The 72089-nt window shown below is 36.6% G+C and overlaps 1 protein-coding gene across 2 annotated transcripts; it reads right to left on the reverse strand.

Moving 5' to 3' along the window:
- Positions 1–15382: 15382 nt before the first annotated feature.
- Positions 15383–42903, reverse strand: LOC131074397 (uncharacterized). 2 transcript variants are annotated; one of them, XM_058011022.2, is made up of 5 exons: positions 42650–42903; positions 19909–20151; positions 17953–19659; positions 16083–16301; positions 15383–15734 (listed from the first exon to the last, which is right to left on the reverse strand). In XM_058011022.2, the coding sequence occupies exons 2-5, from the start codon at positions 20023–20025 to the stop codon at positions 15540–15542; spliced, it is 2238 nt and encodes a 745-aa protein (XP_057867005.2). In that variant the 5' UTR covers positions 20026–20151; positions 42650–42903; the 3' UTR covers positions 15383–15539. The 2 variants fall into 2 exon arrangements, with proteins under 2 accessions (XP_057867005.2, XP_057867004.2); XM_058011021.2 differs by having other exon boundaries at positions 19909–20148; positions 42650–42902.
- Positions 42904–72089: the final 29186 nt, after the last annotated feature.

A 72089-nucleotide genomic window follows, 5' to 3' on the forward strand; every position in this document is an offset into this window, starting at 1 on the left:
TCTTTTGTTGTCATCAATTATTTTTCATTAGTGAGCATTTTTTGCATTATGACTATTCAATTATCTTCATCTGCAAAGTAACCTGGGAAGTTAGGGTCCTTTTGCATCTACAACTTCTCACCCCTAACAATCCTAAACTAATTTCTCCTTTTATCATTCACTTCCTCAATTGAGATACAGTTCTTGCTAACATCTTCATCAAAGTAGCCAACATAAGGAAATGGAAGTCTCTTCACACTTACGCTTACTACATTTATGAATCCCTCTGGATGAAGTAAATTCTAGGGCAAGCATAGGACATTTTTTATATTTGCAACAAAGAATATATCTGATCTAAACCATCTTTATTTGCAGCTTAAAAATAAAATAAAACTTCAAAGAAGTTGGAAAGAATGAACCCTTTTTTTTTAGCTCCCAAATGATTTTTATCAGACGCATTTAGTTGCTAGATAATATCCAAGTATGCAATGCTTTTAGGCACACATATTGGCAAAAGATGGTGCTTAAAAGGGAACCCATATATCCTGAATGAGGTGGAGCATTGGTGGAGATGCCAATCACCCCACTTATGCTTGATACCAAATTGTGGAGTCCTCTTAGCAAGCCTTATGAAATTAATGATCTCCTTGGGAATTCTTTCGATTTGTTCTCCAAAATACCTAAGAAACTTCTTCATAAAGAATTTTTGAAAAATGATGAAGCTTGAGTTGTCACAGTCCTTATCCCATATATAGGTCCTACATTGAATAATAAGGGTGTTCCTTTTCTCATCTACCTCTTTTATTTGTAGAGTATTATCCCATAGACCTTGGTTAGAATGTAAAAACATATGGCACATCAAAGAGTACCATTTGAATTCAAAACTTGAATCATTGGCCTTAATGGTTACCATTTTCTTATGCATCCTATCTACCAAGAAATTTACAAATTCAAACTCTAAATTTACTGTGTTGTCTTGAATATCATATGTCATATACATCAAATGAACTAGAACCTTCAATTTTACATCCTCACCAGCAATTTCGCACATAGAATGGTAGGTCTTGATGAAGTTATCCTCAAACGTCAGTAGAACAAATAGCTCCTTCTCCATGAATGAGATCTTAATTGGTTTACCATCCAAACCCTTGATCCTATGCTTTGGAATGTGCACATACCTATACACACCTTGATGCAGTTTGTAAGTTGCTTTCAAAACATGATAAGTGATGACCTTATTTGCAACTCTATTTAAATTAAACACATTAGAAATATAGGCCTTTGTGAATGAAATTATTGGACCTCTAGTACTAGCTAAAATACTCCTTGTAATAGATCAAAGTTAACATCAATGAATACATTAGGCATAATGAATTTGCCAATGTCTAATATTCATTTGTTCCTCAATGGAAAGTGTGCCAATTGTTTCCTATACTAGTGCTCAAAAAGTGATTGCCCTAGAACTGGAAGTTAGGCATCCCTCACTCATTCCAAAGCATCAACCAACTTATCATCATGAGCTCCTCGGCCATAAATGTTTGCAGGCCTTCAAGATGACCTAGGGAATTGGACAAACAAATCTTCTTCAAGCCCCTTTTTGTTGTAGACGTTCCAACTATTGTTTCAAACTTTGGGTTTGCAAACAAGTTAGGGTTATACAATTTATCACATTTTTTAACAATTCACCTCAAATTTTGATTCAAACCTAACTAGAGCAATGATTACAAACTCAAAATATGAAACTCAATAAATTTGAGTGGGAATTAGTTCAAATTTATTACTTATGGATCACTACACAAGAAAACCTAGTTTTGCCAATTTTGTTGCAAAGATCTTAAATCACTGAAGAAATCATAATTTAAATGAAAGTACTTGTCAAAGCAGTCCCAATGGTGTATTTATGTTGATTAAATGGGCAAAAAAATGACTACGAATTTGTTTAACCTATGAGGCTGGAACTAGTTGTTCTAAAGTTTGAACATGGAACGTTGATTTAGCAAGATCTACGATTGTGATAAAAAGATGAAATTTGAAAATGATTCTTACACACTTGAGATGAATCAGACCAATCAAGGTACAACAAATGAGATGATACCGTACATCATGTCCAAACCTATGAGCATGACAACCCATCAAGGGAATGAAGCCCACAAGCACACCACCCCAACAAGGGCCTTCACAGAGTATTTTTTGTCATCTGATATGAGGGCACAAGCCTATAGGCTGAAACCTCTTTGGCTAAGAGCCAAGGGCTAAAGGGTATCCATTCTGCCAAATTTGCCCAGGGCATGATCTTGACCTCATCCCTTATGATGTAAAAGCCTTGCACTCAACAAGAATTGATCTTTGGTGGGCTCATTTGGAGCCATTCAACTTCACCAATAGACCAAGGGCCCATTGACTTCTTAACACTTTTGAAGATTGTTGTAACTATGAAAATTCTTGAGAAATAATATGAAAGATCTTTGCCCATAGCTTTTTTCCGAGTATACTTTTACCAAAAATTTTCACATAAATTTATTTGTTTATGATTTATTATTTTATCTATACAATTCTACACTATATATTTTCATAACAAGCACCACATGTCAACATATCACACACTCGCAAAAGAATGTTCGAACATGAGCTTTCATGAACATGAGATTGAATTGATATAAAACATTATTCAATTGATATGATACAATGTACAAATAAGCCCTGCTTATACAGGCAATAAAATGAGGTAGGAGTACACAAGATGTGGACATGTGTCTTTATCCTATGTGTGTGGCAACTATCTTATTACAAAAATAAATACATAATGCAATATAATAAATTCCTAAAGAAAATACTAAATAATGAGACGACTCATATCTTCTAAAATGCCATTTAGGATAACTAACATGATCTTATGAACAATATTAAATGGCAGCTTACATAAAGCAACTTTTTAATAATTGACTTATACCAACTAAGTCTAAGTAAGCTTAACATGTAAATGACATTTAATAACAACTAATTGTCATGTATGCCTAAGTAAACTTAATATGTTAATAGATTCCAACTAAGAACTAGATAGGATAAAACCATATTCATACCGACATCCCTCCTAAGTGCAACTTAGGGAGAAGAATTATTATGCAAATGATGCAATACTAATATGAAAATGCAAATATATTGGTCCCAACAACTAGGCCATGTTAGGTACCCATACACAGCTAATCATGCAACTAATCTCTTACAAATAGAGAAAGGGAGAAAACCTTGTGGGACAAAACTCCTCTCCAAAAAAGAGATAATGTAAATCATGTACAAGTGAAAGAAAAAGTGGTGTATGACGATCTTAACATCAATAACCACCAATAACTACATCCATCACAAGAATCCAATCAATAGCCCCTCATAGGAGGGGAAAAGAGAGACTATGTAGAGCCCCGCCCCCATCCATTATGAATAATCATCTACAAGAATGGTAAGTGTTTGAAGGAAAAACATAATCCAACACTTACAAACAACTTGTTCTCCTTTAGGAAGAAACAAAAGCGTGTATAGATGTAGATATGCTTCCCATTCAGGATATGTTTTGAAGCATGAAGAATGAAGATGATTTCTCTGAAAAATGCTTTTGTGTCTCCTTGTCCAAGTGATCTGATGAATCCAATCAAGTACATGCCTGATCAATGAAAAGAGTGACAAACTGGAACTATGAAAACTGATATAGAACAAACACCAAATATGAATATGATGTGACAACAACAATGCAATGGTTGTCATCAAGGAAGAGAGATAACCCCTCAAATGTATATTCCAAATTGAAAATAGAATAATGACAAACCAAATATGAGAGATTGTATAGGAATCCCTTACAACCACATATCTGTAATATAATAAATGCCTAAAACAAATATTAAATAATGAGACATGACTAAAATCTTCTAGAATGTCATCTAGGATAACTAACATGATCCTACGAACAATATTAAATGACAATTTACGTAAAGAAACTTTATGATAACCAACTTATGCCAAGTAAGGCTAAGTAAGCTTAACACATAAATGATATTTAATGACAACTAATTGTCACGTATGCCTAAGTAAACTTAATATGTGGATATGTTCCAACTAAGAACTAGTTAGGATAAAACCATATTCACACCAACATAAATAGCTTTAACTTTTTGTCATTTGAGTCAATTGTTTTTATTTTTTATATTTTTAATGTAACTTGTTAGCAAATATGTATGTTCATTCATCTACCTATTGTGTAGATTATATGACAACCGCCCCTTAGTTGCTACTAATTTTTTTTTCTCAACTACCAACTTAATTGACCAAACTCTTGATAAAACTTAGAAGTGTCAACTTCTTGACTTCTTCAATTGCCATAGTGGTGACAATTCTACACCACCACTTATGGTTGCACTCAAAGGTGGTAAGCTCTTGAGGTCAGGATCCCCATTAGACCTAGACCTAAGCCTCGAGAGTTCATTCATAATTGACCTTGCCTACGTATCCCTTCGAGGGAAGTCAAAGGCTTCGTAGCTCATCCTTGAAATTTAGAGGGAGTTCATTCTTTCCTCTCGTATGAGATCTTTGATCTCTCTTTAAACTAGGACTACTTATTAAAATTATCCCAACAATAATAAAGTAATATCTAATTTCCTTCAAGTAGTGTACATACATACACAATTATATAGGGAGTCATATCCTTCCAAAATTCTCATTTCCATAGAGTGACTCGAGCACACTTTCCATAAACACACTATGACTAGCCAATACACATCACACACATGGTGACTAGCTCTAACATAGGTCACATATTCATAAGGACTGGCTTCAATATCCACCACTCATATAAATGACTAGCTTTAGTAGACATCACATACATAGTGACTAGTATATACACAGTGAGGGAGTGGCATATCTATAATGACTAACTACCACTTGCCCCAAGTGCATCCCAGATAAAAGGAATGTCAATGCACTATGCACTACACCATGGAACACTTTCTTTTTTCTGGTCTTCTACACCAGCAAGCAAGTGATATTAGGATTCGATGTATCCCATACTACACTAAGTGTCTATACTTGTCCTAACAAAGCCAAGTATACCATTTCCGCATCAAGATATGCCCAAAATTATACAATGAGACCGGTCCTAGTATTACCTACCTATTCTTCATTAGAAATTCTCTTTCTTATAGTCCATTAGACAGCTAAGCAACAAGGACATCCATCGTTGACATGCAACTAGCTCCCATGCCTACATGCTCCTTACAAAATCCATCAAATACCCTAGATCAATGCAGGGTATCTATCACCTACATGCAACTAGCAGTAACCATCCACTAACTAGGTGGTTTGGTTGGCAGTCTATCAAAATAGTAGGCTCCTTAACTATTGTCAATCTCGAGTGGATAAGCTTATCTTATGCAGGTCATAAGATTTATTCTTCAATGATCACCTCAAATAGAGAGGACTAGTCTACGTGCTAGAGGAATACAATCCTCTGCCTATGTTCTCGTAGGGTCCTAACTCCATCCATTGTTGTAAAAGTTAGCGCTTGTACTTAGCTTAGCACTATAACTAGAAGAGAGGTTCTTAATTCAGAACAAGTAGATCATAATCAAGACAGGTATAAGAGTATATACACAAAGTCTTATACATCTAGGATTAAATTTCTCTGGGATCCAACACAAGTTGGCCTCTACTCAATAGATATAATAACTGACTATATGGTGGTCTACCCTTTCACTTTGTCAACTCATCATTCAAAAACATGATATATATTAAGTTATAAGGCTTTCTTAACTCTTTCATAATCTTCTAATGCCTATTCAGCCTCATCTGAAGCCTACTAAAGAGGAAAGGTCGACAAGTTAGGAACAACCCCAATCCTTGGATTTATCCCCCCTAGACCCTATCCCTACGGACTTGAGGTCACAGGGGCATCCTTCACCCAAAGACCACCTACATTCTCGCTTCTAAACAGGTCAAAGTCACACATAGTTCTCCTCCAAGATTTCTCTCAATGGATGCCTATGCTCAAGTTACCCATAATCAATGTTTCATCAATATTTCCTTTCCATTAATTACACTTAGCATTAGATAGAAAATCATAAATAAGTTCATAATTTAGTAACTGGTACTATAATACTTTCCCTTTTAAAATATTGAGGTTTTGACTCAAAGTCCTCTCATTATTATTCATACCAACTTGAATGTCCCAGGGTTGTTTTATCAACCCAAGAGCTAACCTTATGGCTCAACCTGAAATTACCTTAGTTCACACAAACCCACAAGAAAACACTACCAATCAAAGTTCACCTAATAATTTTAGTATGGAGGTTATTCTATCCTAGGGGTCAATTTGTATATCTTATAGTCTCAATATAACACTATATCTAATATTTCCAATACCCAAGTATTTGAAACCCCATAGGACTTACAACATAAGAGTATTTTTGCCTAAGCCATGATTCCTACACAAACATACAATCATCCAACACAACCATATTACCCTTCCTTGGTTCCCCTAATAGTTGATCCATCAAGTTTATTGTACTAAAGAGATCCATAATCATCATGTAGATATAATACCGATATGATACAAGAATATTGCAAAATCCTTGATAAGGTTTTGAGTGGCATCCCACTTCAATATGGTTCAAATATCAAGCATCATAGTTTTACTAAATTAAAGGACATATTGATATCGACCTTAGTAAAGATGAATAATAGTTTTTTGGATTAATATTATTTTTAAGATAAGGGTATCATATTCCTATTAGTGAACAGATTTGTCCTTCGAAGATAACTATACAAATAAACTCAAAATGCCCAGAATGAAGGACAAAAAGTACTAACAATTGGATAGATTATCATTGAAGCGATAATCTTCCTCTAAATTGAGAGGTACAGCTCCCTCTTAAAAGATTTACAAGGAATTAAATTGCTGATATGCTTTTAACCAGAAAGCAATAAAGGAAAATAACATTCATCCATAGCCATGAAAATGAATGCCAAAGACTTACAAAACAGATATAAATGAAGACCATTAAATCAAAGTTTAATTTTCTACACTTATGGATAGCATTTGGACTAAAAACTAATAGAGAAAGTCATTGCTCCAATATGGCTTACTTTCAAGCACACGGATTTGTAATAAATCCACATACACAATTCGATTATAACAGAAAAGACATTAATAAACAACTGCAAAGGCTCAAAGTCCAGCTACAGCCATGAGAAGAATATCAGCAACACAAAGATTGAAGATATCATCTGCATTCTATTCATGTCTGGAAATCAACTCAAAGATTCATTATGTTGGGCGGACTAAAAATATTTGTGACAGTCAAAGTCTGTCTTGGTACGGGGGCCATAACTTTTGTTTCCACTGTTGGATCTTTCTCAATTTTGGATATGTTGGCCAAAACCTAGTTTTCTGCATTCTGACCAGAGCGATTTCAAAACTAAGGTTTGAGTAAAAAGATATGTGCTACTGTGTGCGGGTCTATATGACTGTCATAAAATCAGAACTGCAGAGCTTGAACCTTGAACTTCATCGAACAGTTTGAACATCATTGAACTGTTTGAACTAGGTTCAAACAGTTCACAGTTTTCAAATAGTTCATAGTTTGGAGAAAGAATATATGAAATATCACTTGCGATCGTGAAATAGAGTTGTTGCAAAACAGTAAAGTGAACGTTAGCCCGAAAATGTCTTAGACACAACTTGGAACCTGCGGTACCTAAATGAATACTATGAACTCTGTTCAAGATGGTTCAAGGGGTTCATGAGGTTCATGAGGTTCAACAAACCATTGAAACTTAACGCTAAGGATTTAGAAATGATTTACAGGCGGATTAGGGATTGAACCAACAAATTTTTAATAAGACAAGGACTCAACTAAAAATTTTGCAGGGCGACTCACTCTTGTTATAAGGTACGAATAACAAGGTAACATTGGCTTTGACTAGGGACCGAGGCTGTAAAAGACTAGGAGAATCCAGAATGTCTTTGGAAAAGATCAGTGCCTAACCATTGGGCAACAGAGTCAAGAAAAACAAAGCACATGGAGCTTCTTACAAAGGGCGGAGGCAATAAGGAAAAACTAACAAGCCAAAATCCACACTAAACCAAGGCGGAAAATTAAGACAAGCTACACCTAGATCACACCAAAAATATTATTTACAAAAATATACAGGTAGGAAAATCCCACCATGAGAACTAGAGCGAAGAACTTCTTACACAAAACCATCCACCGATTGGGAGAAGAAGGAGCCTTTTCTGAAAAATGGCTTGTGTTCAAATGAAGTAACCCAAAACCATGCTCTTCTGGTAACTTTTTCAATGTTGAACACCAAAGTAACAATATGCAGGAACTTTGTGAATACACATTCATGCCCAAAAAGCCATGTTTCATCATGAACTTTTGAATTTTATGGAAACATCTGCATGGTACTTGTCAAATAATGTCCTATTTCTGACTGAAAAAAGTAATGCTTAGAAATTCCTAGGGAAAAGGCAGCATCATTCTCACAATCACCACTATTAAGACCATCATTGTTAAAATAATTTTCAGCATTTGAACTAACCTCGGAATAGAGAGACACTTCATCATGCATGGGATCCAACTTAGCTGAAACAACTTCAACATCTTTTACTGAAATTAAATCTGCAAATTCCCTATCCAAACTTAATGCATGAAATGAATTAATACCTAAATCCTTCTCCTTGAAATCCCCTTCTTCAATGGATGACAAGAACTGCTCTATGATCTCTTCTTCACAAAAAGAAGTACTATCCAAACCAGCCAACAGTTCTTGGGACTGCAACACTTCATCAGTTTTACCATTATTTTGTTTCAAATCTGAATTTTCTTTTTCAATTAGATTTTCAGAATGAGAAACATCTTTACCAAGACATGATTCCACCTTATTGTTAACACAATCTTCATTAAGAATACATAATATTGCCTTACTATCAAAATGAAAGGATTCTACGAAGGACTCATCACAAACTTTTAAACATAAAGAATCATTTTCATCAACTTCATGTATAAGATTGAAAGCTTCATACTCTGGTTGCATGTAAATCTGAAAATTTTCATCCTTTATACTTTTTGGAACAAGATAACTTTCCATACTATCAAAACTGAAAGTTTCTATTTCCGGTTAAGAGAAAGATCTCGAAAAACCTTTTTTCATTCAAGTTCGCAGGTTCTCCAATGTTGTCTTGATTATTCTCACTTACCATTGTTTGACTTTCATGAGACTGAACTATTTCTTGCTTAACTTCTCGCTCATTCAAGACAAGATAATTGTAGGAGTGAGATGAAATTGAGATGACTGGAGCCTCATCATCATCAAATTTTAATTCTTCTTTTAGCCGCAATATTTTCTTTGAATAAACTTGCAAGATTCTTGTCTTTTCTTTCAATTCTTTCAATTCGTGAAATCTGATGCAAAGACTTCTCCATAGAAGAGTGGATGCATGATCATCTTCCACACTTATATTATTTCTAACTGCACGAGAAATACTTTCTTTGTAATGCTCCAAGAAGTCATGTAGTATTTTATCATCTATTGCAACAATTTCCAAGATCGAAGGATCTGGTCTTTTCCCTTTTCTCATTGCTCTTGCCTTGAGCATGATGTTTATATACAGAGTCGCCAATATCCTGCACAGAGATAAATCTACAAATTTGAGGAAACAAAATTAACTAGTCTTTGATTCTGAATCCCTAGCAGAGTCACCAAAAATCTGTTAGTGAATAGATTTGTCCTTCGAAGATAACTATACAAATAAACTCAAAATGCCCAGAATGAAGGACAAAAAGTACTAACAGTTGGATAGATTATCACTGAAATGATAATCTTCCTCTGAATTGAGAGGTACAGCTCCCTCTTAAAAGATTTACAAGGAATTAAATTGTCGATATGCTTTTAACCAAAAAGCAATAAAGGAAAATAACATTCATCCATAGCCATGAAAATGAATGCCAAAGACTTACAAAACAGATATAAATGAAGACCATTAAATCAAAGTTTAATTTTCTGCACTTATGGATAGCATTTGAACTAAAAACTAATAGAGAAAGTTGTTGCTCCAATATGGCTTACTTTCAAGCACACAGACTTGTAATAAATCCACATACACAATTGATTATAACAAAAAAGTCATTAATAAACAACTGCAAAGGCTCAAAGTCCAGCTACAACCATGAGAAGAATACCAGCAACACAAAGATTGAAGATATCACCTGCATTCTATTCATGTCTGGAAATCAACTCAAAGATTGATATTTTCTGTACAAAGCATTGCTTAGAAAAGCTTCAACTCCTCCCTTACAAATAAAAATCTACTCTCCCTCACCCACAGGCTGCTGGAAGAAAAGAAAAAGAAGAAGAACCCTTCCTCTTTCAATCCTTTCACAATAAATAGTTACATGAAATCTTTATTCAGTTTTTATAACCGAATCTTAAAAAACTTTTTAACTTATACTTTTCACTTTCCCCATTACTCTTATTTATAACATCAAATATTTATAAAAATTAGAAATATAATTATCTAAAGTTTATTAAATATAGGTGGCACTTGAATATTTTAAACCAAAATGAAAATATCCATTATGTTGGGCGGACTGAAAATTTTTGTGATAGTCAAAGTTTGTCTCGGTACGGGAGCCATAACTTTTGTTTCCATCGTTGGATCTTTCTCAATTTTGGATATGTTGGTCGCAACCTAGTTTTCTGCATTCTAATTGGAGCGATTTCAAAAATAATATCTGAGTAAAAAGATATGAGCTACTATGTGCGGGTCTATATGACTGTCATAAAATCAGACCTACAGAGCTTGAACCTTGAACTTCATCGAACAGTTTGAACATCATTGAACTGTTTGAACTAGGTTCAAACGGTTCACAGTTTGGAGAAAGAATATATGAAATATCACTTGCAACCGTGAAATAGAGTTGCTACAAAACACTAAAGTGAACGTTAGCCCGAAAATGTCTTAGACACAACTTGGAACCTGTGGTACCTATATGAACACTATGAACTCTGTTCAAGATGGTTCAAGGGGTTCATGAGGTTCATGAGGTTCAACAGACCATTGAAACTTAACGCTAAGGATTTAGAAATGATTTGCAGGCGGATTAGGGATTGAACCAACAAATTTTTAATAAGACAAGGACTCTTGTTATAAGGTATGAATGACAAGGTAACAAATCCTAAATAATATTTCAATTAAAGCCAAGCCCACTACCGTCTCTTCACCACATGACGATCTAATTTCATGATAGAGGTTAAGGTCCAAGACACTTCTTAGCCATGGAGTGATAACATAATTATGTTGCACAAATATCTTAAGCCACTATTGGATTTAATATTTTGAGTTGATTATGACCGAACATACTTAGTACCCCATATTATGAAAGATGGTTATCAACAAGGAATTTATTAAAGTGATGTCATGCATGAGCATGGCTATAGATGCATATTCATCAAGGCCAAGTTCCAGAATTGAATTAATTCTTTACAAGCTATAAGTATTTAAACTATAAAGAGAACATACATGAGATTACTTTTGTGAGGAGTAATATCCTATTTCCTAGTTTCCTTTAATCCTAAATAGAATCAAGTAATATTAGTTTATACTCATTTTTTTCACAGGTTGTAGGCTCCTATGTGAAAATGATCCTATTCCATTATTGCTTAAGTGAGGGACAATCACAAAGTACACTTCTTCATGCCAACTAATAGGTCCAATAGCATTACTTTCAAGCTAGGTTTTCATTGCCAAAACAAATAGCATTAATAAATGATACTAATAATGAAGAGAATCACAAGCACCTTAGCATTCTACATTATTTACAACTAGGAGGGAACTATGGAAAATAGTTTTATTATACTAATAATGAAGAGAATCACAAGCACCTTAGTATTCTACATTATTTACAACTAGGAGGGAACTATGGAAAATAGTTTTATTATACTAATAATGAAGAGAATCACAAGCACCTTAGCATTCTCCATTATTTACAACTAGGAGGGAACTATGGAAAATAGTTTTATTATTCAACATCCTACATCTTGTATACGAACTTAAATATATCTTCCTACCATCACTTTTATAATCAAGTACCAAATAAATCTTAGCAATTGACAATTCTTGGGTAACATGACAAGCTGACTTGATAGAAACTACTTTAGTTATCATTTGTTTTCTATAACATATTCTTCCCTAGAAATCCTTACATGACTCCAAGCAGAGTAGATATCCTAAACCTAATAGTATTTGAGAGACGTTTATACTTAGCTTTGGGGATGAAATTGAAGTTAGTATTTGAGAGATGTTTATACTTAGCTTTGGGGATGAAATTGAAGTTATTCCTGATTCAAGTGTTACTGCAGCCCTTTCTTCTTGTGCCTCTATTGCTATGTTTCTTCCTCCAATTCCACTTCATACTTCCAATATTTCCTCTTTCCCACGTCCTTGTAAGTTCTGCCCAAAATCTGCTCTCATATGTCATTGAAATCCCTCTACCTTCTATTCTGACGAACTTCCCTACCATTCTCTCCACAGAGTATCTACTTATACTTTTCAGGAGCTCGTGTAGAGCTAGCTCTCATTTCATCGTAGGTTTGGAGGATGTTGTCAATGACTCTGAAATTTAGCTTTACATTGCCAATATTGTTCACTTTAAAGTTTCTAAAGCCCTTTCAACAAATACAATTTGTGTGAATCCTGTAATCATTGCATTCCATGAGGCCACAGTTTTCTTAGACATTCTGCCAAACAATTCACGTGCTTAAACTATGCTCTCATATTCTGCATACAAGCTTACCATAGCAGCCGCAACTTCCACATATTTTTTTACGAAAAGTCTTCTCCAATGTCCAAGGGAAGCACCTCCATTCTCCTTGCTTCTCGTCTCTCTTCCCTGAAATCACATTTTTCTATCCAATCTCCCTTTCGTACCCTTAATTGCCTTTTTTTATTGGTTTTTTTGCTTTGATCTTGTTCATTGCATAGTGGAGGATGTTGGAACAATCATGAATTCAACTCTTATCCTCTATTTGTGCCTTCCTTCTCACTTGCACTCGTAATCCCATACGATTATCTGCATTTATCCTCTCACATGTTGACACACTCTGTTTGCTTGCTTTTTGCCCATCACTAGCTTCTCACCTATCAATTAGTTCCATGCCCCCCAAAAAATGGTCTCCAGACCATAATAATGGCACTGATGCCTTCACTCTATTGCGTCCATTCTTCCTTAATGGCAGATAAGAATTGCCCATACTTACACCATGAGTTTGTCAGCTGCAACCTTTCTTGGCACCATACTGCTTTATTGATGGATCATCGGTCAGTCATCGTCAATGCACTATTTTTCCAGAAACTGACAATCAGGTATCCTTCTTTTCTTCCAAAAAAAAATGCCCACATAGCAGGGCCCATATACAGCCCATGACTTGTTAATTCAACAATGTTGACTATGCTAGTTTATTTAGTTTATTTTTTCAATTTCCCAATGGCTAAATGTGGGATGTGACAGATTATAAAATACATTGATACAAACTCTCCTAACCTTTATATTACAAATGAAGTAAACCCTTCATAATAGTGATTCTAATTTTAAATTTAACCCTTCATACTAGTGATTATAATTTAAAATTTAAAAAAAACATATGAAACTCGTTGTAATGTGACAATGGTACACCATGAATGCCTCTCTATATTAAAATCTATGCTGTAAATTCCATATGTTATGTTGCACGCCCTAAGAAAGTGCTTTCATCTCATGATGAAGAGATGAACATATGGATTTTATCTCATGATAAAGAGATCATAAAAGTCCTTCAAAAGATACATATTTGATTAAAAGTCTACTTCAAGCATACTGGCTAAATCTCCACAATTCATCATTCAACAAGCCAAAGGCAAGAATATAAAATTACATAACTCAAACTAACCCTATTAGATAAATAAAAAAACCCACACAATTTTATTTTGTCATGAAGAATACACTTCTCTTTTAACGAGATGAAAAGTTCGATCTTGTGTAATATCTTGCCACTTCAAAAAAAAAAAAAAAAAACACTCCTAAATATCATCAAATACCAACCACGAGCTGAGACATTTATCTTGAAGATGCTACACAAGTTCATAAAAGGGCAACACAAAAAGATAGTTGTGATTCCATTGGACGAGGTAGCTCCTCATTGTGACAATAATTCATTCCAACTTTGATGCATCGTTAGCTAATGTTGATCAAGGGCAAGGATGGTCTTTTGTGTTTTCTTATTTTGTAGTTGAAACTTTACAGCTTTAGAATATTTTGTTGTAATTTTAAAATATATGTGAAATGACAATGAATCCAAGTAAATTTATTAATTTCATAATGAACTCATATTTAATTTCATAATAAATTTTATGAATGCTTTATCCATGTTATCATATTAATATTTGTTTTATTGTTGTTCCCTAAAAACTGGTGTAACATAGTAACAAACTCAGACTAAAGAGGATCCCTTATGCCATCTCCAAAATAAAGATGCCCAAATTTACCAATAATCAAGCCAATTAAATTATACGAAGGCAACCGTTGAAGTTGACTTGATGGTTGCTCTAATCAAATGAAAGCTAATAATTAGTAAAATATATTTATGAACTAACTAGATGGACTGTTTGCTCCCAAGCCTGATCAACAAATCTAAACCTGGGTGTCAAATTTGAAAACTACGTAAAACCTTGGGTACAAAAATTTACCATATAATTAATATACCTTGGTACAAAATTTTCTAAATAATGAAGATAAATAAAATAGTGAACCCGTGTAGAAGATAAATCCCCTTGTGGGCTTCTACGATAGGGTCTCATGCATCATATACCTTCAGCTTTACATTTTGACACCGTGAACCTTATTAATGCATGTGGAAACAATTTTGCTAAGAAGATCACCCTATTACAGACACCATAATATGCCCCACCCTCTCTTCCTTTTACTCCACAAGTTTATGAAAAGAAAATGCTCGAGTTTATATGGTGAAGAGAAGTGCTTCAAATTATTTTTCTATTTTCACCTCGGTATGAAGTTTATTTGACAACATTTAAAAGCTTTCCAACTTCAAGTGAAATTATTGTGATTGAAATTTGATTTAAACCGACTGAAAAGATAAAATATAGTAGCGAAAACTTGTATGATAATACTGTGATTGAAATTTGATTTAAACTGACTGAGAAGATAAAATATAGTAGCTACACATCTCATAAATTTCCAAACTTCCAGAGATAGGCTATCATATAACATTTGTTCTAGCTCAGGCTTAGGCTTACGCAGCAAACCAAATTCAGTAAGTGAGAGGTTGTGATCTTTGAAACGTGATTTAGGATTTAACAACGACCATATAAATTTACTAACAAAACTGCTCTACTTATCTTACACCTTTTAAACAGGACTTCAAGGACCCTTTAATGCAATCTCTCAAAGAGATGAAAGACATGGGTTTTTTTTTAATACAGAAATTGCGCATAAAAATCCAGAGGGCAATTTTTACAACACAGACTAAATAAGTTTCCCAATAACCAAGCCCATAATTAATACAAGAACAACTGCTGACATTGATTTGATGATTGTTTTCATAGCAGGGATCAAATTCCTCGCAGAATCAGCATGTTCAGAGGACCCAAAGCCAGAAACAGGAACAGTTTGACAGTCTCTCTGAGTATCCTTAGAATCTCTAGCTACTCTTTTAAGATCCTGAAGTTTCAATAATACATCAGTTGCTCATCAATAAAGGTCTAGATACATTTAAGCTACCTTTTATATATAATATAAGTATACTTTTACATCCTTTCTGTTGAACAAAGATTACAAATAATTAATAAAATTAATAAATGATTTCACATTATTCAATTGAATGCCCAGTTGGAGAAAAAAATAAAAATCACTTTTTATAAAATAAAATTTTTAAAAATGTATTTAGGAGTTAAATTAAATAATAAAGATACTGGGTCAAAGCATATCTCGAATAAAAGGCGATTTAGTTTCACGAGTATCAAAAAAATGATAGAATGCATTAAATATGAGTAGAAGCAAAGGAGAAACCTGTTCCAACTTCTGCTGGAGATCTGCAAAATTCATATCCATGCTAGGTCTATTGCTGCATCCAACCTTGATATCTTTCAAATTCTCTGTAAGACTTGCCTCCTCTGCATATGATTTCTTTACATTAATTTCATGATGAGATAAAATAGTGTCTGAGACCTCTTTTGCATTCACGTACTTCCTTGTTAAATCAAGATTAACACTAACCAAGGAGAAAATCTGCAAAGGAGAAAAGAACCATAATAAGACAGCTTCCCTAATTTTCCAGTCCATAAAAATATTGCAAAACTTAAAATTTTGTCCAAAACAACCAAGCACATGGAAATTTTGATGTATTTTCTACCAAAACGGGTTGTTACATGTTTGCATATATTACAATTCTTTACAGCATGTTTTATATTTCTAATTGTTTCACTTACCTTAATTTCTCAGTTCTTCATGATTTTTTTAATATTATCAACAACGAAGTCTATTAGCTACAATGAAATGACAATAATGCTCAAACAGACTCTTCAATGCGGAAAACATATGTTTTATTTCTTCTGTCTTATATATGCAGAAAGTACAGCATATTTTGTGATGTTTGAAGTAGTTAAATAGCTCACTACATAGTTAGATGGTCCTGCAAATGCCCTAAAACCCTTTACTAGGCTCTAGACAACCATAAACATAGCATGCTACTAAGCCAGCCTTCCATAGGCAAAATTAGAATACTCTTATATAAACTTAAAATGCATCCTCTACAACTAAAAATATCATTCTTGGGTTTCCTCATTATTCTTCATTTCTGACAGGTATCTTCATTAGTTTTGCTTGTTAAATTTCCTCGTGTGCTCATGATTAAAAACTTTAACTGGCTGTGCCCTTGAGTTCTACTAACCTATTTTGGCCATTTGTAGGACATTAATATAAATTATTTATTTCTTCTATTTCTTGGGTTGGCCATGCATTCACTACAATTCCACGGAATCATACAAGCCAGAAATTAATTTCTCTTTTGGGTTGCAGTGCTATTTAATATTTATAGAAGTTTGAATAACTATAATCAATTGCTATTGTTCTACCATTTAAGTATAACCGACAGGAATCATAACAAGCAGAAATTGTCTATTTCCTATTAATTTAAATACAAGTTTAGCATATATTGTCTATTTGGTCAGTTGTGAACATTAAAATAAATTGACAATAATACGAGTTTAATTCACTAACATAAACTGTATTTAATGATTTATGAGCATTAATGCAAGTTACTTGTTAAGTTGGTCATTTGTTAAAATGTACATAAATTCCTATTTTCTTTGTTCTCTTTTCTGGGTTACTCACTTCAATTCTATGGGAGGCACAAACTCATCACTTTTTCTTCTCTAGGCAATAACATTGCAGTCTTATTTATATTCTTTCTTTTTTTCTATTCAAATCTCTCTATTTTCATTTGCTTCTATTCCATTTTAAGTATAGCACCCACCTGACAAGAAACGTAACAGAAAGAAAACTTCCCATCAATAGACTAAATCCTAGTAGTTTCCAGGTAAACAAGAGTTACATAAATATTCTGAATTACTCAGGATTGCTGTCATCTACTGGTGTCTGCTTTCTTTAACACAAGCTAAAGAATAATCTGTTGTTTGCCAGACAGGCCTTGCTAAACCACTTAATCTAAGAATCATATTGCTATAAATTAGAACAAAGATAGTATCTTAATGACAATCGTAAAGTAGACCACTAGTAAAAAAAGATATGTTCAGAAAAGATATAGAAAATGATTGACTTGCTTGCATCTTGCTGGTTATTAAAATACAAAATGGTAAAAGAAGAAAGCATAGAACAATGTGCTAACAATGATAGAAATCTTGCAAGCTAAGAAACATACCTCTTTCTGAAGGTGTTGTCTTTCATCTGCCAGCTGCTTGGTCAAGCCATTTATGTTTTTGGTTGTGGAGATAAGCTGGTAAGCAACTGACTCTTTCTCACTGTCAATGTGATGTAATGTAGTCTGTATTTCATCCATATAAGCCTGTAGATTAGCAAGCTCTTCACTCAGCTTTGAATTTGTATAGGTTAAAGCTGACCGCTCAGCTTCAGCCCCACGGGCCCTTGTTTCTGCAACCATAAATCTTGCTTGAAGGTTTTGTACAACAATATCCAGCTCAGCCAGCTTAGCATGCAACACTTGCAGTTCAACTTCCTTTGCTAGCTCTGACACATATGCCTGCGATGCTTGTTCGTCGGATTCTTTCACATGATCTTCAAGTAAATTTAACTTATTTTTTAGATTTTTGACTTCTGTATCTGCACATGCACCGTTCTCTTTTTCTGCTTGCAACTTATTTTCTTCATCAATTGCTTGCAACTCAAGTAGCTGTTCAAGTTCCTTAACTCTACTTGTTGCATGTGTGGAGTTCTCTTGCACCATTAATTGTGCCTCAGGCTCAGAATCTTTCAGCCTGCTTTGATGCTTAATTTCCCTTCCTGAAGGGTTGAGCAGATTTAGTTCAAGAGTTTTAATTTTTTCTTGTGCATCCTTTAAAGCACCTTGCAAAACCTCCACTGAATTCTCGTCTTCAGGAAGTCTACAAGTAGAACCCTTTGTCATCTCCTCACAGAAGGATATTCTGTCTTCTGCAACAGTTAAGGCTTCCTGCAATTCTTGTTCCTTCTGCCTTGATGCCAATAATAAAGCCTCAAGCTCCTTAATTATGACCAGATAATCTTCTGACTTTTCTTCAGGACTCAGATAGATTGACTGCATCGATTGTCCTTCAACCTTAAGAGGTTCTGTTTCTGTTCTATTCAAAGGCTCCTGTCTGCTCTCATTAGACTTAAGATTTTGATAAAGCTCTGAAATCTCTTTCTGGAGTAATATTATAAGCTTTTCCATTTCTTTTGTCCCTGACTCAGTTATTACAAGTAAGTTATCCAACTCCAAAGCGCTTTCAAACGACTTGATACATTCTTCTTCACTCTGTTCTACAAGTTTCTTGTATTCTTCATTCTCATCCTTTGAAGACTTCAACTGCTCCTCTAAATCTAAAACCTTCTCTTTAAGGCATTTCAAATCTGTTTCTAGTCCAGTTGACATAGCCTTCTCATTATCCAACTCATCTTCTTCTGGAGCCCCAATTTTTATTTCTTGCTCCAAAAGCCTCGATTGTGTATCCAACTTATTTTCTAATCCTTTTATCTTAAATTCTGCTTTTGCCAACATCTCCTTCAAGAACAGTTCATTTTCTTTTAGTGCCAAAGCATATTTCGTTATCTCTTCTAGCTTTTCTGATAAACTTGTGTCATCCTTAAATTTAAAGACATCAGATGCAGATTCACTGAAAGACATTCTCCACATTGTTGTTTCTAATTCAAAATCCTTCAGCTTTTCCTGCTCATTAAGTTCATCCTTATTCAACATTTTATTGGGTAAAATGCTTTCTTCTTCATTATCCTTTGTGTGTATCAGTTCTACGTCTAGGTCAATGGTCAACTGTTCACTAGGATCAAGATTCTCTTCAACATCAAGGGCTTTATCAGCCATGTCTGAAGCTCCATTTTCCACTGTCTCCACTTTAACAACCTCTTCAACAGGCTGAATTCAAGAATGAACATTTATAGTAAAATCCAACATACCATCCAGTAAGTATTTGTTATTAATCTATACCAGAAAACAGGCCTAGAAATAAAAGTTCACAAAACAAAATTACAGAAAATACAAGTTAAGCACAACTTCCTTTACTAGACAAAAACTATGAGAGGCTTAACAGAAATGAAGATTATGAAGCATCTGTTGTTCATTTCAATCACCAGATTTTGATGTGTAGAAAGGCACTGAAGTTACCTCAGAAATTGGCACAGCATCATGCTCAGCTGGCATATCCGACTCTATGCAATTCTGAGATGGTTCATCTGGAACAATCTCTACATTATGTGACCCATCTACAGCCCCTGTTTCCATATTTCAATTGCTTGTCCAAAAGCCAGTTCTATTTCTGGTTCCTCTCCCGTTGTCTTATAATCTAGAAGTTATCCTTTGTGATAAACAGCTTTACTTTCAAGTTTGTACACCAAATGTAGCTGCCTACTTCAGATCAACAAATCAAGTAAATCACAAAAAGAACGGAACTCACAAATTTCTTATAAAAGCACAGAACTCCCAAAAAGACAATGAAGAAAGATGTAACAAAACAACCAACTAAAGAAGAAAACAAACCACACAGCTGTATGTCCAAAACATTAAGAAATCTGAAAGAACATAAAGCTGTAGACTACAAAGATCTATAATAGTGCAAAAAAAAAACATATCATATCTAAATAGATTCCAACCTGCAAAAAGAGAGGTCTTTTGGACAAAGCTTCCTATTGGACTGACAGAATGGATACCTTATGATATGTTTAATGGTACAGACCCTAAAAGAAGCATTTGATGCAAATAATATCATGTATGATGAACATCTAAAACATTCCTAAGCCTCTTCTCGGTGAATCACAACAAGTTGATTTTATAACACATCATTATAAACAGTGGAGGTTCATTATTCATTTAAAATACATTACATCTAATTCAGCTATATACATGGAAGAGAAAGGGAACTGGTTGAGATTTCAAAACATACATATCCAAAGTTCCAAACAGATTTGAGGCAAAATATAAATTTATACCTATAAAGAACAAGCATCTACCAAATTCAGACAGCTTCCATAACATACAAATCTAAACTAGAAGGGCAATGTATATTTACTCAATGTCTCCATGACAACAGAATTGAGCCTAATGAATGGATTGTTATCATATTACAACTTGGCAAGTACATATGTAAAATGATCCATTTTATACTATAATTCATCCCAATAAATTCTATGTCGATGCAAGTGTAAGGAAGTTGATTTTTGCATTTCTCACTTCATTTCTGCCATCAGCTCATGTTTTGCAAATTGTCTGTTCACTGCTATTGTCTATCTCCATAAAACTTATCTTGATATTTAGAATAAATAAACACATGGATCTTTTAAATTCTGACTTATATTCTGTTTTTCATGTTGTGTTTGAATAATGCTACATTAAATGTTTTTCTTTTTTATTTGCTCAACAATCAAAAACTGCAATTATATGTACACTAAACCGAATGCCTCTAGGTGTTTGAATAATGATACTATTAAATGTTTTTCTTTCTGTTTTGTTCAATAATCAGAGACTGATCAAATTTACTATAACCACTAAACCCAAAGGCACAAGGACTGACAAATGAAATATAATGGGACTCTTCAATTCATAGGCTTTGGGGATGTTTGATAGAAATTATGAAAGGTCAACTTGACAGTTAAAGTCTAGGGTTCTGAGAAAGGATAATAAGTTTATCCACACAAAAGGCTCTAATGCTGACCAAGAATAATATGTTCATGTGCAGACATATCATTTACACACATAGCATTGCATTAAGATTAATCAGCAGGGCAGAAGATACAGAATGAACATTTTTCATCTATGGATTGAAAAGAAACAACCTTATAACAGGCGATGAATGTCATCCTTATGCGCTCGACAAGCCAGATCGATCACAGCCCTGCCTCTTTGAACACCAAGAAAAACCACTCCTCTACTACTCAATCAATCTCTTTGAGACAGGCATTTCCTGATCTGTCACACCTTTTCCCCTCGTATCTGATAGTTCTTCCTTCTCCGATCACTTTCTCTTTGTGATCGATGGCTCTTTCCCTCCTCTCAAACATCCACCAAAAAACTCCTACCCGTGCCTTGTTTTGATCTTGGCCAATCCTCAAATTCCCCCCCAAATCTGTTGTGTCTGGCAACTCCCTCAATCGGTTACCCTTCCACACCATTGCCTAACTCCCATAACTGCCGCCAAGTGGAGCTTGCAACAAGAGTTGATTGGTGAAGAGAAGATTTGATGGGAGAAGAAAAGATTTGAGGAGAAGAGTCCCAGGTCCTCCTCCATCAAACACAGAAAAGGAGTTTTCCCTCAAAATAAGGAAACATTTCAACCGAGGAACAAGATGCAGAGGTCGACAACAAGAGACCAAACAACCCAACAAGCCAAAACTTAACAAAGAACCAAAACCAAAACAAAGGAAACAAACAAAGGGTCGATGCCCCTGCATGAATCATGCGCACTCATGAGTTAATTAATGGAATGACCATAGCTAGAAATCTCATGTGCAGACAACCAAGAGGCATCCTCCAAAGGATGATTCCTCCATTTGACCAAATACCTGAAATACTCTTTCTCACTGATCTTATTCAACAGTTGTTTCTCCAAAATGCAATCAATTTCCAGAGAAGTTGGTGTGGCCATTTACTGTTCCTCACTGACTTTCAACTCTACCTCTACTGTACCTTCATCTTGAGCACCCTTGTAGTGATACAAATCAGCTATGTTAAAGATGGTGGAAATACCCATGCCTAGAGGAAGGTCAATCTCATAGGCATTCGCTGAAAGCTTTTGAAGAATCTTGCAAGGACTGATCTTCATTTTCAGTTTGTTATATTCACCCATAGGAAATCTTTCCTTCCTAAGATGAGCCAAAACAAGATCACCCACCTGAAAATGAACTTCTCTCCGCTTCTTATCAGCATACTGTTTGTATTGCTGATTACTTCCTTTAATATTCAATTTAACCTCCTCATGAAGGTCATGGATGACTTTGGCTATGTCTTATCCATCTGCACTTCTTCTCTCCATATCACCAAGATTTCTGAGTTCAAAGACACCCCTAGCATGCATGCCATGGACAATATAGAATGGGTTGAAACCTGTACTCCTGTTTGGAGAATCATTATACACAAACTCAATCTGTGCTAAGGCCATATCCCAATTTCCAAGTGCGTTTCCTGTTGCATCTCAAATCAATAGATTGGATAGGTTCTAAGGAAATGCCAACTCCTATTATCAAACCCTCCAATTGACTTGGCCAACTTATAGAGTGAACCTATTTGGTTACTAACTCTCTCACTTTAGGCTTCGCAGGACCTAGGCGGGTATACCTACTCACTAGTTGTTTTCAACGACCAGTGCCTTTTATAGCAGATTAAGTATCTTGATCTGGTTTCTTCTTATCTCAGAATGGCATAAGTTCCTGGGATGGAGATATAGCAGATGAGTTCAAGATTGTTGTTGTAGAAGCTATTCGATCTATATGTATACACTACTGCCAATCTATTTTATGTTTCCTAATCAACTACTCCTATTGCTTTAAAATAACATATGATGAATATGGTGATAAGTGTAATTTGTAAATCACCAGTGCCTTCTTTGCTGTTTGGGCTACAAAGTCTTCCTATTTTCTTAGGATTTACTGTGCGAACTTGTGAGACAGTTTTTAAACCCACCCCTTTATGGATCTATCAGTTACTATTTCTTATGAGATCAATTGAATGCTTATATCATAAGTTGCTTGAATGAATTTAACCCTACCTTTAAGGGACCACCCAAGTAAGTACTGCGAAGAACAATTATAATTCAGAAGCAGAACTTTTATTTCAACTTTATAACATACAGCATGAATTTCATTCAAAGAATATGAATAACCTTATCTCCTTTAGATAATATCACAAGCAAATGCCAATAACAAATGAAATAATCCACAGCACATATGCAAAGAAAAGACGACTGATTATATTACGTATCTGTCAAAATTTGTGTAACATGAATCTTTCCAGCTGACATACATTACCCTCATCATTTTTTCTTGACCCCTATAATAAGAAATCTCTCTCATATTTATATGAGAGCAAGTGCTATCTATGAAAAGATGTGTCTTTTCGAAATACTAATTGTTGATTTGAACACTCCTAACAAACTTAAGTAAAAAGAGATTAAGAGTCCCTAAATGATGAATATAATCATCTTCTTTAAAAGTTTTGATCTTGATGCTCTGTTTCTTTAATTCCTCTCCCTGTGAAAGGTACTCGAATATCATCTGGTTGACGGTAGGGGCCATGTCTTTGCTTCGATCCATTTTTGATAGAGCCCGACCCTTGACGCTGATAAGTTCATTCCGCAAATCTTCCGTAGATATTACTTCTCCTCCTTTATAAACCGAGGGCATTCCAATAGGTCTCCCATCATCCAATTCTTTAAGATCTCCTTTTAGCACATCTTCGAATTTAGCATGATTTTCCATATATGCAGTCCCTTCAGTTTTCTCCTCTGGCGTCATCGTATCAACACTGTTTATCACTTCATGCAATCGTGCTTTTAATCTTTCATGCTCTCTTAATGCCTTTATGGTTCCAGTGTACACCTTCCAATAATGTTCAACATGTATAAGCATGGTGTTGAATCGGTGTTCGATGATATCTTTGACTAGTTTTTCCATCTTTTGCTGGATATTATTTACTTGTTTGGTAGCCTTATCCGCTTGATACTTCCAATACAGAACATCAGAGACATCATCCAAGCTTTGCCCTGTGGGATATGAAGTATACTCACTTAAGGGAGTTCCTGTCTCAAGTTGTAATATTTTTGCTTGTAGCCTCTGATTCTCCTCTTCAGATCTTTCATATAACCCCTTATAGGTGATGTTTTCCCTGACTAAAAACTCTGTTTGGTCCAAATTTAATTTGGCTACATCCAAGTTTAATTTAGCAGTGACCCTAGGGTCGGTCTTTCCAACCTGATGGATCATAAGGTGTCCAAAGGTTTCTTCAACATCCACAATAATTGGTCTTTTTCCTTCGGATACAGTGCCCATTGCAGGAGAGCTTTCTGATCAGGATCATATCCTGAGCCTAGGAACAATTTATCTATTTCTTGAGGTAGTACCTGTTGATTCAAGTCCTGTTTCTTCAAGAATCCATCGAACAAAAGTGCTGAATTTATATCCCAACCAGAAAAGATGATAACACCAGCCTCCTTTAATATTTTCCTCCCTTTCTCAGGGGTCATATCTTTCATGAGGGTATCAATCTCATCTTGTAGCCTTTTCATCTGTTCTTCTTCTGATCTCCCAGCCATGCTTCGTTTCACATGAGCCCCTTTGTACTGGTACAAGAATGAAAGGAATTATCTTGAAGAAGCAAACCCATCATCCGCCACAAAGTCTTCATGCTCTGTCATCCTTATATCAACTACATCTCTAATGTTAAATTCACCAGTGTCTACGTCTACCTCTGCTTCAAAACCAGGAGGATAATCTTCTCTAGGGGAATCAACAGGGATGCTGCTAGCAGTCGATTTCGGTGACAAGTGAGCCAAAGGTTGACTATCCTTTTCAGTGTTGATAAAATGGAGGAATTGTGGAGGCACTCTATGCATAATCTCTACCTCATGTTGAAGTAGCCTTTTGGCTATCTCCAAAGGGTCTTGGAGGTTTCCAAGCAAGTCACCATCCACCATCCCCCTTGCTCTTTTCCACTTGAAGGCTTCCCAAATCATCTCGCTTCTTTCTCTCAAAACCTTGGCCTCTTCCCTTTCAAGGTTCTTGATTAAATCGTCTGGCATTTGAGCCATGTGTGTTCCGACTTTTAGTTTCTGTGATGCCCTTGCAGCTCTTATATATCCCTCAGGATCAAAGTTCTCTCTAGGATCACCCAGAGTCATGCCATAATAATCTAATTTATTTTGAAGTAAATGATAGCTTTTGGAACTCTTAACAATAAAATCAGAAAACACCAATAATCCTGGCACAATGGATTGTTTACCAAAGTCTGTAAGATGTTTGGCACTGACAGCAGACAATTGTCTTACAATCTCCAGGCTAGCCACCCTGTTTGGTACTGTAATTGGAAGCATGTATGGCTTTCCTTCATACCCAAATATCCTAATTTCTGTATGATTAAGGTGACAATACCAGTCACCCCAGTTGTGATCAATCTGAGATTCTGGAGAGAAATCTTTTGGCCTGAGGAATCTTTTAATTTCAGGAGACAAAGTATAATCTCTATGTTGTCCAAAGGCTGCACTAAGAGGTTTCACAAAATATTCCTGAAAGTGCCAATACTGGTTGTTTATGAACCTTTGATCCCATGCAGAAACCCACAACTGAACTGGTTTCTTCAAACCATTCTTATCATAAGCTCTGATGCTAAAATCATCTGACCAGAAATTGATTTCTTGTCCACAATAAAGCATGATGTGCATTAATAAGGAATACAATGAGAAATGAACATTCACCAGATCTCCTTTCAACTTTTCTAACCCATGATTTAGGGCTTCTGCAACATAAGTAGCATAGTCAAACGACCTAGGGTCTTTTGATTGTAGATCAGCACATAAAACCATAACCCCAATATCCATGAGAGGATGAGCCTCCAAGCCTAATACTTGGGCTGCAGCATAGTATGTATACTTAAAATACGGATGGAATTGGTTGACATCAAATGGCACCTTGTCATCTTTGCTGAACGGAACAAAGGATTTTCCTACTTTTGGCCGATGAATGGGTAATCTCCATGTCCTATAGATGTCCTCCAAGTTAAAGAATTCTCGCGATAGTTTCTGTATATCAATTTTCTCTTCTACTTCCCAGTCTAAATCAAACACCATATCAATAGTCTGTTTGTTAATCACCACCATGGGATTCCCTCGGTAATCACATATGGTTTTGGTTTTTGGATCATAACAATCTACTAGAGCTTTCATTAATTCGACATCCACAAATACATTTGGAACTACCAATTTCCCTAAATTTTTCTTCCATAGGTTTTTTACGGGCTCAGGAGCATCCCTTCTCTTGTAACCAAATAAGAACAACTCGTGTCCTCTGATTTCAGTCCATATGTCTCCTAGATGTTCAAATCTATCTTCCAACCCTTCCTCTTCACTCTTGATTTTTTTAGACCTCACACTGGATGTCGGGCACTGGTCTAGCAAATCCTGAGTTAAAGCTCTACCCTCCTTTTTCTGTTGTTTGGGCTTCTCTTCAGGGTTCAATTCCTTCCCTTTTCTACTTTTTTAGAAGAAGAAGAAGGTTCCATAATTTCAATCAGTACGAGAAATCACACTTACTTGGAGAATCATCGAGCTTTTCCGTCTGTCATTTACGAACTCCAGCAAACTCCTTGCAATTTTCCGTCTTTTGGCATTAATCTGGTTCTTATGAAACTTTGATCAATTCAGCTGCAATTGTATGGACAACTTGTGCAACAGTTAATGTCTCTGCGTTCATAACGGCTATTCAAATGTTTAAACTTAATTGCAGATGTGACATCCTCCACTTGAGCTTTCAATTCCTTCGCGGGAAATACTGTTCAACTGAAATGATCGTGAATCGAGTTTTCGATGAAACCCTTGTCTTCGGCCGAATACTTTGTTCTCTCATCGAAAGCTCACTTTCCTCGATATCACCTTATCGGCGAATGGCTTATGTCGAAAAACCATTTTCTAGTCTCCTCGAAATCACCTTTTCTTCGATGAAATTTCTTTCGATGAGTCATTCGCGAGTTTCATCGAAATCATATTTCGATGAGTTTTGTTCTTCGGTGAAAGTTTATGTAAGCCCTTTGAAAACCCTTTTTCTTCGACGTCCTCCTTGTATCGATGAAACCCATCTGTTTTTATCGATATAATGTTATCGATGAAGTTTGCTTTTCGATGAATGTTTTTTAAGTCTCTTCGGCAGTTGTATTTCCTCGATCTCACCTTTTGTTTACTTTTTGCTTTTTCGATGAAACTAGAATATCGATGAGCGGCTTCCTTTATTTACCGAAAGAGATATTCTGCCGAAGACATATTAACTTAGTGTTTTACACCTTATGCTTTATTTCGATAAAACTATTCTTTCGGTGAAACTCTTTCTGAGATGCTCGACATGATATTTTGGCCGATGATCTTTTAGCTTTCACGCCTTCAGGAAGATTTTTTATTTCAAATATATTATTCAACATTTCCAACAAGACACCTCAACATATCCCCAAGACTTCTATTAACTACCTCAATTTGGCCATCCGTTTGTGGGTGATGACCTGAACTGAAACTAAGATGTGTTTCCAACTTCTTCCAAAGGATTCTCCAAAAATGCCCTACAAACTTTGTATCTCTATCCAATACTATATTCCTTGGAATGCCATGTAAATTGACCACTTCTTTGAAAAACAAATTAGCAATATTGGTTGCATCACTAGTCCTCTTGCAAGGAATAATATGGACCATTTTAGAGACCCTATCCACAACTCAAATGTAGATTGCCTCTTTGAGTCCCAGGCAAAACCATAACAAAATCCATACTTACAGAATCCCATGGTCTAGATGGAACTAGTAATGGTTGGTAGAAACCAATGTTTTGACTTCTTTCCTTTGCATATTGACATAATCTGCATCTCTCCACATACCTCTTTACATCAGCTTGCATCTTTCTTTGGCCAATAATAATGTGTAATCAATTGTAGGTAAGTCTTATCTTTTGTCCAAAATGAATGTGTTGCTAGGCTGCCACAATGGAGATTCTCTCTCATTGACCCTCTATGTATGCACAATCGATTGCCTTTGAACAGCAAACCTTCCTATAGCATAAAATCCATCCAAGGTCCTCTTTTTCTGTTGATAGGACTGTTGCAAGCTTCATATGCATCTTTGAAATCTAGATCATCCATATATAACTCCGCACTATCAAATCCAACTCTAATGTTTCAACACCAAATTAAAACTTTGAAAGTATTCCACCCATTTTGCATGTCTTTGATTTAGTTTATGTTGGCTGTTTATGAACTGCAATGCATGTTATCAATGTAGACAACAAAATACTTGGGAAGCAAATAATGCCTTCACCTCTTTAAAAATTGAAAGAATGCATAAAATTCCAAGTCATAGGCTGCGTATTTCTTCTTAGCATCATTCAGTTTTTCACTAAAATAAGCCACTGGTTTTCCTTCGACTAAGAACAACCCCTATTGCTAAGCCACTAGCATCACATTCAACCTGGAATACTTTATTAAAATCAAGTAGCACAAGTATAGGCCGTTTGATTACTCTTTGTTTAAGAAATTTGAAAGTCCTTGCTGCTTCTTGAGTCCATTCAAATTGCTTTTTATAAAACTTGATTGTTTCAAATATGTGAGCCACTGTATGACTGAAATTCTTAATAAATTTTCTATAGAAATTGGCAAGCCCATGTAAACTCCTTAACTCAAATGCACTCTTGGGTGTATGCCAATCAATAATGGCCTGGATCTTCTCCTTATCCATTTTAATCCATCCTTGGATACCACATAGCCTAAATAAACCAATTCAGTCTTCATAAACACACTTTTTCAGATTGATCAACAACTTCTCCTCATGCACTCTTGTCATAACCAGCCTTAAGTGTTGTAGATGCTCTTCCTTAGACCTGCTAAAAACCAAAATGTCATCAAGATACACTATAACAAACTTCCCTAAAAATGGTGTTAAGGTTTCATTCATAAGTCTCATAAATGTGCTAGGCGCATTCATGAGCACAAAGGGCATACCCAGCCATTCATCAAGTCCATCATTAGTTTTAAATGTTGTCTTTCACTCATCCCCAGATCTGATTCTATTCTGATGATAGCCACTTTTCAAATCAACCTTCGAAAAATACATAAAACTACTTAAAAACAGTCCATCGAGTCATCCATTCTTGGAATAGGGAACCTATCTCTGATGGTAATCTTATTAATGGCCCTGGAATTCGTGCACATTCTCCATTCACCTTCTTTCTTAGGTTGTTGACGTGTATTTTATACACCATCATACACAGAATAAAATACCAATAGGCATCTTATCCTCTCTTGAGAAAAAGCCTCTAACTGCTGAAGATTTGCATAAAGGATCAGTTAGGAAGACTCCAAGGTTCTGGTTAGTAGGGTCTCTACGTGTGGACAAGCTTCCAGTGGTACGATGTGATTTGCTGTATCCTTCAAGGGGTCTTACGCTTCCGAAAGTTCAAGATTTTACTAAACTAAAGAAACTTTTCAAAAAAAAATAACAGAAGGATAGGGTTTTCAAGGGGTATAATCTAGTCTAACCCTAAGAATGACTTCGTGTGAACAAGACTTGGCAAGATTCAACCAACTTCAATTTTGCCATAAGAAAACAACTCAATTGAAATTGATGCGATCTTCTAAGGTAACAAAATGATTTTCAATGCATCAAAGATCAAAGACACTACCACGAAGGTACATATCCAAGACACAATAATGATTGAAGGTTAAGTGATTCAAGGTATTCTCCGGTCGACCACGCAAGGCGTTCCTACAATCAGCAAGAAGCTAGTGGTTTGGATTACGAATCCTACCAAAGATCAAGTCTCACACTATGTCCTTCAAATTAACACACTACTTTGATTGAGCATGATTCAAGTAAATTTAACAACCATGAAGATAACCAAGAAAGTTGCAACAAAACACCATTACTTCAATATTTCATTGATTTCAAAGTCATCATGTACAACAATTGCTTGAATTCCTCTCCTCAAACTCAATCTTGCTACAAAATAAAATTGCTTCTAACTTCTAATCTCTTAGCTATCTCTCTTCTCTATTACAAAAAAAAAAAAAAACATCCCAAATGAAATGAAAATGAGGGTATAAATAGCATCCTCAATTACAATGAAAGGTCCAGATTGAAAGTAGATCAACGGTTAAGATCATGACACCTAAACCCTAATTAGGGTTTGTTACAAATGGCCTCCTTTTTACTGAACAACATTAAATGCATAGCCAAATATTAAATTTGGCACAAAAACCTAGGAGACATAAACCAATGACAAATAAGATGCCATGTCATCTATAACAACCTCTCATCTAGAATCTTATTCCCTTTCCAATTCTCTTTTTTAGCATATGCAATGAATCTTGACACGATTCCTTCGATCTCTGCAATTGGAATCTCGGGAAGATTCTTCATACTCTCTTCCAAGTGGATGACCTGATCGAATGCATCTAGAAGAGCTGCGTCCCAAGTAGATTCAAGTTCCTTTGTTCTTTCAATCAGGAGCATGGTGGCAAACATTTGATCATATTGCTCGTCTGTAACATTTGCGTCCTTGCAAAAGATGACCTTGATTTTATCCTCTAATTCCTGCATATCCACATCTGTCTTGACCTCGATCCTTCTGCCAAGAATGGTACGAAGTACCTCAAATACTCTGTCCTGGATCGGATTGATCACCTCGTCAACCTAGCTACATCTTGTACTAATGTCCTCAAAGAAAACACTCTTCATATGGAGTAAGGTTGACCACTGAAACAAACTGTGAGATCCTCCATCCAAGATCTTCTCTTGCGCTAAGACCTTCCTCGATGTGTGTCTGATTACTTTCAAGACAGGGATGATAACATCTTTGGTATGGGCAAATGCGGCTACTGTTATCATCAAATTGTGGATTATCTCAAGAACCTGGATAGCTTGATGAATAATCTTCATCATCCTTGTTACAAATTCTATGGCCACTGTATGAGATTTATCCATCCAAGTACTTGTACGCTGGACCATATTCCTGAATCTTTCTGCCTCATTGATTGATTGAAGTGGAAGTGCCTGCACTGGTGATCTAGCTGGATCCTAACGTCCCAAAGGTTCATTGATGTGACTGAAATATGTCCTCCATGCACCGACCTCTCTCTCAAGCTTTCTATTCTTCTCCATTTCTTCTCTAAGCTTGTCTTTCAATGCTTCAAATGAATCGGTGGCATCATCCAACGTCTGCTCTGCTGTGGATGGTCCTAGCTCAAAAGTTTGTATATCATATTCCTCTGCCAGGATCTCACCTTCATATTTGTCTACTGCCGGTGTAGCTATCTGCAGTTTTCTGGATCCAGTCTCATCTCGAATCATCTTGGACATCTTGGTAGCCTTTCTCTTCTCTATTACTTCGTGAGAACGTCCAACAAGGCTCTCTAAATCAATTGCATCGTCCTCGTCCTCTACTACGATCACCTTGGTTAATCTTTCCTTCAACCAATCTGGGATAGCCGATCTTGTCTCTTGAACTTGAATTTCTTTATGCACTATTTCCTCTTGTCTGGGAGGAGATGTCATTTCATTGTCTTCTTTATCTTCATCTAACTCATAATCTTGGAGAGATCCATCTGGTGACCCTTGTTGTGCCTGTCCTTCTTCCTGCCTGTCGTTCTGTACTATCGACTCCATAGATTCTTCCACTTGAAGTGTCATCTTCTCTGGTCTAGAAGATGTGCCGGATGAACGATCTCGGTTGGCCTCTTGTTTCTTCTTGGAAGATTCTCTCTTTCCAGGTCTCTCTTTCCTCTTCGAACCTCTTGGATGGAGATTGCCCTCACTGGCACATCGAAGGTTACCTTCACCTGAATTTCTAGGATTAGGATTGCCTTCACTCACACTAGCTCCACCTTCGGCTGGTTTCTCTTCCAAAGTGAAAGTCATAGCTATGCCTTGTTCTCTCAACTTCTGATGCTGTACGTCAACCCATCTGCGAGTACAAGACAAGACTGGAGCCATCAAAGTATCTAGATCCACAACCTCAGGCTCATTCCAATCTAACCTTATTGATTTGCTTTCTCGATCATAGGATGACTGGATATGTCTGCCACTGTCCTGTGCTTGGTCGGCCACTCTGTAAATCCTGCATTTCCTGATGAAATCCAAAGGCAATCTAGAATGCATTTTTCGTTTCACTTCAAGATCATCTAAGAGATTCATCATAAAATCTTCTATTTGGTACTCATGCTTAAACTTCCTACCGACTGTTTCCTCTAAATGTCCATGTGGATCAAAGCTTTCTCTCAAAGCAAAGGTTGAAAAAGAATACAAGGCTAACTCCTTCTCTGCGTCATCCATAGCTAAAGCATTAGGACATACCTCAACTGCATTGCCCAAAATGATAGGTACTGGAACTCCATTCTGATGTCTATGTCTGAATGCCTTCGCATATGCTGCCAACTGTCTTGTTACTTCAAGTAACACAATTCTGTCTGTCGGATATCTCGGCAACATGTATGGAGGTAAAGGACATCCATGCACTCTAATATAAGTGAATTTCGGAAACTGAATAAACCAAGCACCGTACCTCTTCACCAATTCCTGTGCATCTTGAGATAATCTGTTGTGAATCCCACCTTGCAATGTCCTTGTGTTGTTCATCGTGAAGGTATCATTAACTAGCTTGTAGTTGCTTCCTGGCGGATGATGCAAGTAGGCATAGGAATCACAAGCTCTGACCTCGCCGGGTCCTCTTCCAATCACTCCTCTGTGAGGTAGTCCTGCGTACTCAAAACTCCTGATCAAGGCATAGATGACGTATGAACTCATGTGGAAGGACTTAGTAGCCTTGAGTCTCCTCAATTGTACGTCCAAGCAATGGCTAATCATCCTAGCCCAATGTATCGTACCCTTTCCCTGAACAATCACCTGGATGAAGTAGAACATCCACTTCTCAAAGTAGAAGGCGTGAGGGGCTCCTGTAACTCGGTTGAGCATCGTGATCAAATCTCTGTACTCCTCCTGGAAATCAATCCTGTGCGGTGTGTTCGGGATCTTGCTTAGACGGGGACGGCTCTTGAGTAACCAGTTCTTATTAATTATGTTTAAACAAGCATCTGGATCATCTTCGTACATTGACCTGGCTCCTTCTATGCTCTTGTATATCATGTCCCTGTGTTCTGGAAGATGGAAAGCTTCACTTATAGCTTCCTCTGAAAGGTACGCCAAAGTGTTTCCCTCATTGGACACGATCGTTATGGACTGTGGATCATAATGACGAGCACACTCGATCATCAACTCATGGCACTAAACAGCTGGAGGAAAGCCGGCCGCCTTAATGATGCCACTCTCGATTATTCTCCGAGCGACAGGTGATGGCTTGCCAATGTAAGGGATCTCTCGAAACTTCCTCGTGCTGAAGTTACCCAAGTTAGTATCTCCAATGTTGCTCCACTTCGACACGATCTTGGTCTCCACTTCTTCGGTCTTCTGATCTTCCTTCATGAGAGCTGAACGACTGGTGGATGCTCCCGCCTTCGGGGTCGCCATACCTACACAACATTTCATAATGAGAAACTAGATCTTGCAATGTATAACATAGATTAGAGAATATTTTAGGAAACTTCATGATAAGTCTTTGAGTTATCATTTCCTAAAAAACGATTGAGCTAGGAATTCAAAATTCAAAATTCAAAATTTAAGCCATGACGATCTAAAACTTAAAACAATAAAACCAAATCGCCATACCTCACGAGAGAGCTAACTCTAGAATGCAAATGAATAAAATCGCCTAGGCCAAAATTGACGTTAGATCTCTCTTCAACGTGATTTCTTCTTTAAAATATCAACTTCGCCACCCTTGATATGTTCTTGATGTGATCTCCAAGTTCGCTCAAATGTAAACTTCAAGTTCGCACTCCTTTGAATAATAGTTCGCACCACTTTGCTTGTAATGAAAGCTCGCACTTGAATGGTAAAACGATGATGTAAGAATGAAGGTTTTCACCTCCCTTTATAAGCGCTTACCTCTAATTTGCTTAGGCCGACTTTTGTAAAAATATAGCAAATAAAAAAAACGATTTTAAATCAATAATAAAGGCCGACCTCCATATCTTAGCGCTCCATTTGATTTTTTTTTTATTTTTTTTTAAATTAATAATTAATTATTAAATGCCTTTATTATTTAAATTAATAGATTTCGATTTTTTACAAGGCAAAATAATTAATTAATACCAAGCGCAATATTTAAATGCCATTTAATTGATTTTTCAAAAACCCTTCGAACTTAGCATTTAAAATAAATTAAAAATGTTTATTTAGCGCCAAAAATTTTGAAGATGGGAAATACATACCTCATCGCCCTGGTCCCTGACTGAGGAACAGGAGCGATCCATCACTTTGTCTTGATTCTTACAATTTTTACGTCCAAGGTCTCCATCTCCACGTTGAATTTGCTATTTTGTTGGGTCCTTCGAGCTAGATTGACTTGCATGTGTGAATGAGCGCCTTTTGGATGTAATATCGCCCTGGTCCCTTGGAGAGGGACAGGAGCGATCTTAATGTTTTCATTTGAAATTCTCCATTCTTGATATCGACTCCCCTTTATTACCTTTCAAACAATCGCTTTGAACCCTTTGCAACTTTCTTCGAAGGAAAATAAGTGCTTTGGCAAATATCGCCCTGGTCCCTTGGAGAGGGACAGGAGCGATCCTAGTGTTTTCTCCTTGATCTTGCATCTTTGATCTCAAATTTCCATCACGAGGCGAATAATAACCTTGTTTCTTCATTCTGTACTTGTTCCACTTGAATTTTACAAGGCATTTAGACGTTTGGAAGGATCATCGCCCTTGTCCCTTGGAGAGGGACAGGAGCGATCTTGAAGCTCTAGCCAAAATGCGTTATCTTTTAACCTTGGTTCCTCGTTCATTGCCTCTTAAAGGGTGTCCTTGATCTTGTATAAACTTGCCTTGACATGCATTTGAAGGAAAATGAAGGATCCTATGCAAATCGCTCTGGTCCCTTGGAGAGGGACAGGAGCGATATAGCCTCTTTGTTCAATTTGATGATCATTTAACGTTTAACCCTTTTGCATATCACCTTGTTATGATGCCTTAGACCTTGTGTGATCCGCAAAAACCTTGACTTCACGTGATTTTTGAGAGATTTAGCCAATATGATTAATATCGCTCTGGTCCCTTCCTGAGGGACAGGAGCGAACTTAGGTATTTTGAGCTCGTGCTTGTTTCGACCAACTTGCAATCACTTTCATATTGTAAGATGAAGTCCCTTGATCCTTCTTAGCCGCTTGGTACTTGGTAAATTTTCAAAATTTAGAGCCTCACAAGGATTTCGCTCTGGTCCCTTGGAGAGGGACAGGAGCGAACTGGGGTATTTCTTTGCAAATCCTTCGATGTTTGCGACCTTTGATGCTTTGTGCTTGATTGGAACACTTCGAAACGTCCTTGCCACCTTGTTCTTTGTCTTGGAGTGTCTTGAACTTGGAGGAAAAGGCATCATAGTCATTATATCGCCCTGGTCCCTTGGAGAGGGACAGGAGCGATCTTGCTCTTGTGGGCTTCATCTCACTTTATCATCTTCGAAAATTATCTTCAACGGATCCGTTGTACCTCCTTTCATTCATCCATGCCTTGGGATTGATTGTAACTTAGCAAGAAATTTGTCTAAAACAAAAATCGCTCTGGTCCCTGCCTGAGGGACAGGAGCGAACTTAGGCATTTAAGTCCCTTGTTGACATTTCATAATCTTCAATTTATCTTCAACGGGTTCAACTCACCTCCTTTCTTGCCTTCAAACTTATAACTTGCTTGATTTTTGCCCGAATTTTGCCTTATGAAGAATTTCGCTCTGGTCCCTTGGAGAGGGACGGGAGCTACAAAGAATTTCGCCCTGGTCCCTTGGAGAGGGACAGGAGCGATTTTGTCATTTTGGGTCATTCTCCTTCACGACGGCATTTCCAATTATATTCATTTGGCAAAACACATCTCCTTGGATCTCTTCAAATCGTCAAGTCGTCAAAATCCTGCAAGGACGAAGCAATATTTGATTTGTAGCTCCGGTCCTTCACTGAGGGACAGGAGCGATTTTGACTCTTGGAGGCATTTCCGTATTCGTGAAATTCTTCAATTTATATTCAACGGAAAGATCACGCCTTTCTCTATCACTTCCATTTCGAAATTTATCTTGACTCTGCAGGGACAGTAAGATATTTGAAAACGAGCTCCGGTCCTTCACTGAGGGACAGGAGCGATTTTGCTCCTACAGGCCAAAATATCAAGATTTCACAAATTTAATCACTTCACAAGGCAAAAACAAATCATTTCAAATGCCTAGGATCAAAAATCAAAAGGGTCAAAATTTGGTCAAAATTAGTCAATTGGACAAAATTCACATTTCATCTTCAACACTTAGACAAATTTAAGCTCTGCACTCAAAATTTCCAATTGAAAATAGACCATTTTGGCGAATTCATTGCATTCAAAATTGCATCCTACGAAAGGAGGCTCAAAAAGCTCTCAAAACTGACTGGATTCTGGCCTGAAAAGACGGCAATTAAAACCCTAAGGCTTGACCCTAAATCCAGACAATTGACTGACTAACAAAACCCTAAAAAACGAAGCGAAAGGCGAGCGAAAAACGAGCAAAAAGAGGGGGTCCCCATTTCAAATGGGGCGATGTGTGAAATGGTCACAACAGGTACTAGGACTATAAGAACAGCATAAGGACCAAGGCTCTCTCTTTATCAACCCTTTCTCAAGTAATTCTTCAACCCGCTTCCTAATCTCCTCATTCTCCTTAGGAGTCAATCTATATGCAGCCTTCTCTAGAAGGCTAGCTCCTGGAATAATCCATATGGTGACTAACACTCCTCATAGGAGGTAACTCATTAGACAAATCTGCTACTACAATGTCCATGCGCTCTTTGAATATATCATCTATCTCCATAGGTAATCCATCCAACTTTGTAGAGGTAAATACAAACTTGGGCTTGAGTACCAAATCAAATCCAATTTCTTCATCCTTCATGTCATGTAGAAACTCTTCCACTAACATTACCTTGCTGCTGCTGCTGCTGCTACTACTACTGCACTCTTCTTGCTCATGCAAAGGTAACAAGGTATGCTTGACACCATCCTTCTCCAAAGTACAAGTGTTATTTCTTCCATCGTGTATGGCCTTCCACTCAAACTACCAAGGTCTACCAAGCAACACATGACACACATCCATGGGCATGATATCACACATCACGCTATCCTTATATCTACCTATTTGAAATTCCACCAAGGCCTATCCATCTACCAACAATCAATGCCCCTTTCGTAGCCAAGACACTATGTAAGGGGTAGGATGTTTAGTTCTCTTCAAGCCTAGTTTATTCACCATGTCCATAGCCACAATATTATCAGTAACACCACTGCCTATAATAAGTTTGCAGCACTGACCTTTAGCCTTGCACTTTGTATTGAATAATGCTCTTCTTTGTACTGGTTCCTGACACTCCTTTGGTGGCTTCAACAACACTCTTTCTAATAGCAAAGACTCCTGTCTCAAGTTCTTCATTATGATGAGAAGGCGATCCCACGCGTTCTTGATCTGCTTGCACAATCTAATTGCTTCTTTCAGGCCTTCTGTGTCCTTGTAGAAACTCAGGACACTCCCACCTTTTACTACCAGCATACTGATTGCACTTAAAACATTTACATGAGAAACCTCTTCCTCTTCCTTGATAACCACCTCTTCCAAATGATCTACCTCCTTTGTTTTGATAGCCTCCTCTTTTCAGATTAACTGGTGCACTGGAACTACTGGTCCTTTCATCTCGATGATGATGCTGTCCTCTAGCTCTATAGTCTCTTCTTCTACCTTTCCCTTGCTGGTTCTGCTTTCTCATAAGCTTCTCTTCTACTAAGATAGCAAATTGATAGGCTTCCTCAAGTGATCTAGGGGACACTAAACTCAGTTTATCTTGCAAACTATATCTCAATCCATTAAGGTAACTTGCTTCCTTCTCCATATCTTCTTCACTATAACCTGAACTAATCACCAATTTGTAAAACTCTGTCGTATATCATTTCACCAACATCTTCTTTTGATTCAGATTTTGCAACCTTTTGAAAAGATTGGTTTGGTAATCTCCTGGAAGGAACTTGGCCTTCAGTTTGGCAACCATTATATCCCAAGAAGTTATCTTTTCCTCTTCTTTCATCTTTCTGATTGAACATAATCCCATCACATAGCAGCATGACCTTTCAGCCTTGTACAGGCAAACTTAACTCTTCTTTCTTCTGCAACTCAAAGGACTTGTGAAGATCATTGATCCAATCAATGACTTCCTCTCCATTGAGGCTTCCTGAATAGGTGGGAACCTCAATACTAGGTTTGTCTCCAACCTCAATACTGGGTTTGTCTCCAACATCCATGACTGCTTTTAGCAATCTTTCTTCAACTCCTTTCGGCTCTGATAAAGCATTATCAACTGCCTAACACTCCTCTTCTTCCTCAACATCACTAACATCGTCTACTACTACACCTCTCCTCTGGGCCTGCTCCATGGCATCCACTCTTGACAACAAGTTCTGCAACAACTCCATAATCCCTTCTTCATGACCTCTTTGACCACCTCCTCTGTGCATCCTTCTTGATGCCATTTTGACCGCTCCACAATCACCCAATCACTTGCTGATATAATACCAAGATAATGTAGTCCATTAAAACAACACAAACTATAATCGACCTCCAGTGACAACGGGAACTTCAAGCTGAGGGTAAAAACCGATGGTAAACTATCACAATCAAAAGAGACAAGAATATAACAATATGTTTATGTGCAGACATGCCGTTTACACAACATAGCATTGCATTAAGATTAATAAGCAGGGCAAAAGATACAGAATAAACATTTTACTGGTATGAATTGAAAAGAAACAACCTTATAACAAGATATGAATGTCGTCCTTATGCACAAGCCAGGACGATCACAGCCCTACCTCTTCGAACACCAAACAGAAAACCATCCCTTTGCTATTCAATTGATCCCTCTGAGATAGGCGTTTTCAAATTTGTCACACCTTTTCCCCTCATATCTGATAGTTCTTCCTTCTCCAGTCACTTTCTCTTTTTGATCGATGTCTCTTTCCCTCCTCTCGAACATCCACCAAAATTTTCTAATTGTATCTTGTTCTGTTCTTGACTGATCCTCACATTTCCCCCCAATCCATTGTGTCTATCAACTCCCTCGATTGGTTAACCTTCCACACTGTTGCCTAACTTCCATAACTACCGCCAAGTGGAGCTTACAACAAGAGTCGATTGGTGAAGTGAAGATTTGATGGGAGAAGAAAAGATTTGAGGAGAGGAGTCCCAAGTCCAGCCAAGGAATTTTCCCTCAAAATGAGGAAGCATGTCGACACCAAGACACAAAACAACCCAACAAGCCAAAACTTAAGAAAGAAACAAAACCAAAACAAAGGAAACAAATAGAGGGTCGATGCCCCTGCATCAATATAACTACTTGTACAAAGAGCTGCCAATACAAAAAAATGCATGTAAATTACTACTTGTAATGTCCCAGATTACAAAATATGAACCTTTAACTATATTTCCAGGAAAGGGCAACAAATTAAACCAATTTATTATCACTTTAAATGTCCATCAATATACAGAAATCAGATCTGACAGTAATTATATTCTTTCATTACAAATTCATCAAAACAATGTATGCACAAATAGAGAGATTAAAACCCAAAGTGTTTCCCAACACCATAAACTGAAGCTTATAATTAATATTAGTATTTGCTACAGAAATACAGAGATATTACAGTCATCTTCATGGACAGCAACTTCTGCAACAAATTTCCAAACTTCATCTATGCGAACCCACAACTAGTAACAATTAACACCCAAAAAGCCTGAAAATGCTCTACATACCCTTCAAACTGGAATAAAATCAAAATACCATATAGGATTATAGATTTTGGATCTGAAATACATAATCTTATTAATATGAAACTTCTGAAATCAAACCTTACAGCTGCTGCAAAATACACACCAAACAGGATGAGCAGAGTGTGCAAATCACCCGAAAAATTCTCAATATAATTCAAGTTCAAAATCAAATTGGGCATCCAAATCCCACTACTTAACATGAAGGAAACTTCATGAAATGGAAATGATCTTTTTATGGCAACTGCCATAAGAACCCATAAAAAGCCACTAGATGCCCAGGATGTCCAAAGATGCCAAGGAAACTTTCCAAAAACCAATGCCCACCGTAAGAGGACATTAATTAATATTTATTTGTTTAAGAAATATAATTTTCATCAAAACAAATAAGATATTAAATTAATATTATTTTTCAATGTGCCCTGAAATCTGACTTACTAATTTTGGACAATGGAAACTTACTATTTTGAGTAAGTGTTATTTTTAGAAAAGGGTACATGACACTACTGACATTGAAGATCAACTACCCTATGTAACTACAATCCCTTGGTATTCAAAACTTAATGACAATATCCGTGCGTTACAGGTAATTACAGCAAGTTATGTCATACAATCCAAAGCAAAATATGCATTTTCCCTTCTCAGCTAATTAGTTTCCCCAAAATTACTTTATACAGATCCCACATTTGGGACCAGCCTAATCTAAATATCAAGCTTAGGAGATAAAATGATGGAGACTCAGACGCCTGCCTCTTGAGCAGATCAAAGAATGCAGTTTATAGCAAAAGTCATATGCATTGTCATACTGGCTCAGCCTAATCTAAATATCAAGATTAGGAAATAAAATGATGTAGACTCAAAAGCCTGCCTTTTTAGCAGGTCAAAGAATGCAGTTTATAGCAAAAGTCAAATACATTGTCATACTGGCAGCCTAATCTAAATATCAAGCTTAGGAGATAAAATGATGGAGACTCAAAAGCCTGCCTCTTTAGCAGGTCAAAGAATGCAGTTTATAGCAAAAGTCAAATGCATTGTCCTACAGAAGTTAAAGTACTTATGATAACCCCAGCATACCTAAGGCTACTGTTTCAATAGAACGGTAAAAATACATTAAACACATTGCCCTTGCGTGAGGCTCGCCTATGGACTAGAGGTAAAAGAAAGTTCAGACATCACCATTGTCAATAAAAGACCCACTAACAACTATCACTGAAAAAAGTCTAAAAGGTTGCGGTGTAATTCTAGTAGGGGTAATCATAAGAACACGACCCAGGTATAAATCCATCTCCTAGCAACAACGTGGCCCATAATGCTAACGAAGACATAAGAAGGTTCAAGTGCAGCAATTATGGTATCACCTAGGCTTATGTCTTCGAATGTAAGCTTATGCCTCATCAACTTCACATGTGGTGTAAGTTGCATCAGATATGGGTGGTATGCATAAGACTATGACCCAGACTCAGAACCCCTTAAGCCCAATAAGGTAATCAATATCTCTAAAGTAGACATTTCATGGTGTATCATGATAATAATGGGCTGCATTATACTGCCACCAACAGTTAAGAATGTTCTCCAAGCATACAACACGCGCCATTGAATGGCAGGCCATAAACTCAGGTGTGTCGTAAGGGTAACAGATAGCAATCGCTAGAAGTTTAAATGCCCTGCTGCGGAAATTAAGTGTGACCCAGGTTCAATTTCTCCGGCATGTGAGTATGAGCCGTGATTACATAGAACGCCAGCCAAGATTTACTAACGAAAAAAAGTGCATCAAATTTTACTAAGGAAAGAAGCCGACCCAAAATTAACGGAGACAAAATAAACAACCCAAGATTCACCAAGAAAAACGCCAACCATGCTTTGCCAACAAAGAAAAAAAACAATTAAAATTTGCCATGAAAGAATAGAAACATCCAAGATTTACTTGAAAAATATACAGCATCCAAAGTTTACCAAGAAACATAGAACACCAAAGATCTATCCAGAAAAATCAGAAAACAAAAATTCATTTTAAAAAAGCAACCTCAGAGAGAAAAAAATCATGTGGGGTGTGAAGCATACTCTACTATACCTAAAACCCTAAAACTGTCATACCACTGCAAGCAGTAAAATTAGCAGAGTGCTGCTCAATCAATGGAATAAATTACACAAATCCAACAGCATTGCATACCTCAAATAAAACTATGCTTCTAACGAGCTTTATAATCTACTCTAACGAGATCGTATAATCCATTCAGCATTCCATACCTATAAGAGTACGAATTGGGTGTAGTATTTTCAGCCTCACCACCTAATCTGTTCAACACACAAGAAAAACGCTCTCTCTTCTTTTCCTTCTTTCTCCTGCTAAAAGCCAAAGAATAGTTCAGAGAAACAGATGGGCTTCCTTTCATAATGGCTCTCTCAATCCTTATACACTTTTCAGAAATTTGGCAGACGAAAGGCCGCTGTTTAGTGAATAAAAGACTCGAGGCTTCTTCTTTCTTAAATTAAAAAGAAAAATAATATGTCTTCGCGGCATGTGAAACGAGAAAGTAATTGCAGACTTTGAATTAATAATTCCCTAGTACTACTAATGGAAAGGGCCATACTGTCCGCACCCTAATTTTACCTTCACAAGGTTTTTTTGTGGCACTACCTATTTTAAGAAGATTTTTTTTTTTAAAACTATGGCTAGTATGATGTTTTATTATATAAGAGAATGAACAACCCTCTTAAAGATATTCATACTAATCAAAAAGAATAAAGTATAAATAATTAAATTAGTTGAGATTTAAAAGTTGAGTTTGGATATATATATTTGACTTTGTTATTGAAACAAGAATAAAATGTTTAGGTTTGTTAATTGGTCTGTTTGGGTTAATCTGGATGCGAAGAAGGTGAAGGATATTGAATGGAAGAGATTGGAGGAGGGGTGGATCAAGGTGAATTTTGATGGGGCAACAAAGGGTAATTCAGGTCCATCAGGGGCAGGATATGTTGCGAGGGACTGTAATGGTAATATTCTAGCAATAGGGGTTACAAAGTTGGTGGAGGTATGAACAATGAAGCTGAAGCCCAAACCGCTCTTCTAGCAGTTAAAATGGTAGACAAATTAGCAGTATCAAACCTAGAAGGCAACTTTCAAATAGTAGTAAACGTCATTATTAAAGGTGAGACAATTTCTTATAAATTAAAATAAATTCATTAAATTAATTTGAAACAATTTGACAAAGCTCAAAATTTCTTTGTCACCCACACCTTGAGAGGGAGGAATAATGTGGCGTACAAGTTGTCCAATGTGGCTATATACGATACAAATAGAATGATAAACTATTGTAAAACCATCAAATATCCAGCCACATAAAACCCTAGTTCTACAATTACGAATCCACCATACACTAATGAAGAACCTACAACATGCAAAACATCAAAAACATGAAAGATTATACCATTCACACGCCTAGTAGGGTTTGATCTCCATTGATCTTGCTTCAATATGGTTGCTTTCAAATTTTGTATTGTGCACAATAGCTCAACAAAGAACATATTGTGGTTATGTAGATGCTTGATTACTTGATCGCATGAAGGTTGATTGATCGCATTGGTTGTGTAAAGTGGAAAATTGGATCCTAGTGACTCCCCACCTAGGAGAGAGAAAGGAAGCCACTAGAATGATTTTCACTTGGGAGGAACTTTACATTCAAAAAAGGGGCTGAATCCACTAGATCCAAATCCGAGGGAAACAAGGATGCGAATTTTGAGTGGATTGCAATGGTTGAAGTGTGATTTACCCTCTTTTGTAAATGAGAAAGTTAACTTGCTGACTGTGTACAAAAGAGAGAGGAAATGAGTGAAATGAGGTGCTACCAGTTCGGGATCGTGTTGTAACTTTGGATCTAAGCTAATTAAACTGACGCGGATCTGCCCTGCAAATTTGGAGAAAAGTTGTCGAGACCATGGCGGGAATGTACATGGTCCGCCACGAAATCCGCGAAACGAAAAGGGTTCTTCCATCTTTGCAAATGAAGCCCAAACCTGCGATTACAATTGTGCACCTGCAACCTACACACAAAAAAGAGAAGAAGGGGGCGTTGTTGATAGGGGTTTGCCTTAGTCAAACCCTGGTTGAGGAATCAACCTAGAAAGAAAGTAATTACAAATGCTTGAATGTAAACAATGGAGATGTATACCTTGTAGATCTACAACTTGTTGATGATGATTGCTTTGCTTTTTGAATGTAATCACAAATGTTATATGAAATGGCATGTAACATGACAAAACCCTAACACACACACACACACACACACATGCTTGCAAATGAATGTTGTAATGTTACTCTAATGGATGAATGAAGAAGACTTGAATGCTTGAATGCTTGATAATAACCTTGAAATCTTGTATCTTCTCTTTATGATATCTATCTCTTATCCTCTAGCATATGTCTATGCGTTATACATATGTCCTTGAATGAGAGTATTGAATTCCCTTTTATACATGCCTCAAGGATTAATTTTCAACCGCTGAAGGCCGACAAAGAGGAATAACAAACCCCGAAGACAAGAAGTGCATGGGAGATTGGGCAACCCACACATAGGACCACCCTAGGAGGTGGGGACCGGGGTGCCACACCACTATCCTAGGGGGACACGCCCCTGTCCTACCCTATTTTGAGGTCTGGACAGGGTTTAAAGCAGACACGAGACATGAAGGAGGAAGAGAGAAGGATTAGAAATGCAAAAATAGGTCCTGGTTAAGGAAGGAGATGTCGTTGCCAAGGTGAGGACCCCAAATATGGTTAAAACTGTAGGGGCCACAATTCTATGACACTACAAGTTGATTGAATGATTAGTTAGGGTTATGAAAGGATGAAGGAATCCTCTTATGTAGAGAACACCTTAGAAAATGAAAGGATGGGATTAAGAGGTAAAAGGATAAATGGTCGGCTAGAATTAAAGGGTGGGTAGAGGAAATAATAAAATACGAAGGAGGTAGTTAGAGGAAAATTAAGAGATAAATGACAAGTGTCATGGGGGGAAAAGGCTAATGAATTAATTAAATAAATAAAGATCTATTTGATTAATAGAGGCAGTGGGACAAATTAAATAAATAGAATATTTATTTAATTTACGAAAAGGCTAATTTAAATAAATAAAAAATATTTATTTAAATAGGGAAAGGCTAGAAAAGGATAAATGAATTAAATAAATAAATAAAAATCTATTTAATTAATAGAAGGCTTAGGATAAAATAATTAAATAAATAAAATATTTATTTAATTATGACAAGACAATTTTAGGTGTCTACATTTTGCCCCTAGTTGAGACAATATAGCTTGTCGTGTTGGCTCAAAGAAGATGAGATTAACTAATACAAAGTTTTCCCTGGGTAAGGAAGACTTCATGCCCCCTCGAAAGATTGGATGAAAAAAATTCAAAAAAATTGTAGACAATCTCTCGAAAAGAAAGAAAGGCTAAAAAGGATAAGGATAGGACGACAGGGTTAGATGGGCGAAAGCAAGACTCAAAAGGGGTCAATGAGCAGGAAAAAGGTGGCGAGAGGAGAGCACGACCAAATAGGGTTTCACAACCTATATATAGAGGCTAAAAAGGAAAACATCCTCGTTTGCATCCACTACTCTTGAGAGATCAGAGCAGAGAGCACTCAGAGAACTTAGGAGAGTAATCAACAGTCGGGAGATCATGGCAGTCCCATTACATCATTTGAGCAGGTCTGACAGTTCGAGCGGACTGCAGACATGGGTGAGTCAATATGTACCTCAAACTTGCTCAATCATTTAGCATTTATTGTGCATTTATTAGGCTAGAATGTAGGGTTAGACAAAAGCGTTGATCATAGGCGAGCTAGTGGTTTATGATCGAGAGGGGGATGCAGATGCTCTATAATTGGTGTTTGGAGATCCTGAGCTAGAGATCAAAGGAGGACATGTGAGTTGGGAGGTCATGTACACACTAGTGGGCATACATTAGATATAGTGGTGGGAGGGTTTATCAGTGGGTTCTTATGTCTAGATAGGGTGACCCATGTGGGTTGGCTACTGGGTGGGGGAAGAGCACTAGAGATGCTCTTGACTTAGAGGACCAGGTTTGCATGGTAACCGTGTGTACTAGCACATATATATCATGAGTTGCATCAGTTTGTGTACCTCAATGGTTGTGGGCTTGGTTGTGGAGTGACTCTATTACAAGCTTGGGCTTATGTGCATATAGTTGTGACCAAACCAGTGCACTTCAGATTCAGAGGATGCGTACAATCTTATGTACAAATATATGGTATGATCACTTCTTAGCCATGGCTAGGGAAGTTGAAGTACTAGTGCAAGGCTGAGGAGGTAGCTTCAAGAGACTCGAGATGAGCAGGTAAGAGCCATTAAGCAATATATAGCCACCAAAGAGACCATTAGGGTGGTTAGGGCTACATAGCAGGGGGACTTCAAATTAGGTTACACTTACTACATCAAGGTTGGGGAGGAGATCAGCTACTGGAGGGGCTTATATGAGGTAACACCTCCACCTTAACTAAGAGCAAGTAGCTACGGACGGGCATCTTGGTCTACTACCATAGGGAGGGATATGAAGATGGCTTCTAGCAGTGGAGTTATGGGTCCACCACCACCAACAGGATTAACTCATATTCCATCGAGGCCTACCAGCTCTAAGGGAGGGAGTTCATCATAGCTCTCTCTAGTCCATTCTGTATCGGTTTTGTATGATGATGTAGACACTTTTGGGTATGATTTTTTACATCGTTGTATCATGACACTTTATTTTTTGATGTATATGCGAGATGATCTATTTTGGCGACAACTATATGCATGTGTATGTTCCTACATATGATATATTTATGATGTATGATTATAACTATATGCTTTATGATGTCTAATATGATGCTATATTTTATTCTACATGATGCTTCTTATATGATCTATGATACATGTGGTGTTGATGATTTTATGATGTGATGCAATACTTATGAAATACAAAGATTTTTTTGTTTTTTATGTGTTTATGATATGCATGATGATGATGTAATATTATATGCTTATAATGATACATGATGGATGCAATATGATAATGATGTGTATATGATGTGCTAACAAGTGGTGTGTGTAGGATGTGATGTTATATGTACATGAATATAATTACATGAAAACTAATATATGAATATGCAAGATAAATGCAATATGATTTCTAGCTATATGATATATGCATACTAATATGTGATAATGAAGATGAACACTACATGAAATGAAGATGTTTTTGGTGTGTCATTATACTTAGTCATGTGATTCTGGACTATAGGGACTCGAGGAAAGATGATGGAGGACAAAGCGGAAAGGGGGATGGAAGGTAGAAGATATGGAGGTGAATGAGCTTCTTGTTCTATTATCACCTTTGAGCTTTATTATGGAAAATGTATTGTGGCCATCCAAATATAGGTTTGACCTAGATAGTCTTTGTATTATTTGCATGGAAATTGGACAGTCGCAAACAAGGAGTGCCCCAGTTCACACTAGACTCACAATATCCTCATATCATTAGACAAACTATAGTATTACTAAGAGACAATCCACAAACATCAAAATAGGTGAACATACCCCATCTGAGTGCCTTTCTAGTCAAAGACATCCTAGAGATACAATCTCTAGTCAGAGACATCATTGAAAAGCTAAAAGACATGTTGAACCATAAAAGATAAAATCAAAAGAAAACTAAAGACCAATTGAAATCCTCAAGTTATAAGTGTATCTTTCCACACATATTAACATGTTTAATCTAGTCACGGTGTTGTCGTCCTGATAAAGGACAAATGATGTTGAAAGAAACCTGTTTGTAGTCAAAGTCTACTGAAAGATTGATTTGTTGAAAGCTCACTGTTGGTTGTGTCACATCTAAAATTGACTTATTTCATGAAACTGACACTTTATTGCGGAGAAGAGTGAAAAATTTATTATGGAAAAATGGTGCAAGTGATCTTTTATTGTGGATTTTGTGCGAAAAGAAGGAGAAATGAAAAGACGATGCTCCTCAAAACATGTGATGCTAAGGTTCAACTTCCATCACTAGGTTTAGGATCTGCCCCCAATTATTGATAGGACCTGATTTATTGTGGGTGAAGGAAAAGGGTGGAAAGGGTTTATTATGGATGACCAATTAATTTTAAATAGATCAATAACAAGTCATGATGGGAATGGGAAAGTTTATTATGGAATGGTAGGTTGTGAGTGTGTGCAAAAGTGAATTGGGCAAAATTGAATCCTGAAGGAGTGAGGAGAAAAAGTCTCTACACATGGTTTTGGTCACCCAGTTTTCACCATGGTACTTACCCAGAGAGCCATGAAAGTGGTTTTCACCGTTGGACAAATTTATTTCTCTTTACTTTTTTCAATTTTTCATTTTTTTTTTATATTTTTTGTATTTTTTATTAGGATACTCTGAAAGGTATGTATAAAACCTGTGAAGGTGCATGTTGTTGATAGGATAATCCAATGGTTCTCCCTCTGGTGTTGATAATTGATATGCACCTGATCCATAGACTGTTGTGATAACATAAGGCCCAAACCAATTCGGTTCAAACTTGCCCTTTTTCTCTGTCTTGTTGATTTTTAGGGTTTTCTCTCAGGACCAAGTCACCAACCTCAAATGTGTGAGGCTTCACTCTGTGATTGTATTTGTGACTCGTGCATTGTTGATATTCTTTGAGATGATTAAATGCAGTTTGTCTATGCTCATCTAATAATTCCAAATCTTGCAAGCGGGAGACCCTGTAGTCTTTATCATTGATAAGATCACACAAAGATACCAATAAATATGGTAACTTGACCTCAATGGGAAAGATGGGTTTAGCACTATAGACAAGTGAATAAGGAGTAGCTCCAGTGGGTGTGCAAACACTTGTGCAATAGGTCCATAGTGCGGGATTGAGTTGGATATGATGAGTGGTTCATCCTTATACTTTTAATCACACTTTATGGTTTAAAATTTTAATGATCTATGAACTAATATGCCTAGTGACATCCTTATAACATGCATATTTACTCATTTTTTCTATTACATTTTGCTTATTAGAAGTAATATTAGACATGATATCTTTTGGTCAAATGTTTTACTTTTTGCTTGATTTACATGAATGAATGGTTTAATAATTAGAATTATGTCACTTTGTTATGCCTTATCTTCATAAATGTACTTTTGAATATGTTTTAAGAGAACAAGCAAACTAAGCAGACAAATCTAGTTCGGTTGCCATGTGGATAATGATAGTTCGCGAGCAATCCGAATAGAAGATCTTCTTGGTCTTCCCTATGTCTATTTCATCATCTATCTCTATAATTTTATCTTCCTCCTAAAGTTTGTTAGTTTGATATTAAGTTTTCTCTAGTTTGGTTTTGTAATCATTACTCTGTTTTAAGCGAGTAACTATAGTTTGAATTTGAATAAAGGATATAAATATTTCATTGATTTATGTAGAATGTAATAGGAAATTAGTCAGTAAGTTAGCCAATAGTAGAGTCTCGTATTTTGTAACCAACAAGTTTATTTCACTTCCTGTTGGAAGTACATATCAATGAAAATCAGAAGTTGATCTAAGAATTCTCGTGTTTCGGATCCCACCAGAGGAAGAGCAGGGCCCACTCGATCGAAGGGAGGTGATCCTTGTGTTATTTCTTTTACATGTTCAATTATGTGTATTGAAATTGATTTCATATTGTTCAGTTTACATGATGATGTGTTTTGATTAGATTAAGTATTTGATTCCAAAAGTTGTAGTTATTTATTTCTAATGCAAATATTGTTTCATTAGGTGAATGTTAAAGAAGTTTCAGTTTTCCATCTTCCTTTAGTTTCTTTCCAATAACAACATTTTTTTTTCACAGTAGTTAGAAAGATGATGAATTTGGGATTAAGAAAAGACCAAAAACATTGTTAGATTAACTCATGGAATTTAGTTGCTTTGATGTTTGTTAAAATAAATTTCAATTCTCGTAATTATAATATAGGATTTATTTCTTGCAAGCATAAAATATATTCACTTTCCAACATTTAGTTATAGATATGATTTTGTAGGAAATTAGAAGTTATTCCAGTTTTGATTAGATAATTCCATGATTAAAATCTCAGCTTTGTCATGTTTGAACTCTTGATATCAAATCTGAACTCTTGTTAGGATAATTTGGTTTCAGTAGTTTAAATTTGTGAATTATCTTCATAGAAGATAGCTTCTAACGAAGCATGATCCAACCCCAATCATTGTTTTACAGTGCCAAAACCCCCAAATTTGAAACTCTCCTTATTGCAGACAGCTTTCAGACACACCCCAGGTTGATAATGAAAAGAATTTAAATAGTGCAAGTTGTGACATCAACAACCTTGCACACTAGGATATGCCAATTGCAACTAATGTTGTCGACTATCTTTTTAAGGATTTTGAGGATAGCTTTATTGGACACCTTAGCTTGACCATTACCTTGGGGGTAGTGTGGAGTGGAAAAAGTGATGATGGATATGGAATTGATCACAAAGCTCACAAACATCTTGATTTTTAAACGGACGCATGTTGTCTATGATGATGGAAAGGGGAACATCATAGTGGCAAATGATTTAGTTAAGGATAAAAGTTACGTTATGCTTTTTGATGACTTGAGTGAGAGGAACGACCTAAATCCACTTTGTGAAATACTCTATGCCTATAATAATGAATTTGTGGCCATTGGAAGATGGAGGGTGAATCTTGCCCATGAGATCGATTCCCCATTGCCCCATTGACAAAAGGTTTGTGGAGTGGTGATCGGCTAAAGTTCTTGTGCAGGTGCATGAATGAGGTCTCTATGAATCTGACACAGCTTGCATTTTCTAACAAACTGGTATGAGTCCTTTTCCATAGTAGGCCAATAGTATTCAATCCTCGTGAGTTTCTTAGCTATGATTGGACCACTAGAGTGAGCATCACATATACCTGTGTGAACCTCATGTAACGCAATTTGAGCTTCATCACTTTCTAAACATCTAAGGAGAGTACCATATAGACACTATCGATAAAGGGTATCAACTAATATGACATAGCAGGAGGATTGGCAAATGAAATTACGACGTTGATGTTAGTAGCAACCAAGAAGAAAAACTGAGAGGGGGTGTGAATTAGTTTTCACGAGATTAATCAAATTAAGCACAATCTCATATCTAAACAACTGCAACAAGAATAAAGATAAACACAATAGCACCAACACACATAACACCAAGATTTTGACGTGGAAAACCTAGTTAAGGGAAAAACCACAGTGGGAACCTACCCATAATAAGATGATACTCTGTAGTAGTATGCATAAATATTACAATGGGGAATGCACATGTAGTCAGGCATACTTCCTAGAGCTCATTGCTCAAAATAGATGACCCAAAAGGCTCAAATCCTCACAGAAGGTTCACTACCTTACAATAAGATTTGGACTACAATCCAGATTACATGAACTGCAATTATAGCATCTGATAATGCCTGATGACGTTTCGGTTAAGCACATTCATCTTCCCTGCAACAATCTCTGCTTAATTCACCACAGCAAAAGATAAATTCTCTTATGTACACATACACCACTCACTAATAATGCAGACACCACATCGACACCCAAATTACATGACTATACCACCAATTTATACAATTCATCAACCTTGACTATGAGGTCGGCCAAACCCTCAACAATCAATTACAAAATTACATCACACGATACATATGTGAACCATTGGACCAATATAATGACATACATGACATAGCATGGACCTAAATCAAATCTCCAAACACACATCACTAGAAATCTTGCCAAGATCAACCACAACACGCTACACCACCAGGAATACCGCATAACATGAAAAATATCACCGGATCAGCAATATCACCAAGAATGCACACAAAGATCAATGCAGACCACCAAAACAAATAGGACATGATCAATAAATTCCAACAAGCACATTAGAACCATCTGCAATAGTTGCACCAATACCACTTATTCAAATCTTCATCGATCAACACGCTTATTCATAGGAACACTCAACAACATCAATTCAGACTAGAAAGATAGCTTGTGGAGAACCAAATCATGAACCATTTGAATTGAAGATACACATGAATATCCAAAACATTCTCCCAAATTCACATCCAAAAATATGATCATATCGGAGCTCATGGGATCAAACACCAAACTCTGCCAAACACTACATAGACAGACACAACTACAAATCGGATCAAATAATATGATCAAGCAATCTTTTGAATCACCGAACCTAATAAGGAATGAAGTAGAGATACTGGAGATACTTCATTACTGAACCACAAATCCTCAAGCCAACCAAATCAATTCAATGCAATCACTGAAACACCAAACAACTCTCTGCAATACCAAAGCACGGGAATATGTTGACATCAATGACAACAACATATCCTAGCAACAACAATATCCAATAATATCCCCCTTTGGCATTAATGATAACATATGAAAGTGAAAAACAATCAATGCAAAGGAAACACTAGCAATTTGCAACAAACTCCCCCTAAGATCATGCACAACAAAGATCCAAAGATAAAGCAGTTTTTCACATAACTCTCTCCCCCTTCGACAACAATGTCAAAGACAAAATACAAATCATTCTCTCTCCTCCAAAAATCATCCTCTAAGAAGGACAATCTCCCCCTTAGGATAAACTTATAACTGAACATGAAAACCATACACTGACTACTCCAGCTGAGTAGCAACACCAACTCATCAACCTGGACAAAAAGATAAAACTCTGAAATCCATCGGATTGATGCCACTCCATGCATCTAGTTCTCAATAGGATGGGAAAAGACCCCTAACTTGTCTCTCAAATAAATAAATATATCCATAGGCAAATTATTAGTGAAAATATCTCCAATTTGATCCTTTGTAGATACATATTCCAATTTGATTTCCTCATCACTGACCTTCTCCCTCAAGAATTGATACTTTATGGACACATGCTTTGTTTTAGAATGCAAAACCAGATTCTTTAAAATACTGACAGCACTTGAATTGTCACAATATATAACAGTAGGCTCATCATATACAACTTTAATATTCTTCAACATCTACTTCATCCAAACTACCTTCGTACAGTTACTAACAACAACAATGTATTCAACTTCAACAGTAGATAGAGATATAACATCTTGTTTCTTACTGGAACAAGAAATCAACCTCTTTCCCAAAAAGAGTGCTCCACCGATAGTGCTCTTCCGGTCATCGACATCGCCAGCCCAATCAGCATTAGTGTAGGCACATAGCAGGAAATCACCATTCTTCAGATACCATAAAACATAGTCAATAGTCCCCTTCAAGTATCTAAAAATCCTCTTCATAGCAATAACATGAGTCTCTTTAAAATGTGATTGAAATCTAGCACAAAGACAAACAACATGCATAATATCTGGTCTAGTCTAAGTTAAGTACAACAATCCACCAACCATAGATCTATACAAGACCTGATTAACTTTCTGAGATTCATCATTCTTAGACAATTTGTTTGCATTCAGTCACCATAGGAGTTCCAACAAGCTTAGAATCAACTAATCCAAACTTTTTCAACAATTCCTTCGCATACTTAGATTGAGAAATAAAAATACCTTTACCAGTTTGAGTAATTTGCAATCCTAAGAAAAAATTAATTTCACCTATCATAGACATCTCAAATTCCTTTTGCATATCATCAACAAACTTCATACTCAAATCATCATCACCGCCAAAAATGATATCATCAACAAAGACTTCAACAATCAAAATGTTATCATTCTCAACTTTGAAATATAAATTACTATCAACAATATCTTTACAGAATCCTAGCTTCAACAAATACTTATCCAATCTTGCATACCGGGCTCTAGGGGCTCGCTTCAGTCCATACAGAGCTTTCTTCAATTTTCATACCATATCTCCTTCATCTGATAAAAAAATCCATATGGTTGCTCAATGTAGACTTCCTCTTCAAGATCACCATTCAAAAAAGGCTGACTTGACATCCATCTGATACACCTTAAAGTTCTTGTAATCATCATATGCAAGCAACAATCTAATAGCTTCAATTCTAGCTACAGGGGCAAAAATTTCCTCATAATCAATACCTTCCATCTAAGAACACCCTTTACATACAAATCTTGCTTTGTTTCTAAGAACTTCACTGACTTCATTTAGTTTTTTCTGGAACACCATTTAGTACCAATCACATTCTTGTCTTTAGGTCTTGGAACAAGCTCCCAAGTGTTATTCTTTTCAATCTGATTCAGCTCTTCTTCCATTGCTTTTATCCAATTTTCATCCTTACATGCTTCTGCTACATCTTTAGGTTTAATCTTTGAAATCAAACATCTCTTCAGCAACAATCCTTCTCCTGGTCATCACATCTTTATTCTTGTCACCAATAATCTACTTTTCTAAATGATTCAATTTTAGATACCTCACATTCTTCTGATTATTTTTTTATTTTCAAGCTCTTGCACTTCTTCACCCGGATCAACTATCTCCACCGGATCATTTTGTTTCAAGATCTCAGTCTGTATAGGCTTAGGAATATCTTCATCATCAAAATCATAACTGCATGCTCTGATTTGCTTTCCAAGACATTCATCTACCTTCACATTTTCACTCTCAACTATCTTCTTCAACCTCTTATTATAGAACTGGTAGGCCTTGCTCTTCGTAGAATATCACAAGAATATTCCTTCATCACATATTGCATCAAACTTTCCTATATCCTCATCTCTCTTGATATAACATTTACTTCCAAAAACTTTGAAATATCTAACTGTAGGAACATGACCAAACCATAGCTCATAAGGAGTCTTACCAGAATCACATTTAACATACACCCGATTGAATGTGTAAACAATAGTGCTAACAACTTCTCTCCAAAAGGTATGTGCAACATTTCCTTCAATCGACATAGTCCTCACAACATCCAAGATAGTTTTTTTTTCCTTTCAACAACTCCATTTTGTTGAGGGGTTTTAGGAGCAGATGATTGTCTTCTAATTCCATTCCTCTCACAAAATTTATCCAAATCTCTTCACGTAAATTTTCCTCCTCTGTCAGATCTCAAACACTTCAGCTTCAAACCTATCTCAGTCTCCATTCGGGCTTTGAATATCTTGAATTTCTCTAGCGCTTGTGATTTCTCCCTTAAGAAAGTAACCCACATCATTCTTGAATAGTCATCAATCAACAACATGAAATATATATCTCCCTGAATGCTTCTCACTCTAGTAGTACCACATAAGTCACTATGAACAAGATCTAGCAATCCATTAGATGAATACAACTTACTCTTAAATGAAGTTCTTGTTTGCTTTCCCATCTGACATTCCTTACATACAAGATTAGCATGATTCACAATCTTAGGCAAAGCTCTAAGAACTTGAGTAGAACTTATCCTTACCATGCAGTCAAAATTAACATAACACATTCTCCTTTTCCACAACCAACTTTCATCAATCTGAGCAATCAAACAACTTTTCTCACCAACATTCAAGTGAAAGATATTACCTTTAGTCTTAGTACCAGATGCAATCTCTATACTAGAGGCATTTAGGATCTTACATTTAAAATTATTGAATTGCAAATCATATCCCTTGTCAACCATCTATCCAACACTCAAAAGAGTATGCTTCAAACCTTCAACATACAAGACATAATCAGTATTATGCTTACCATTGAAAGATATAGAACCTCTACCATGAATCACACAAACTTTATCATCTCCAAATCTCACTATTCCACCATCATATATTTCCATACTCAAAAAATTTATTTTATCACCTTTCATATGATGTGAACAACCATTGTCAATCACCCATTCATCTTTCTCTTCAATCTTAGTAGCCAATGCTTTCTCCTCAACAATGTCACTCGTAGGATTCATTGATATCGAATCATCTTCCTTGGTAGTAATAAATACAAATTCATCTTCTGAATTCCCATTCTCTCATTCCTCATATGTCACACCTTCATCAATAGCATAATAACATCTCTTCTAATTTATGTACCTCTGGTAGGGCTTGCCATTCTTATCATGCTTCTCATATTTATCATACTTGTCAGATCTATCATGCCTTTCATGCTTATCATATCTAGACATTCTCTTAGGGAACCTAGAAGCAAAATGTCCTATCTTATTACAAGAAAAACATTTCAAAGGTAACTTTCCATCATACTTACCGACTCCTTTAGGAAATATCCGAGCAATAAGGGATTCAAGCTCATCCAATTCTCTTTCTTTCTCTTCCATCTCTCTCTTCTCTCTTTCAAATCTGGATACCCAACATGAACTTTCTCTTGGATCATACTTCTGCTTCCTGGATATAGAGGCTCTGAATGTAGTCTTTGATTTCCCATGTGATTCTCCAAATTCACTCAACTCAAATGCAGTAAACTTTCCAACCAACATATCTCTAATCACTGTAGTCACACTCTGAATCTCATCAATAGCAACTACCTTACGTTTGTAAGCAGGAGGCAATGATCTCAGTACCTTGGAAACAATCTCATCTTCTTCAAGGGTTCCACCAGCACATCTGATATTCTTGACAAGGTCATTCACTTTAGCCATAAAGGTTGATATATTTTCATCTTCTCCCATTTTCAATGCTTCATACTTCCCTTTCAAGCTTTGCAACTTAGCAACTATAACTTGCACATCTCCTTCATACAAGGTCTTTAGCTTCTCCCAAATCTCATGTGTAGTCTGCAAACCCATCACATTAGTCATCTCTAAATTGGTCAAAGCACTCAGCAATGCTTCCTTAGCTCTTATGTTATGTTCAACATCCTTGATCTTAGCAACAATAACCAGTCCATTCTGAGGAACATTGTAGACATTCTTTGTGATCTTCCAATACTCATCTCCAAGATATTTCAAATGAACATCCATCTGGTCCTTCCAAACAGTGTAATTATTTCCATCAAATCTAGGACTCTCCTTCTTGAACACATAAGTTTCCATCTCGCATCTCCTCAAGTGGTCAAGCTTCTTCTAGAAGATCTAGCTCTGATACCAATTGTTAGTAGCAACCAAGAAGGAAAACTAAGAGGGGGGGTGAATCAGTTTTCACAAGATTAATCAAATTAAGCACAATCTTAGATCTAAACAACTGCAGCAAGAATAAAGACAAACACAATAACACCAATATTTTGACATGGAAAACTCGGTTAAGGGAAAAACCACAGTGGGAACCTACCCACAATAAGATGACACTCTGTAGTAGTATGTGTAAATATTATAACGGGGAATGCACATACATTCAGGCACACTTCCTAGAGCTCACTGCTCAAAATAGATGACCCAGAAGGCTCCAACCCTCAGGGGAGGTTCACTACCTTACAATAAGATTCAAACTACAATCTACATTACATGAACTGCAATTACAGTATCTACTAATGCTTGATGAGAGTTTCGGTTAAGCACATTTGTCTGCCCTACAACAATCTCTGCTCAATTCACCACATGGAAAGATAGATTCACTTATGCACACATACACCACTCACTAATAATGAAGACACCACATCGACACCCAAATTAGATGACTATACCACCTATTTATACAATTCATCAACCTTGACTATAAGGTTGTTGCTATTAATGAGATTCAGAGTGTGACTACAATAACAAGAGATGTGTTGGTTAGAAAACTTGCCGCATTTGAGTTGAGAGAATTTGGAGAATCGCATGGAAAGTCTAAGACAACATTTAGAGCATCAATGTCAGTATCCGGTAAACAAAAAATTTATCCTGATGAGTGTAGGATATCTAGATATGAAAGAGAAAGAATAGAGATAGCAGAGCAAGAAAGAGAGCTTGATGATCTTGAAGCACTGATTGCCTGGAGATTGCCTAAAGGTGTCGATAAGTACGACAGAAAGTTGCCTTTGAAATATTTTTCTTGTAATAAGATAAGACATTTTTCTTCTAGATGCTTGGAGAGAATGGCTAAGCATGATAGAAATGATAGATATGAGAAGCATGATAAGCCCTATAAGTATAACCGGGAGTTTAGGAACCAAGAATAATTATTATTATGCTACAGATGAAGGTGTTACAGATGATAAATCAGAAGGAGATGAAGGTGTGTTTGTTGCCATTAAAGAAGTTAGACATGTACCTATTGATTCCACTAGTTGTTCTGTTGAAGAGAAAGCTTTGGCTGCTAAAGTAGAAGGGTGAATGGGTGATTGAAAATGGTTGTTCACATCATATGACCGGTGATAAAAGCAAATTTGTAAGCATGGACAGGTATGATGGTGGACTAGTTAGATTTGGAGATGACAAAGCCCATGTAATCCATGGGAGAGGTTCTATTTCTTTTTATGGTAATAATAACATTGATGATATCTTGTATGTTGAAGGTTTGAAGCATAATTTTTTGAGTGTTGGACAAATGGTTGATAAGGGTTATGATCTACAATTCAAGGATGGTAAATGCAAGATCTTGAATGCCTCTGGCATAGAAATTGCATTTGGGACTAAGACTAAAGGTAAGATTTTTCATTTGAATGCTAGTGAGAAAAGTTGTTTGATTGATAAGATAGATGAGAGTTGGTTGTGGCATAGAAAGATGTGTCATGTAAACTTTGATTCATTGGTTAAGATTGGTTCTACACAAGTTGTTAGAGATCTACCTAAGATTGTTAAACATGTTAATCAAGTATGTAAGGAATGTCAGTTGGGTAAGCCAACAAGAATTTCTTCAAGAGCAAACCTTATACATTTGATGGATTGCTGGATCTTGTGCATATTGATCTCTATGGACCTACAAATGTTAGAAGTGTGCAGATTGATAGATACTTTATGTTGTTAATTGATCATTATTCCAGGATGATGTGGGTTATCTTTTTGAAGGAAAAATCAGAAGCATTTGAGAAATTCAAGATATTCAAAGTTAAAGTTGAAACTAAGTCCAGATTGAAGCTTAAGTGTCTGAGATCTGACAGAGGTGGAGAATTTTGTTCAAGTGAATTCAATTCTTTTTGTGAGATGCATGGAATTAGAAGACAACTATCTGCTCATAGAACCCCACAACGGAATGAGATTGTTGAGAGGAAGAATCAAATTATTTTGGATGTTGCAAGAACTATGTTGATTGAAGGAAATGTTCTGAAGATCTACTGGAGAGAAGACATTAGCACTGCAGTCTATAAATTTAACAGAGTTCATATCAAAGGTGATACCAGTAAGACCTTATGAGCTTTGGTTTTGTCATGTTCCTACTGTGAGATATTTCAAAGTTTTTGGTAACAAATGTTATATCAAGAGAGATGAGGATCTTGGAAAGTTTGATGCTAGAAGTGACGAAGGTATCTTTTTGGGATATTATACAAATAGTAAAGCCTACCGATGCTATAATAAGAGACTGAGAAAGATAGTTGAGAGTGCAAATGTGAAGGTAGATGAGAACCTTGGGAAGGAGATCAGAGCTTATGATGATGGTCAACATATTGTCTTAGCTTCTATTCAACCTGAAGAGCCTAAGTAGAATGATCTGGTAGAGATTATTAATCTAGATGTTGTTGTTGTTGATGATGAGAATCATAACAATCCGAAGACTCTGAGGTATGTTAGATTGAATCATTCTAAAAATCAAATTATTGGTGATAAGAATAAAGGTGTGATGACTAGAAGAAGGTTAGCTGCTGAACAAGTATGTTTTATTTCTAAAGTTGAACCTAAAGATGTTGTTGAAGCCTGTAAAGATGAAAATTCAATAAGAGCCATGCAAGAAGAGTTAGATCAGATTGAAAAGAACAACACTTGGGAACTTGTGCCTAGACCTAAGGATAAAAATATTATTGTTACTAAGTGGGTTTTCAGAAACAAATTGAATGAAGTCGATGAAGTAGTCAGAAATAAAGCTAGACTGGTCTGCAAAGGATATTAACAACAAGAAGAGATTGATTAAGAAGAAAAAATTTCTCCGGTTGCCAGAATCGAAGTTGTTAGACTGCTACTTGCTTATGCTGCTTATAAAGATTTAAAGGTATATCAGATGGATGCCAAATCTGCATTTTTGAATGGTGATCTGGAGGAAGAAGTTTGCATTGAGCAACCTAATGGATTTTCACTATCGGATGATGGAGACATGGTATGTAAGCTGGGGAAATAACTTTATGGATTGAAACAAGCTCCTAGAGCCTGGTATGATAGATTAGACAAATATTTGTTGAAATTGGGATTTACTAAAGGTGTCGCTGACAGTAATCTGTGCTTTAAAATTGAAAATGATAACATTTTGATTGTTGAGGCTTTTTTTGATGGAATTATCTTTGGTGGTGATGGTGATATAAGTATGAAGTTTGTTGGTGATATGAAAAAAGAATTTGAGATGTCTATGATTGGTGAGATGAAATTTTTCTTAGGTTTGCAGATTGCACAGATAGGAAAAGGTATCTTTATATCTCAAACTAAGTATGTGAAGGAACAGTTGAATAAGTTTGGACTAGATGATTCAAAACCTGTTGGAACTCCTATGGTGACTAGTTGTAAACTGTCTAAAAATGATGAATCCCTGAAAGCTACTCAGAGCTTGTATAGATCTATGGTTGGTGGACTGCTATATCTTACTCAGACTAGGCCTAAAATTATGCATGTTGTGTGTATGACTACTAGATATCAAGTTGATCAAAAGGAGAGTCATGTCACTGCTGTTAAGAGGATATTCATATATCTAAAGGGAACTATGGATTATGGTTTATGGTATCCAAAGAATGATGATTTCATGTTATGTGCTTACAATGATGCAAATTGGGTTGGTGATGTATATGACAGGAAGACTACTACCGATGGAGCATTCTTCTTTGGTAAGAAGTTGGATTTTTTGGGCAAGTAAGAAACAAGATTCAATATCTCTATCTACTGTTGAAGTTGAGTACATTTTTGCTTCTAGTAATTGCACTTAGACAACTTGGATGAAGAAAATGTTGAAAGATATCAGAGTTATTCATGATGAACCTACTATTATATACAATGATAATTCCAATGCTATAAACATGTCAAAGAATCTGGTGCAACATTCAAATACTAAGCATATATTAATTAAATATAATTACTTGAGGGAGCAACTTAGTGAAGGGAAGGTAAAGCTGGAATATGTATCTACAAAGGAACAAATTGCTAATATTTTGACTAAGCCTTTGCCTGCAGATGCATTTGTCTACTTGAGAGACAAGTTAGGGGTATCCACCCCTCCGGATGAGAATTAGATGCATTGAGTTGCATCAATCTGGTGGATTTGAGAGCCTTATTCTTTTATCTGGATTGATGAGTTAGTGTTGCTCCTCTGCTGGAGTAGTATGTTGATTTGGTTGTATGTTCCAGGGAGAGATATTCATGTTTCTATTTTGGGAGAGAGTTTGATTTTCTATTTTGGAGATATTTGGCATTGTTGTCAAAGGGGGAGAGAGATCATGTGAAAAACTATTTTATCTATCTTGATCTTAGGGGGAGTTTGCTGGTGATATTTTCTTTCTTTGCATTTACTGTTTTTCACATTCATATGTTGGCATCAATGCCAAAGGGGGAGATTGTTGGATTGTTGGGAAAATTGATGGATTTGGTTGATCATTGTGTCTGCTAGGATATGTTGTTGTCATTGATGTCAACATATTCATGTGATTTATTTCTGTGAGTTTGGGAAGATTTTCTGATCCGGTTTTGTAGTTTGGTTTTGCTGGTCACTGTTTTGCAGAGACGGGTATTTCCTTCGGTATATTCTGATGTGATAAGATCTTGTGCTGAGACTTTGGGATATTATTTTAGATGATCTTGTGTATCTTCATTTTAGATGGTTCATTATTTGGTGCTCTGCAAGTTATCTTTCTTCGTGATAGTTGTTGATTGGTTGTGTTCTTGAGCTTTGTAGATGTTGATCAATGAAGATTTGAAAAGTGGTGTTGGTGCAACTGTTCTAGATGGTTCTAACATGATTGTTGGTGTTTCCTATTTGTGTCTTATTTGTTTTGATGATCTGCATTGATTGTTGTCAAATTTTTGGTGATTTCTATGAATCAGTGATGATTTTCCTGTTATGCAATATTTATGGTGGTGTAGCGTGTTGCGGTTGAACTTGGCGTGATTTCCGGTGGATGTGAACATTTGGGAATTTGAATTAGGTCCATGTTATGGAACACAAATCATTATATTGGTCCGGTGATTGATCTTTGTATCGTGTAATGTATTTTTTGTAATTATGAGTTGAGGGTTGAGGGTTTAGTTGACCTTGTTATCAAGGTTGATGATTTGTATATATAGATGAGATACTTATGTAATTTCAATTTTGATATTGTGTCTACATTATCAGAAAGAGGTGAATGTGCTAACAAGAGATTTATCATTCGGTGAAGAGTTGAGGTGAGATTGGTGTTGTTGAGCAGACAATTGTACTTAATCAGAACTGTCATCAGGCATTTGTAGGTGCTATAATTGCAGTTCATTTCTTCTAGATTGTAGCTTGAATCATATTGTAAGCCAGTGAGACTTCTCTGAGGATTGTAGCCTTCAGGGAAAATATCTTTTGAGTAGTGAGCTCTAGGAAATGTGCCTGAATGCAAGTGCATTCCCCATTGTAAAATTTTCACATACTACTGCAGAGTATCATCTTATTTTGGGTAGGTTCCCACCATGGTTTTTCCCTTAACCGGGTTTTCCATGTCAAAAATATTGGTGTTGTGTGTTGTGTTGTTAATTTGCTCATTTGTTATTGCTACACTTTATCAATTTATATTTTGAAGTTTAATTTTTTTTGATCCGATGAAGACTGATTCACCCCCCTATTAGTCTTCCTTCTTGTTTGCTGCTAATAGGTATAAGCATAGGATGTGGTAGTATAATTGGCATTGTTATCTTTCTTAGGGACTTTTCCTTTATCATTTTTTGGGAATGGTTCATTAAACATCACATGCTCTTCATTGGAAGTGTGACCGTCAACTTCTATTGTGCCATTGTCAATAAGATTTGTATGATATTCTTCAATCTATGACAATTGCTAGTCTTATGCCCCTTGCTCTTATGATAGTTGCAAAACTCATCATCATTCCACTATCTAGGATTTACCTTAGGTTCAAATGGTTGATTGTCCAATAATGTAATAAGCTTGTTTGCAACCAATTTCTTCAATGTAGTTTATGTTAGTCCCAACCGGTGCTGAGAGGGGAGGGGTGAATCAACACTTGATCAAATTTTCACAATTAAAACTTTTAACTCTAATATGCACTTATTTAATATTCATTAATATACTTAATCACTGAAGTAGAATATGCATGCATGAAAAGTTGACAGTGACACAAAGATTTATCTCATGGAAACCCAAATGGGAGAAAACCACCATGTGAGTAGGAACTCACAAAATTTGTACTCTTCTGGAGTACACCTAGTGAAGAGCCATCCCTTTTAGGAGATTACAAAGACACTGTTAGGTGCCACCTGGTTAAGGGATTTTGTTTAAGGTCGGTCAGGGCCTTTACCCTGTTAAAGGTAGCCTGATTAAAGGACTTAAGAACATCAATTAAAATGTTACCCGATTAAGGGATTTTATAAAAGGGACCTAGTAAAGTCCACCCAGTTAAGGGATTTAAGTTGCAATGTTTAGAAAGAAACAAATGGATGATCTGTTGAATTAGCTACTGATAGATTGATCAGATCATAATGAGAATCACACTCTATCCAGACCGGTTGTGTTTGCTCTGCACAACACTAGTTTTCTTCTTACACCTTCGGCTCTGCACTCAGTTGGTCCTTTGTCTCTCGACTTTGTACTCTAACGGTGCTCTTTCCCTCGGCTCTATGCTCTGCCGATCCTCTAACCTTCAGATCTGCACTCTGTCGGTCCTCTATCTCTCGACTCTATACTCAGCTGGTCTACCTCAAACACCCTTTGCTCTACTAAATCCTTTTAGCACTTCCTCTCACTCTGCTCTTCACTTTGGATCACCTTCTACAAGATTTTCTTTTTGCAATTTTTACGATCAAGAATTTCTGAATGAACTCAAGAATACTTTATACATTTTCTATCATCACCTCCAGGTGTTCCTTGAATCAAAGCAATCACATATTGCAGAAGATTTAAAATTCAATATCTCCCACTCTTTCTCTGTGTGCCCTGCAACAATTCTACCAAGTGTTCAACGAATTCTACCACCACATCTCCCAAAAATACTAACTTTTGGGTCAAGTTCAATCATTTAAGTGCGAACCAAAAAATCCACAGGTAATCATGGCTTGACTGCATGATAACTGAACTTGACCTTACCAACTTGTGATTTGGCATAGACACAGGCTCACCAACTCACCTTTTTCCATTGCAACTGAATAACCAATCACCGCTCTGAGATTTATGGTGATCACCTATCTTCCTTCTATCATACCGGTGTACTAGTATACCAATGCACTTCTATATTACTGGTTCATCCTTTGATTGCCCATTTTTTGTGCTAGCATCAAGTCTCTTTCCTTGTTTGCCAATGAGGTTCCAGTTTGCATACAACCTCAAGTCTTCTTGCCTAAGTCATCTTTAATGACTTCATCATCATCAAAATGACCGATCTTCTTGAATGACAGACCGGTTGGCTTAGTCTATCTTCCCTTAAGCTGATTGAACTTTTGGTCCTCTATTTCCAATGTTGTTTCCATGTGTTTGCAAGTCATCACCTTTTCTTACTGAAATACACCACTCTATGGATACCACTTCACCGATCAGTGTTAGACATCAATGACAAATCTTAGCTCATATACCAATTCTCTGGATTGACCAATTTTTTCAATGCCAACAATCTCCCCCTTTGGCATTGATGGCAACACTTCTGAATCTGTCTTATCAGTTGCATGTTCTTCCTTCATTTATGTACCGGTAATTACTTCTACCCTGAGTAATGAATATCTCTCCCTAACACTGGTAATACTCTGATACAACAACTTCAGCTCAATCACTACTTACCAATACTCAAACACTATAATCATATCTCCCCCTTTGACAAAAATGCGAAAGATTCATTTCGGTACACTTACAAGACTGCTCCCCGTAACCGACATAGTCCACACTTATCAATCTAGTTTTAGAAAAAAAAAATTGAAATCATACCAGATTGATATAGAGCTCTTTTTGCTTACTTTACTACAGGTAGGGGCATAACCCCCAACTTACCTTTGAGATATTCAAAGGTGTCCTTCTGTAGTGGCTTGGTGAAGATATCAACCACCTGCTCTTTTGCTGGTATATACTCCAACATTACTTCTTTTTCTTGAACTTGTTCCCTTAGATAGTGATATTTGATATCTATATGCTTCGTTTTGGAATGCATCACCGGATTCTTGGATATGTTAATGGCACTGGTGTTGTCACAATGAATCACTACTAGTCCAATCACCTTTTCTTGGATACCTTCCAACAGTTGCTTGATCCAAAATATCTGTGTGCAGTTGATTGTAGTAGCTATATACTTAGCCTCAGCTGTGGATTGAGATATGCAGTTTTGTTTCTTTCTTGTCCAAGATACAATCCTATCTCCAACAAAGAATGCACCTCCACTAGTGCTCTTTTTGTCATCAATGTTCCCTGCCCAATCTGAGTTAGTGAAGACACTTAAGCTAAATTCTCCCTTATGTGGATACAAGAGACCATACTCATCAGTCCCCTTGAGGTATCTAAATATTCTCTTGACTACTACCATGTGAGTCTCTTTCGGATTTGCAGAAAATCTAGCAACCAAGCCAACAACTTGTGCTATGTCCGGTCTACTATGTATTGCAAACTGCAACTTACCGATCATGGACTGGTAAAGTGTCTCATTCACTTCTTCAACCTCATCATATTTAGAGAGATTGCAATCTATAACCATTGGAGTTCCAACAAGTTTGCAATCTTCCATTCCAAAAGTTTTCAAAATTTCCCTTATGTACTTAGTCTGATTGATGAAGATGCCATTCTTTAGCTATAAGACTTGCAGGCCAATAAAAAACTTTATCTCGCCAATCATGGACATCTCAAATTCTTGCTTCCTTTGTTCTATGAAGCTTCTGCTCATCTCATCATCTCCTCCAAAAATCATGTCATCTACAAAGATCTCAACAATTAGATGTTTTCCTTCAACTCCACTCTTCAGATACAGGTTATTGTTATCATTGGTTCTTTTGAACCCTATGCTTAGCAAATATGAATGCAACCTCTCATACCAAGCTTTTGGTGCTTATTTCAGCCCATATAGAGCCTTCTGCAACCTGCATACCATATTTCTTCCGTCTTCAGATCTAAACCCTTCTGGTTGCTCTATGTATACTTCTTCCTCTAACACACCATTTAAGAATGCCGATTTGACATCCATTTGATAAACTTTTAATTTTTTGTAAGCAACGTAGGCCAGCAAAATTCTGACCCCTTCCAACCTGGCCACCAGTGCGAAGGTTTCTCCATAGTCCAAACCTTCTTCCTGAGCATAGCCCTTGCAAACTAATATTGCTTTTTTTCTTATCGCTTTATCGGTTTCATCCATTTTGTTTTTGAACACCCATTTAGTGCCTATCAAATTTTTGTTTTCCAGTCTAGGCACTAGGGTTCATATTTCATTTTTTCAATTTTCTCCAGTTCTTCTTCCATGGCTTTGACCCAGTCATCATCTTTTAGAGCCTCCTTTTCTATTTTGGGCTCAATTATGGAGAGCATACAACCATTCTCTCTTGCTCTTCTTCTGGTTAGAATTCCTGCATCTTTATCACCGATGATTTTTTTTGTAGAGTGATTGTTTATGACATGCTTAGCCAATACAGTTCACTTCTTTGAGCTTCTTCTCCCAGTTGTGCAGGTTCTAGTTCACAAGCCTCTTCATTTTCTACTTCAATAGGATCTTCTTCAGCAGGTTCCACTGGTACATTGTACTCATACCCTTTATAGTCCTTTGGTTCACTTTTTCCATCCCGTTCATTTTTCTCAGAGTACTCATCTACTCTTACATTTGCACTTTCCACAATCTTGTCGGTCCTTTTGTTCAAAAACTGGTAGGCCTTACTCTTTGTGGAGTAACCTAAGAAGGTTCCTCATCACTCTTGGGATCAAATTTTCTAGTGTACTCATCCCTTTTGATATAACAATTGCTTCCAAATACTTTGAAATAACAAACATTAGGTGAGTATCCACACCATAATTCATAGGGAGTTTTATTTGTCTCTTTCTTTACCTGTATCTGGTTCAAGGGGTATACAATAGTTCTTATTGCTTCTCTCCAGAAAATATGTGGAATGTCCTTCTATATCATTAGAGTCCTTGCACAATCAATAAGAGTTATGTTTCTTCTTTCAACAACCCCATTCTGCCGAGGTGTTATGGGTGCAGACATTTGTCTCATAATCCCATGTTCCTCATAGTAATTCATGAACTCTCGAGAGGTGAACTCTCCTCCTATATATGATCTCAGACACTTCAGATTCTTACTAGTTCCTCTCTCTACTCGAGCCTTAAAAACTTTAAACATATGAAAGGCTTCAAAATTTTCCTTCAAGAATACAACCCACATCATTCTTGAGAAGTCATCCATAAACAACATAAAATATTGGTCTCCATAGAAACTCTTGGTTCTCATAGGTCTGCATAGGTCTGTATGAACTAAGTCTAGCACATTTTCAGATGAAAAGGATTTAATGTTGAAACTAGACCCGGTCAACTTTCCTAGTTGACATTCTTTGTACATAGCATTTTCAGGTTTCACTATATTAGGCATACCTCTGGCAGACTTTGTCTTATTGACTTTTGCTATGCTATCAAAGTTAATAGGACACAGTTGTTTGTGCCACAACCAACTATCTTCTACCTTATCCATCAGACAATTACCTATGGTGGTGTCTAGGTGAAATAAATTGCCTCTTGACTGTTTACCAGTTGCAATCAGACTTCCTGATTTGCCATTTATTTTGCATATACCTTCATTGAATTCTAACTGGTGACCCTTATTGTTAAGTTGCGAAACACTTAAAAAACTATATTTTAGTCCTTCTACCCAATAGACATCATCACAATTTTTTTTATCATTTAGGGCTATAGATCCCTTACCTTTTACTGCACAAGGAGCCTCATTTCTGAATCTCAATCATTTTTGAATCTCACAGTTCCTCCATTGCAATCCTCCATGCCGAGGAATTTATTTCTATCACCGATCATGTGGTGAGTGTAACCACTATCAACCACCCATTCCCCACACCGGTTTGTACTAGAAATCAATGTCATATCTCCTTCCTTTGTGTTATCCTCCTTGACTACCACAAATGAAATTTCATCTCCATTAGATCCTTCTGATTCTTCATCAGCGACTCCTTCTTCTACAAGATAACACTCCTTCTTGCTCTTGTCCCTGTAGCTTCTGTAATTATCCTTCCTATCTCTATTATTGTCAGGACATCTTGAAAAAATATGACCTATCTTATTACAGGAGAAGTACTTTAAGGGTAATTTACCTTTATACTTTCCTTTTCCTCTTGGCAATCTTCTTGCCAATAGAGCTTCAATTTCATCTTGCTCATGTTCCTCAGATAACAGATTGTCAGTTTCATGGGAATGACCGGTTCTTGTAGTACAACTACTTTTGATTTCTTTCCTTCTCCTTTTTGGTGCATGCATCATGGAGGCTTTGAAAGCAACATCAATCTTTGGTACATTGTTATCATAATTGCTCTGTTCAAAAGCAGTCAACTTACCGATCAGTGAGTCAAGAGATACATTAATTGTTCCCAAGGATCTGAGTTCTTGGATAACAGAGACCCTTATGGCATAATGTGGTAGCAAGGTTCTCAGGATTTTGCTAACCACATCCTCCTCCTCAACCTTTCCTCCAACACTTTTAATGGAGTTTACTACATCCTTTATTCTCTTGCTATACTGCTCTATGTTTTCTCCTTCCTGCATCCTCATCTCATCATATTTTCCTCTCAGGCTATCTACTTTAGCCTTTTGAACATGAGGATCTCCCCCATAGATTGTATTCAGCTTATTCCATGTATGAAAAGTTGTTTTCAAAACTTGAACCGCAACAAATTCATTATCAGAAAGAGTGCTAACAATCAGATCCACAACAACAGTATTATCTTGCCTTTCCTTAATCTGATTTGGAGTGAGAGTCCCTAAAGGTTCATTGTACTCCATGATTACATGATTTCAGTAATGTTCTCCTAGGTATCTTAGATAAAGTTTCATTCTTCCACACCATAAGGTGTAATTCTCCTTAGAGAACTTATGACCCTCCTTTTGCATCATCTTGGATCTTTACTTAAGATGATTAAGCTTCTTCTGATTCTAAGGACTTGATGCTCTGATACAAATTTTAGTCCCAACTGGTGCTGAGAGGGGAGGGGTGAATCAACACTTGATCAATTTTTAACAATTAAAACTTTTAACTCTAGTCTGCACTTATTTAATATTCATCAATATACTTAATCATTGAAGTAGAATATGAATGCTTGAAACATTGATAGTGACACCAAGATTTATCTTGTGGAAATCCAAATGGGAGAAAACCATGGTGTGAGTAGGAACTCACAAAATTTGTACTCTTCTAGAGTATGCCTGGTGAGGAGCCATCCATGTTAGGAGATTACAAAGACAATGTTAGGTGCCACCTGGTTAAGGGATTTTGTTTAAGGCCAGTCAGTACCTTTACCCTGTTAAAGGTAGCCTGATTAAAGGACTTAAGAACATCAATTAAGATGTCACCCAGTCAAGGGATTTTACAAAAGGGACCTTTTAAAGTCCACTCGGTTAAGGGATTTAAGTTACAATGTGTAGAAAGAAACAAATGGATGATCTACTGAATTAGCTACTGATATCTTGATCAAATCACAATGAGAATCACACTCTATCCACACCGGTTGTGTCTGCTCTGCACAACACCTGTTTTCTTTTTAAACCTTCGACTCTACACTCAATCGATCCTCTGTCTCTCGACTCTGTACTCTATCGGTCCTCTGTCCCTCAGCTTTGCACTCTGTCGGTCCTCTGACCTTCGGCTCTGCACTTTGCTAATCCTCTATCTCTTGGCTCTGCCCTCAGCAGGTCTACCTCAGAACACCCTATGCTCTGCTAAATCCTTTTAGCACTTCCTCTCACTCTGCTCTTCACTTTGGATCGCCTTTTGCAAGATCTGCTTTTTGCAAATTTTATGATCAAGAATTTTTGAATGAACTCAATAATACTTTATACATTTTCTATTGTCACCTTCAGGTGTTCCCACAATCAAAGCAATCACATATTGCAAAAGATTTCAAATTCAAAATATCCGACTCTTTCTCTACGTGCCCTGCAACAATTCTGCCAAGTGTTCAACGAATTTTGCCACCACATCTCCCAAAAATATTAACTTCTGGATTGAGTTCAGTCATTTAAGTGCAAACCAAAAAATCCACAGGTAATCATGGCTTGACTGCATGATAACTGAACTTGACCTTACCAAATTGTGATTTGGCGTAGACACAGGCTCACCAACTCACCTTTTCCCACTACAATTGAATAACTGACCACCACTCTGAGATTTATGGTGATCACATATCTTCCTTATGTCATACCGGTGTACCGGTATACCATTGCACTTCTATATTATCAATTTATCCTTTGATTTTCGGTTTGTTGTGCTAGCATCAAGTCTCTTTCCTTGTTTGCCAATGAGGTTCTAGTTTGCATACAACCTCAAGTCTTCTTGCTTGAGTCATCTTTTGTGACTTCATCATCATTATAATGACTGATCTTCTTGGATGACAGACTGCTTGGCTTAGTCTATCTTCCCTTGAGATGATTGAACTTTTGGTCATCTGTTTCTAATGTTGTTTCCATATGTTTGCAAGTCATCACCTTTGCTTACTGAAATACACCACTTTACCAATACCACTTCACCGATCAATGTTAGACATCAATGACAAATCTTAGCTCATATACCAGTTCTCTAGATTGATCAGTTTTGTCAATGCCAACAGTTTCGATTGGTTCTCCTAATGGAGTGTATTTTCTTGGAGGTCTTGATGACCTTTGAGTATTTACTTGATTATTGAAATTAGATGAACTTGCACCAGGGAAAATTAACTTTGGTTTTACCATATTTGCATCTACTACCCCATCATTAATGGTATTCTTGTTTTTGTTTGAAAAGCGGGGTTTATCTTACCCATTAGAGTCATCTTTATTGCCCTTAAATAGTTTGATGGCACCTTGCTCAATATGGAATTTCTCAATTGCTAGACCTTTCTCAATTGCTAGACCTTTCTCAATAAGATCTTTGAAAGTAGATGAACAAGCTTTCCTTGTTTCATATCCAATTTCCTTATTCACATTTTGAGTGAACATTTCAACCATTTATTTTTGTGGAAAATCACAAGAGCAACGACTAGCTAGACTTCTCCATCGTTGTAAGAATGATGCAAAGGATTCTCCATTTTTTTCTTGGTATTGCATAAAGTAGTCACTTATACATCTGTTTCAATGTTGTATAAGAAGTGTTGTATGAAAGATTCTGCAAGTTCACCCCATGACTTGATCCCATGCGGAAGTTGTAAAAACCATTCCATTGTTTGTCCACCTAAGATTTGTGGAAATAATCTCACCGAATAGGATTCCTCTCTTGCTACCTCTATGAAAGTCATGAAAAAGTCTCTAATATGTGCATTGAGATCTCCCTTTC

This window comes from Cryptomeria japonica, chromosome 3 (assembly GCF_030272615.1).
Source record: "Cryptomeria japonica chromosome 3, Sugi_1.0, whole genome shotgun sequence".
NCBI lineage: Eukaryota > Viridiplantae > Streptophyta > Pinopsida > Cupressales > Cupressaceae > Cryptomeria > Cryptomeria japonica.

Excerpts from the sequence above, each read along its gene's own strand:
- LOC131074397 (XM_058011022.2), bottom strand. The coding sequence starts at position 20,025 with ATGGAAACAGGGGCTGTAGATGGGTCACATAATGTAGAGATTGTTCCA. Across the intron at positions 19,660-19,908 it reads ATGCTGTGCCAATTTCTGAG|CCTGTTGAAGAGGTTGTTAA; the intron begins GTAACTTCAGTG and ends TCTTGAATTCAG. Across the intron at positions 15,735-16,082 it reads TCCAGCAGAAGTTGGAACAG|GATCTTAAAAGAGTAGCTAG; the intron begins GTTTCTCCTTTG and ends TTGAAACTTCAG.